The 72,089-nt window shown below is 44.3% G+C and overlaps 5 protein-coding genes across 5 annotated transcripts; 4 read left to right on the forward strand and 1 right to left on the reverse strand.

Annotated features, from left to right (window-relative positions):
• Nucleotides 1-10,881: 10,881 nt before the first annotated feature.
• On the forward strand, nucleotides 10,882-12,041 carry LOC117532544 (olfactory receptor 2A14-like). Its single transcript, XM_034195873.1, has one exon. It carries the CDS (start codon nucleotides 11,106-11,108, stop codon nucleotides 12,039-12,041), a length of 936 nt encoding a protein of 311 aa, XP_034051764.1. The 5' UTR covers nucleotides 10,882-11,105.
• A 20,394-nt stretch (nucleotides 12,042-32,435) lies between these two features.
• Nucleotides 32,436-33,388, forward strand: LOC117532546 (olfactory receptor 10A6-like). Its single transcript, XM_034195874.1, has one exon. The coding sequence runs from the start codon at nucleotides 32,450-32,452 to the stop codon at nucleotides 33,386-33,388; it is 939 nt and encodes a 312-aa protein (XP_034051765.1). The 5' UTR covers nucleotides 32,436-32,449.
• Nucleotides 33,389-44,551: 11,163 nt separating this feature from the next.
• Nucleotides 44,552-45,490, forward strand: LOC117532547 (olfactory receptor 2A14-like). The gene has a single exon (XM_034195875.1). The coding sequence runs from the start codon at nucleotides 44,552-44,554 to the stop codon at nucleotides 45,488-45,490; it is 939 nt and encodes a 312-aa protein (XP_034051766.1).
• A 16,539-nt stretch (nucleotides 45,491-62,029) lies between these two features.
• Nucleotides 62,030-62,962, reverse strand: LOC117532536 (olfactory receptor 4S1-like). The gene has a single exon (XM_034195865.1). The coding sequence runs from the start codon at nucleotides 62,960-62,962 to the stop codon at nucleotides 62,030-62,032; it is 933 nt and encodes a 310-aa protein (XP_034051756.1).
• Nucleotides 62,963-69,687: 6,725 nt separating this feature from the next.
• On the forward strand, nucleotides 69,688-70,644 carry LOC117532548 (olfactory receptor 10A3-like). Its single transcript, XM_034195876.1, has one exon. The coding sequence runs from the start codon at nucleotides 69,688-69,690 to the stop codon at nucleotides 70,642-70,644; it is 957 nt and encodes a 318-aa protein (XP_034051767.1).
• Nucleotides 70,645-72,089: the final 1,445 nt, after the last annotated feature.

Genomic DNA, 72,089 nt, shown 5'->3' on the forward strand with positions numbered 1-72,089 from the left:
AAACGCAAACACAGACTGATATATGCTGGGTCCAGGCTCAAGGGCGAATGGTACTCTCAACTATTTCCAGGACATGCCGGGGCCCTGCCTGCCTGTAGCTTTGCCGATATCTGTGTTGATAGGTAATAGATTAAGAGCGGTGAATCAGCTTAGACACAGGAAGCGCTCAAAAGTTTGTGTGAGTTTATCACATTTAGAAGTGATTCCATGTCAGCCACTGCTTGCCACAAAAAATCTGACTGATAGTGTATTCAACAAACTTAAACTAGCTTGACAGAGGACAATGCTTTAAAGATGGCGGCAGCGTGAAAAGCTGGGTAGCTCCTCAACCCCACAAGAAGGATAAGAAGAAGGATATGGTGCTTTAAATATCTCTGTTTGCGCTCACAACTAAACATTAACAGGGGATGAATTTGCGATCAGGTGTAACGGCGGACAAACAACTTTACCAGGCAAGAAACGAACGAACAAACAATTTGCGTCCCCACAATGGCGGAAGTAGGAGAAATAAAACATCCGATGCTCGAAATGAAGGAAGCAATATCGAAAGAGATCAAAGACTTCAGAATGGATCTCAATGAATTTCGAGCTGAGACGGATAAGGAACAGAACTACGCACAGATCAAACAAAAACGAGCGACAGAGTGGATCAGGTGGAGTGCCGTGTCGGTGAGATGCATGACACAGAAATACTTCACCAACAATCAATTAAATATCTGCTAAATAAAGTCTCAGAGTTAGAAGAACGCAATGACTACCTGGAAAATAAGACCAGGCAAAACAATGCACGTATATTCAACATACCAGAGAAAAGTGAAGGAGAGAATATGTCAACTTTTCTGAATAAACTATTCAACGAGGTGCTTAAAATACCGGGAGATTTTAACATCACCAGAGCGCACCGGGAGTACAGAGAAGTTAAGGATCGTGCCAGACCGATTATTGTTGCTTTCCTAAACTTTGAGATCAAGAAGCAAATACTACAGGCTGCATGCGGAAAGAAGGAAGTAACTTATAGCTTTTTGAATTGAACGTAGCCTCGCCTATACTCTGCGCAGTCGTGTATCGTCCGCCAAAGTACAATAATGATTTTATAACTGACTTTTCTGACTTTCTGTCCGGGATCATGGTGAAATATGATCGTGTTTTGATCTGCGGAGACTTTAATGTCCATGTGTGCTGCGAGTCTAAACCTATGGTTAGGGATTTTTTAAACCTCCTTGTTAAGCTCCGTAATTGCTTTTCAGAACTGAACCCACAATACAAACACGGACAGAAAACAGGAGTTTGCAGCAAAAGGTTTTATTTCCAATGGTGACAGGGGAAACTAACTGTGTTGATATATTCCAGGAAAGGGAATAAGTCAGCGAGGGAATGGAGATCCTCAGCCGAGGCTCCGGAGTGAGCTGGGGATATCGCCAGGCAGACGAAAGGTGGCTTGAGCCTGAGTCTTACGCTCCCGAGAGTGAGTTGGTTGGAGTAGGAGTTGTGTTTGTCCTACCAGACTGGAGTGTGGTGAGCAGGGGTTTCAGAGCCGAGGGGAGCGAGAAGGCTGGATCAGGGTAGCGTGGAGAGCGGATGATTCCGACGAGGAAGTGGCTGGTACGTGGCAAGCGGAGGAGGTGATGATGGATTCAGTGTAATCTTTACGACGAACTGGTGAAGACTGGATGAGGAGACCGGGTTAATAAACAGGTGTGGATGAGTAGATGATCAGGATGAATGAGAAGCAGCTGCGGAGATGAATTGGCGGGAATCAGAAGTAGGTTCAGCCACGCCCAGCCCGGGAGACAAACACAGACAGATTGACAACAACAGACAACAAACAAAAAACGGAAGCAGAAGGAGGGAGTACTGCAAATCCTTACAGTACCCCCCCTCACGGGAGCCTCCTGGCGACCACCAGGCCTGTCAGGATGGGCCCTGTGGATTCCCTGACCATGACGTGGTCCATGATTCGAGAACGAGGAACCCAACAACGTTCCTCCAAGTTGTAGCCCTCCCAGTCCACTAAGTATTGTAGACCCCTACCCCAGCATCTAACATCCAGGAGACGCCGCACGGAGTAGGCTGGATGGTTATCGATGACACGGGGGGGAGGAGGGGGAACGGCCGGAGGGCACAGGTCGCTGATGAGAGCTGGCTTGATTTGAGAGACATGGAAAGTGGGATGGATTCTCATATTTCTGGGGAGCCTTAAACGGACAGCAGAGGGATTGATGAGTCGCACAATGGGGAAGGGACCAATAAACCGAGGGGGACAGTTTCTTGGACTCGGTGAGGAGGGGGATGTTCTTGGCGGACAACCACACCGATTGGCCAAGGGCGTAAGGGGGAGCAACCTGTCGACGGCGGTTGGCCAACTGTTGACTCCTGGCGGAAGCTTGGAGGAGAGCCAAGCGGGTGTCCTTCCAGATCTTGCGGCAACGTTGGACATGTTGCTGGACAGAAGGAACAGCCAACTCACTCTCCTCTTCGGGGAACAGGGGTGGCTGGTATCCCAGAGAGGCTTCAAAGGGTGAGAGTCCCGTGGCAGATGAGGTGAGGGAATTATGAGAGTATTCCACCCACGGTAGATGGGAGTTCCAGGTCCTCTGATTACTGTTGGCCACACAGCGGAGAGCAGATTCCAGGTCCTGATTTGCCCTCTCAGTTTGGCCGTTGGACTGGGGATGAAAGCCAGATGTTAGACTAACTGAAGCTCCAAGAGATTGACAAAAAGCCTTCCAAACCTGAGATGTGAATTGTGGACCACGGTCGGAGACAATGTCAGCTGGGATACCGTGTAGACGGAAAACATGCTGGGTTAGATGCTTGGAGGTCTCCAGGGCTGAAGGGAGCTTGGGTAGAGCAACAAAGTGTGCGCACTTAGAGAAGCGATCGACGACTCTCAGAATGGTTGTGTTCCCCTGAGAGGGAGGCAGACCGGTGACAAAGTCCAGGGCTATATGTGACCAGGGTCGACTAGGGATTGGAAGGGGTTGGAGCAGCCCAGCGGGTTTCTGATGGGAGGCCTTGTTACTAGCACAGGTGTGCAAGCTGACACAAACTCCCTTGTGTCTCTGTCGACTGTAGGCCACCAGAAGTGTCTTCGGAGGAGAGAAAGTGTTCGATTGGCACCGGGATGATTAGATAAACGGGAACTGTGGACCCACTGCAGGACTTGGGAACGAACAGAGTCGGGAACAAACTGACGGTTAGGCGGACCTCTTCCTGGGTCGGGTTGTTCCAAAAGGGCCTCTTGAATGGAATTACTAATCTCCCAGGTGATGGCCCCCACAACACAACTCAGGGGGAGTATTGAGTCAGCAGAGGTTACTGGACTCACAGACGAGAACGATCTGGACAGAGCATCGGGCTTGGTATTTTTGGAACCAGGGCGATAGGTGAGGGAGAAGTTGAAGCGGCCGAAGAAGAGAGCCCACCTAGCTTGTCGGGAGTTCAGCCGCTTGGCTGACTGGATGTATTCCAAATTGTTATGGTCCGTCCAAACCAGAAATGGCTGCTCGCTGCCCCCGAGCCAGTGTCTCCACTCCTCCAAAGCCATCTTCACTGCCAGCAGTTCCTTGTTGCCCACATCATAGTTTCTCTCCGCAGGGGAGAGACGGCGAGAGAAACAAGCACACGGGTGAAGCTTGTTGTTTGGCCCTGCTGTCTGAGACAGGACAGCGCCGACTCCGATGTCAGATGCGTCAACCTCAACAACAAATTGTCTGCTGGAGTCCGGCTGGATGAGGATGGGGGCAGAAGTGAACAGAAACTTGAGTCTGAGAAAGGCCTCGTTAGCCTCAGAGGTCCAGGAGAACTTGACCTTGATGGAAGTGAGACTGGAGAGTGGAGCTGCGATCCTGCTGAAGTCTTTAATGAACCGGCGATCAAAATTGGCGAAACCCAGGAACCTCTGTAATTCCTTCCGCGTCATGGGGACTGGCCACTCGGAGACAGCAAGAATCATTCCAGGATCCGCCTCCAGCCTGCCTTGTCTGATGATAAATCCAAGGAAGCTGACACGTTCCTGGTTAAACTCACACTTCTCAGCCTTGACGTACAGCTTGTTCTCTAGCAGTCTCTGTAGAACCTGGCTGACGTGATTCTGGTGTTCCTCCAGGCTCTTGGAAAAGATCAAGATATCGTCGATGTAAACAAAAACAAACCGGTTGAGGAAATCCCGCAAAACATCATTCACCAGGGACTGAAAAACTGCTGGGGCATTTGAAAGTCCGAAGGGCATGACGAGGTACTCAAAGTGGCCAAGGGGAGTGTTAAAGGCGGTCTTCCACTCATCACCTTGGCGGATCCGAACCAAGTGGTAAGCGTTTCTGAGATCCAGTTTTGAGAAGATGGTGGCACCTTGGAGAGGCTCAAAAGCAGAGTTAATCAGGGGAAGTGGGTAACTGTTCTTCACAGTGATGTTATTCAATCCACGGAAGTCAATACAGGGACGTAGTGATTTATCCTTCTTGTCCACGAAGAAAAACCCCGCACCCAGAGGGGAGGAAGAAGGACGGATTATTCCAGAAGCCAGAGAATCACTGATATATTTCTCCATGGCCTCTCTCTCAGGCCGGGACAGATTATAGAGTTTGCTTGTTGGTAACTGCGCTCCAGGAAGCAAATCGACGGGGCAGTCATATGGACGGTGAGGAGGGACAGAAAGAGCCTTATCCTTGCAGAAAACTTCCCCCAGCTTGTGGTAAACCTCAGGTACGCCAGATAAATCCACATCAGAAGAATCACAAGGAGCAGACACTGGTTTAGCAGGAAATGGAGGTACAGCTGATTGCAAACAGTTAAGGTGACACTTCTGATTCCAAGCAATTATCCTTCCTCCAGCCCAATCAATATGAGGGTTGTGAGCGTGAAGCCAAGGGTAACCAAGAACCAACGGGGTAGATGGAGCGGAAATGACCTTGAGTTGGATCTGTTCTCTGTGATTCCCCGAAATAAACAGAGTTACAGGTAAAGTCTGCTGGGTCACCCTAGAGATGCGTTGGCCATTTAAGGCATAAGCAGTCAAGGGGTCCAATAAGGATTCCAATTTAATTCCCAGCTGGTTGGCAAGCTCCAGGTCCACAAAACTGTCCTCAGCACCAGAGTCTATGAGGGCGGAAAGGGGCAAGGTCTGAGAGTTGGAACAGAGTTTGGCAGGTATGAGGAAACGGCGCAAAGTAGGGGCAATAATTGAGGTAAGAAGTGTACTCGTCAGGACCCCCAAATTCACCGACGAGCACCTGCGTTTGGGCGGACAGGGCAGCCGGCAAGGAGATGCCCCCGTTTGCCACAATACAGGCACTCTCCTTCCCTCATGCGGCGAAGGCGCTCCTCAGGTGATAATCCTGCACCTCCCACCTGCATCGCTTCCTCCTTATCCCAGGTGGGCACGTGAGATGGCGAGGAAAACGCAGAATGTGTGCGATCAAAGGGAGCACTTCTGGGAGGACAGCTCGGCTTACTGGAAAAGGCACTTGGTGGACGCTGTTTTCGCTCCGCACAACGTTCCCTTAACCAGCTGTCGAGACGAGAAACCAAATCAATCAGGGATTGAAGGTCTGCTGGCACATCTCGAGCAGCCAGCTCGTCCTTCAGTTGCTCCTTTAATTCTTTAACGAACACTGCCCTAAGAGCCGCCTCGTCCCATCGGGCTTCTGCTGCCAGTGTACGAAACTCAATCGAGTAATCTGCCACGGTCCGATTCCCCTGCTGTATCTTTAGCAGACGATTGTCAGCCGAGCCAGAATAGTCAGGGTGATCAAAAACTAAAGACAGTTGATCAGAAAAAACGCCAAAAGAAAGGCTGTCATAATCCACTGATGAACTTAGTGCCTCAGCCCAGGTTAAGGCTTTACCACGAAGCAAACTCAACACATAGTTTATCTTGGTAACATCAGAAGAAAAAGACTGGGGGCGCTGGCGAAACACCTTGCTGAACTGAAAGATAAATCCCCTGCATTTCTCCACCTCACCATGAAACGGCTCAGGGTCGGTGATGGGGAAATCCCGGCATGGAGTAGGTACTGGAGGGGGATTAGAGGTGGCAGGAGTTATAGCTGCTGTCGTCAGGTTGGAGATCTGAGCAGCCAGGTTAGAGATGTGCAGAGCCATGGATTGGTTACTTTCCACCAATGCACGGATTAACTGTTCATGTTGACCCAAAATATTGCCTTGATGAGACAGGGCGTGTTGGACAGTGGAGGAGTCCGGTCCAGTGTTTGTGGGGTTCATATTATGACCAGTTCGTTCTGTTAAGCTCCGTAATTGCTTTTCAGAACTGAACCCACAATACAAACACGGACAGAAAACAGGAGTTTGCAGCAAAAGGTTTTATTTCCAATGGTGACAGGGGAAACTAACTGTGTTGATATATTCCAGGAAAGGGAATACGTCAGCGAGGGAATGGAGATCCTCAGCCGAGGCTCCGGAGTGAGCTGGGGATATCGCCAGGCAGACGAAAGGTGGCTTGAGCCTGAGTCTTTACGCTCCCGAGAGTGAGTTGGTTGGAGTAGGAGTTGTGTTTGTCCTACCAGACTGGAGTGTGGCGAGCAGGGGTTTCAGAGCCGAGGGGAGCGAGCAGGCTGGATCAGGTAGCGTGGAGAGCGGATGATTCCGACGAGGAAGTGGCTGGACGTGGCAAGCGGAGGAGGTGATGATGGATTCAGTGTAATCTTGACGACGAACTGGTGAAGACTGGATGAGGAGACCGGGTTAATAAACAGGTGTGGATGAGTAGATGATCAGGATGAATGAGAAGCACCTGCGGAGATGAATTGGCGGGAATCAGAAGTAGGTCAGCCACGCCCAGCCCGGGAGACAAACACAGACAGACTGACAACAACAGACAACAAACAAAACAGGAAGCAGAAGGAGGGAGTACTGCAAATCCTTACACTCCTCGACTCTTTCGGTCTCATTCAGTCTGTGGCTGGCCCAACACATGATAAAGGACACACCTTAGACTTAGTATTATCGTTTGGATTGTCTATCTCTGTGGATGAAATCTGTGCAGGAACGCGTATCTCAGACCATTTACCAGTTCTATTTACAACCTCGATCCCTTCTGTAGGAGTCGAATCACGTGCCCCTGCGCGTTGTCTGCGTTCAATTAACCCCTTGACTGCCTCACAGTTTTCAGATGCTTTTTATACTTATCCGATTTGTAAATTAGAGGTGAACTGTGCTTTTAGTGCGGATGAGCTTATCTCCATGTTTGACTCAACATGTACACTAATACTGGATTCTGTTGCTCCTTTTACGCTTAGACGCAACAAAGTTCTCTCAGAGCCGTGGCTCAATGATTGTACTCGCGCTTTTAGACGCGCTTGTAGGCGTGCAGAGAGAAAATGGAAAAAGGATAAACTTCATGTCTCCTTAGAAATTCTTCGTGCTTGCCTTTCCGATTATCAGATGGCAGTCAAATCCAACACAGAGTATATTTCTCTGTTCATCTCCAAAAACAGCCATAAACCTCAAGTTCTTTTTAATGTCCTCAATTTGATCATTAATCCTTGTGATGCTTCTCCAATTGTGCCATCGACTACTCTCTGCGATACAGTTCTTACATTTTTTATTGAAAAAGTATCTGCTCTTAGGCTAGCCTATACTAGTGCTACCCCAGATCCTGCTCCCTTTCTGTGCCCTGCTGTCCTCGACCACTTTGAGCCTGTATCCCTCTCTTCTCTCTCGGAAGTAGTCAAGCACCTGCGGCTGACAAACTGCACCTCAGACAGCATTCCCTCTCGCTTCCTTAGAGATGTTTTTGAATCAGTTGGAGCAAGTGTTTTATTGCTTGTAAACACTTCTCTTAGCTCAGGATGTGTCCAAGCTGCCTTCAAACATGACGTGGTCAAGCCACTACTTAAAAAGAAAAATCTCGATCCCTCCATACTTGCAAATTTCAGGCCCATCTCCTAGCTACCCTTTTTATCTAAAGCCCTGGAGCGAGTAGTCTACGCCCAGTTGCAGTCATTTTTAACCTTGCATGGTATCCATGAAAAGTTTCAGTCTGGCATTAAACCTATGCATAGTACTGAAACAGCCCTTTTAAGAGTTTTTAATGATCTGCTCTTAGCCGCCGATTCAGGCAGCCCAGCTGTTTTGGTGCTGTTGGATTTAACTGCTGCCTTGGACACTGTGGATCATAGTATCCTGTTGTCACGGCTTGAACAGTCCGCAGGCATTACAGGCTCTGCTCTTGCATGGTTCATGTCTTATTTGACGGACCGTAGCTTCTCAGTGCAGTTAGGTGCCTTCTCCTCTGCCAAAGCCCCTCTTACCTGTGGGGTTCCCCAAGGCTCGATTCTGGGCCCCATCCTTTTTCTATTGTACATACTGCCCCTAGGTTCCATTCTTACAAAACATAATATCCCCTTCCATTGTTACGCTGATGATGTACAGATGTGTCTGCCTCTCAATCAAAATGCAAACTCATTACAGCAGTTGAAGGACTGCTTAACAGAGATTAAATCCTGACTGAGCCAAAACTTCCTCACCCTCAATGAGAGTAAGACCGAGGTCATCTTTTTTGCACCCCAACCAACGGTCTCCCCGGTTGATATTCTGGGCTCCCTCAATACAAATATCTTCCCCTCTGTTATGAACCTTGGAGTGACCTTCAACAGCGCCTTTAAATTTGATAAGCAGTTTAGCACCGTAGTCAAGACCTGCTTTTTCAAAATACGACTATTGGGTAAGACCAATTCGTTTTTATCTTTTAAAGACCTAGAAAGGGTTATTAACGCCTTTGTTACCTCAAGACTGGATTACTGCAATGCTCTGTATGTGGGTATGGATCAGGCCTCAATTAGACGCCTGCAGCTAGTTCAGAATGCAGCTGCACGTCTTCTCACTGGCCATAAAAAGCGCAACCATATCACCCCAATTCTGGCTTCATTGCACTGGCTTCCCGTTCGGTTCAGAATAGATTTTAAACTCCTTTTATTTGTTTTTAAAGCCCTAAATGGGCTGGCTCCTGCCTATATAGCTGAACTCCTCCATCGCTACACCCCAGGCAGAGCCTTAAGGTCGGCTGATCAGCCGATCACCCGAGGGCATCGACCTTTCGCAGCGGCTGGCCCTAGGCTCTGAAATACTCTGCCCCTCCAGGTGAGGTCGGCCTAGACCCTGGGGTTTTTAAATCAACACTTAAAACTCGCTTTTTCTCTTTGGCTTTTGTTTAATTATCTATTTATTCATTTATTTAGTTATTTATTTATTCATTTAGTTCTTTATTTTAATATTTTAAACATAACATAGGATTTCATAAAGTATAGTTTTAGTTTATAAATTATTCAAATATAGGAATAGTAGATAGGATTACTTAAAATATAGTACCTTATATTTCATCTTTTTTCCCTTCAGACCCTTGTGGTTTATTCTTAAAAATCCTTACCCTTACCCCCCATTTTCCCTCTGCTGGTCTATGGCCTTGTAGAGGGTAACAGGGTACCGAGTCGCTTAGATAAGCGGGGGAGTGCATCTGACGAAGAGATAGGTTGTTGTGCTCCCTCTCTCTGTTTCTTATCCTATATCTAATAGAACTGCTCGGGTCTTGATAGATTGAGTGGGGAAGTTCATGAGATCTTTCTAGAGGGTTATTAAGAATAACTTTTATCCAATGACCTTTTCCCTCTCTGTCTGTGTCTGTGTATTCTCTTGTACCGATTAACCCAGCCAAATCTTTTTTTTCTTGTTTTGTATCTATATCTACGCCGGGATCCGGAGTCGAGGCTGATCCTCTTGCTGTGGTCCTGTGTCTTGGATCCTCTATCCTGAGTTCTGGATTAAGTCGTGGACTTCGGGTCGTGGCTGAACCTGTCTCTGCGGTCCTGCCTTGGGTCTCGTCATGCTGCTTCCCTGATGGCTTCCTCAGGATTGTAGCTGACATCCTCGTGGATTCATCTTCTTATTACAGACACATGCATTTCCTAACATTCGGTCAATATGCTGTAAAATGTATTATCTCTTCGATTTACACGCCGCATCTATTGCACGTCTGTCCGTCCTGGGAGAGGGATCCCTCCTCTGTTGCTCTCCCTGAGGTTTCTCCCATGTTCCCTTTAAACTGTGGGGTTTCTCTGGAAGTGTTTCCTTGTACGATTTGAGGGTCTGAGGACAGAGGGTCTGAGGACAGAGGGTCTGAGGACAGAAGGTCTAAGGACAGAGGGTCTGAGGACAGAGGGTCTAAGGACAGAGGGTCTAAGGACAGAGGGTCTAAGGACAGAGGGTCTAAGGACAGAGGGTCTAAGGATAGAGGGTGTCGTTTTTCTCATACTGATATTCTGAACAATCTGTGTTGTTGTATTTGCTGTAAAGTGTCTCTACTGTAGGCTTTTTTATTATATGTACAGCACTTTGGCTCGACCAAAAATCGTTTATAAATGTGCTATATAAATATTGATTTGATTTGATTTGATATAGCGGTATGCGAATCTTCTTTGATCATGACTTTACCTTTAAAGTAAGACAACAAAGAGCCTTGTACAGACCTATCAGAGATCAACTTAAGGCCAAAAATAACAAATCGCACATCTTGGCCCCGTCAAAATTGAAAGTTTTCAGCGGAGATGGGACCACACAGACATATGGGAATCCAATAGCTGCGGGGAAGGCTCTCGTAGAACGGGGTCTGGTAGTTGGTGTGCCCCCACCGCTTGCAAAACACTCATACTCTGCTTTATGGTGTACCTTTTAGTTGATTAGTGGTTCAGTTTGTGACCTGTAAATCCTAAATTCTACACACTTTTTTCAAAATAAAATGAAAGTCCTGATTTGTTTTGGTCTGAATGGGTTGGCTGGGTCAAAAACATTATGTGTTTTGACCCAGCCCACAACCCATCTCTCCCTACAGATAGGCTGGTCTGGGTCCTGATGGTAAGGGGGCCTGGCCTGTTGGGTTCTGGTGTTCTGGAAGCTTTAAAGCAGCAGAAGTCTCTGCAGCTGACAGAAGGGACTGCAGCAGTCTGCAGCACAGCAGGTGAGAGACACTGCACTGTGTGATGTGCTCATGTTGCATTCATTTACAGTTCCTGACGCACTCCGGGGGGGATGGTAAGTTAAGACTGTGAAGTTCAAATGTGCTCAGATATATTAACGTTTAACCTCTAAGAATTATGTCCAATTCAACTTCACTAACTGTATCCTATTTCATTCTTGGAGCTTATTTGAATATTGGATATTTGAGGTACTTGTGTTTCATGATAACTGCCATGTTGTACATTGTGATTGTTGTTGCCAACACGTCTCTGATTGTGGTTATCTGTGTGAACAGGAGCTTACATGAACCTATGTACCTTTTTCTGTGCAGCCTGTTTGTAAATGAACTGTATGGTAGTACAGGGTTGTTTCCATTCCTTCTGCTTCAGATCCTCTCTGACATTCACACTGTTTCTGCTCCGCTCTGCTTCCTGCAGATTTTCTGCTTGTACACATATGCAAATATACAATTTTGTAATTTAACCGTCATGTCTTATGACAGATATCTTGCTATCTGTTATCCTCTGCAATATAACACGCGTATGACTTCTCACAAAGCGGTTATTCTTATTATTCTGGTTTGGTTGTACTCTTTTGTAAAGTTCTTGATAACCTTATCTTTAAACATCCGTTTGACACTTTGTGGAAACATAATAAATGGTTTGTATTGTAACAACCACCTTGTTGTGAAGTTGGCATGTTCTGACACTCAGGTGAACAATATGTATGGACTTTTTTCAATTGTTTTCTCAATCTTAGTCCCTTTGTTTCCAATCCTCTTCTCGTACATGAGGATCCTCAGAGTGTGTTTCTCTGGCTCCAAACAGACCAGACAGAAAGCTCTCAGTACCTGCACACCTCACCTTGTTTCCCTCCTCAACTTCTCTTTCGGCTGCAGCTTTGAAATACTTCAGAGTAGATTTGATATGAGCGGTGTTCCCAGTGTGCTGCGTATTGTTCTGTCACTGTATTTTCTCATCATACAGCCACTAATGAACCCTGTCATGTACGGACTGCAAATGTCCAAACTACGAAACATATGTAAACATGTGCTCCGTTATAAACTGAAATAAATGAAGTGTCGAACAGTTTAGCTAAAAAGTTCAACTGTAACTGAATCATGTGAGATCTGATGAAGACATGATTTCAGCAGTGCATTTTATAATGGATAAAACGTTCAAGTATATTCATGAATCCACAAACTAATGTCACCAACATGTTGTAACATTAATAACATTGTAATATTCACCTGTAGTCATATATTCCAATGCAACTTATGACACATAGTCCGATATGTCTTCTGTTATAAACTGTTGGCTGGTCACAGTAAAGATTAAATAACATAAATGTCAGTAAAACATTGAAGACACTTTTTGACCTTTTTTGAATCTATTGATTTTGCAAATACATATACAAGATGAAGAAATAAGGTCATACATTTAGAACACGGAAAAATATGAGTTTAAAGAGGGCCGGGTGGGAAATATGGAGTAGTTGATTCGATTTATTGTTTTTGTTTTGGGCACCAACCTCTTTATTATTACGTGGCTAACAAAAGTCCTGAGCCTACCGACTTCAATCGGGTGCAAATGCCAAAGCTAAATCAATTGTTTCTTTGCATTTGCAGCGGTCAACCTGATGAATCTGAGTTAGGCAACCAGCCAGCCCTTTCATCATCTACACTAACACAGCAAAGGAGAGATTGGGCTTATTCCTAGAGGTTAAGAGATTATGTAATTGATATCATTCAAAATAAACACTGTTTGGTTCTTGTGCACTCCATAAATCCTTAACTGTTATGGATTACATATCTAAAGTGTTGCTGTGCTATTCATTCTGTGTGGGTATGTGTGCATACAAACTGCATCTGTAGTTTCAGGCCTGCGTCACAAGATGGCAGCGTCTGCATTTCAAGTAGAAGCAACTTACTGAATGTTTGTGCAACATATTGCTGCAAATGATTCACAAGGAAGAATGAAAAGAGGAATGAAGGGACTTTGTCAACTGAAATGTAGAGCTAATCTGACACACAGTACAACCCACCGGGATTGCAACACATGTAATACAATGTTGTTTATATCGACATATCCAATACCTATCTGCAACAGTGTAAACATGGAGACTCATGGTTATCTTTTTTACAAGTTTGATCAAACATAACTGGATTTTCAAAACATACTGGCTTGTTTATTACTGAGGGAGACATACTGTATTGGCATGTGGAAACCAAGATATTACCAAAGTTGCATTCCAAAAACAGTGTTTCCCACATCCACTATCTGTATAAGCCCCGCTTGCAAAACACTCATACTCAGGGGTTAAATTGGGATTTGATATGTGGGGGGGCTGAGCTCTGTTTGAAGGTGCGGGGGGGGGGGGGGGGGGCGGGGGGCTCGACGCTCCTGAATTGTCAACCGGGGGGTTGTGGCGTTAAACATTGTTTTAAATATAGGGCGTGCAGGTGTTGTGCCGCGGGTTGAAGGCTTGCCGTAGATTGAAGCCCTGTTCGCCGGGACGCGCAAAGGTGACGTCATCGCCTGGATTGAGCGTTTATTGCGCTTTTTTCTCTCTTTAGAATGATATATTTCCCATCAGATTAAACAGCAAACGGCTGAATAAATAATATGCATACAATTGCGAGGTGGCTCGTTTTAAGGACACAATCTTCGTATTGGAACAAACTTCCGTTTTTGAGTGTAGTCCCACTCTGTTATGTTCCTCCTTCCTACAGAACAGACAATGAAAGGATAAGATGTCATTTGTCAGTATAGTCCTATTTCTTAAAACCTTCTCTGTTGTTTAAGTGTCTGATACCTGCCTATTGATAACCACGAATAGTAAGCAATGATATAACAGTAATGATATAACCTATATGATAATGTCAGACACTGTGTTATTTTCAATCAAGCCTTAAAGATAATGTGTTCAAACTGGCTTCACTCGCTTTGATTGCTCCTTTGAATGTAATGTTCCTCTGTGGTTTCCTACTCGATGCATGTTTGTATTGTAATGCCACTCATATTTTATTTTAAAGTGACATTGAATATTTTGAAAGGTGCCTTAAAATAAAGTGTATTATTGATCTTATATCTGTGCCTATATCACACTATTAATGTTCCTTATTTTAGACTAGGTTAATCCTGGTGTCAATAGGGAAGATCTGCACTGTTCTCTACATAACTTGTTCAGCAGAGCAGGTATTTCTCCTGCCAGATATGGCACCCCCCCTACAACTTTGTCCAGGACAGTCACACCGTCACCAAAATCATACTGGTGTTTGCTGTTCCCCTCTAGTTTGTGCTCGCAAAAGCATTTTACTCTGGGCGCAGCTGGTACAAAATTATAGGGGGGCTTCCATATCCGGCAGCCAGCCACAACTTCTTCTCTGCCGGATATGGAAGCCCCTCTTTAGTTTTTCACCTGCTGTGCCCAGAGTGAAATGCTTTGGTGAGCATAAACTAGAGGGGAACAGGCAACACCAGAGTGATTTTGGTGAGTCTATGACTATCCTGGACAAAATGATAGGGGGGGGGTTCAAATCTGGCAGGAGAAATACCTGCTCTGCTGAACATGTTATGTAGAGAACAGTGCAGATCTTCCCTATTGACACCACGAAAAACCTAGTCTAAAATAAGGAACATTAATAGTGTGATAGAGGCACAGATGTAAGATCAATAATAGCATTTTTTTTAGGGCACCTTTCAAAGCATTCAATGTCACCTTAAAATACAATAACAAATAAAATATGAGTGGCGAACATGTGTTGAGTAGGAAACCACAGAGGAACATGACAATCAAAGGAGCAATTAAAGCGAGTGAAGCCAGTTTGAACACATTATCTTTTAGGATTGATTGCAAAGGTGACGTATACAACAAACGCCTCCCAGCCTTCTTACAGTGCAGATGCGTTTCTGCTTGCTCTTCTACTTTTTTATGCTGTTTTTCTATTTTCTTTTTCTGAAAACTTCGAGCAGCGGCTCCTGGACATTAACTTATCACTGCGACAGTTATTCTTCGTAAATAGACGGAGGGTTTCAGCCATATTTCAATATTTTTACGACGACCTTAGTCTTACAGTGGCGTGGCCTAGCAACAGCTAAAGCCTGGTACAGCAAGCTATGGAGAGGCGAAGTCACGCCCATCTACTTCCGGACCATGGGACCCCGGAAGCGAAAAATTTACATTGAATTCAATGGAGAGAGAACACGTATCTTTTGATCCCGTTTGAATTGTGCCACGAACTACACATATGATGTTTGTCAATCTTAAACAATCATTTCCATGTCAAAAAAGTCACATTTTGTCGTAAAACTGCTGAAATATAAGACTATGAAAAATACGCTACTACAAAGACTACAAATCCCAAATCCCATTCTGGGTCGCGTAAGTGATGTCACAGGCATGCTCGGTGATTTATAATAAGACTCGTAATTAAAGCGAAGAAGAAGAAGATCTCATAACTGATTTATTCCCTCCAATAAATTATAGATCGCTAAAAATAAATTCACTTTTACAAGATGCCTGTGTGCTTTGTACCAGGTTGTAGTCATAAAAGTGATCATACCACTTGCTCCTTCTATCGATTCCCGTCTGATGAAAGGACCAGGAGTCGCTGGATCAGACATATCAGGTAATAGCATAGGTAATATACATGTTGTGCATGGAACATAGTCAAGTTAGCTACCTAGCTAGTAGCGACGAGTAGCGAGCACGTTAGTTAGCATTACATTACTTAGCCTTGTCATTTTTAGTAGCCTTACCATGAAGTTATTATTTTATTACATGAAGTAAACCAAAATGTTAAACAGTAACCAAACATGATGGTAAGTATTTCGTGAAACTTTTGAAGAGCAGCCTACTGCGCCCTCCACCGGGTGCTAAGGAAGCAGTTCAGGGAGAGTCGAAGGCAGGCAGGGAGCTTTGCATGACATTCTTCTGGACGTGTTTCATTGTGATGACAATCTGTTTGTTGGAAAGACAGTCGTTGTGTGCTTATTGAGAGAAAATTGTTAGAAGAGATAATTATTCAAAGTGTTGTTACTTTAAAGTGTTGTTACTGACCTTTTTCTCTTTTATTTTCTTTACCTCACCTGTAACTGCTGAGACGTTGAGGAACATGCACACTGACCTGCTCTGGCAACCTGATTTCCACTGTACGTAATAGTATTTGGTTATGGTATATTATTTATATACATCAAAGGCACAATGCACCCCCCAGAGACACACATGTATTGAGTGTGATATTTTGCATAGGTCATGTGAAATCATCTTTACATACTAGAAAACTGTAGGAGCGGCAACTTGTTTTGAAATTGAATTTTTAATATCCGATAATAAAGTTGATATGTTTTCTTTATTCTTCTCTCTTCCCAGCTCCATCACCATTCTCTGTTCCTGCAGGTCCTGCTTGCTAATCAATGCTCATATTTTTTTACACAATTACAAATAAAGTCATTGTATTGTATGACATGAAGTTGTGCTTCATTCGGAGTCAATAATAAATTCATTCTGCCTTCAACTGCGCAATGATTGTGGACTGCACCGACATCCATGTAGCTGCCCCCCAGTAAGATGAACCAAGCAAAGAGGGTCACCATCATGCCCAAGGACATCCAGCTGGCCCGCCGCATCCGCGGAGAGAGGGCTTAGACTGACCTGAGACCAGCACACCCAAACACAACGGCTCTTTTAAGAGCCACCTACATTTTCAAAGAGTTGCAATCCTACGTTATTATAATGATTAAACTGGTTCATGTATCACTTAGTTTACTGAACCGTGATGAATGAAAGAAATTATTGAGGTAGTGGTTTACTGAAGTTACAAAGACATTAATATATGAGTAACAGGTCAGTGTAAACACAAGCTTCTGTCAATTATGGATCATTCAAACTATTTCTATAAAAATATGTAATAAAGTTCTAAAACAAGTATTCGGTATATTCCTTGATAGCTTTTGGAGAAGGTTGTTTTTAAGTTTACTAAAATCTATCGTTTCAACTGTTTCACTTTATAAAAAGGGAACAGGTGAGTAGAGCATCATTGAGTTTCTTATTCTGTCAGTAAATTATCCAAATGAATGTTTTTCATTATTTTAGTCAACCCTAAACAAATTGATTGTACCTTTTAAGGATGACCTTACAAAGACCTGACCTTCGGCAAAGTTAAATTAACTTCATAAAATCAAATCTGTTCTGAGAAAAAACTAATAAATGTTTAAAGATAGGAACTTGCCATCCCACTGAAAAACAGTCCGTAGAGATTTAAAGGCGTAGTTGTAGTTCAGTCCAACGTTTCATTTGGATTCATTTGACAACAGTCAACTATTTTCATAAAGAATATATATATTTTTCAAAGTCAACTTTATTGTCAATCTTACTCAGTTTGAGAGATCAAAAAGACGTTTAAATAAAATTATACAATTTACAGATATGTATACAAACATATATATATATATATATATATCCTATATGCACCATCATGTATAATGATGGTGTATGATGTAGAAGGAAGTGTGGTAGATAACAAGTAAATATAGAGTTACATACAGATCCATGTTACAGCAAAAGATGGAATAACTAAGAAGCACGCAGTATAATAATAATTACATGCAACAATTAAATAACTGCTCAGCATCTCCACCACAATCCCAATCTGCTGTGTCCTGTTTTCCTCCCCTCTGCATAACACCCCATCACACATACGAAACACAACGCAGAGTCCGAGGGTGTTAAGAGTATGTTTATTGAAATGTCCTCCTCTCTACTGGCCAACACAGGGAGCATATGCTGGGTGTAGAATTGTTCCAGGAGGAGGAGATTTCCATGCCATGCAGGGTCTTTGGGGATGGGGATGATGATCGCCTCCTTCGTGGTCCACACAACAAAGTAGCAGAGACTCCGGTCTGTGATGTGCAGCTGCCCTTGGACCTGGTGCCAGTATGGGTGATTCTCCTTGAGAATATATGACCCACCCTCCTCACAGAGACAGAAGGATGGTAACTGGACTGCCTCCGTGATGGTCATGTTCCTCTGGCTGTGTGGACACTTCACCTCCAGCAGGGCAGATGGCTGCACAAGTCCATCGGGTGATGCTCCCAAAACACCCGACTCACTCACAAAGAGACCAGACTCGATTCGAACACTGTCACTTGATAGTCCTCCACAAAAGCCTTCACCCCTTCGGCTTCGTTTACAACCCCCCAGTTGACAGTTGGCGATGTCTCTGGCCAGTGGGTTGTATGTCTCCTCTCGCTGTTGGTAAAGTTGAGACACCGACTGGACTACTTTGGACGTGCCAGGCTTCCTCCACTGGCACTCAACATCTGTGGAGCTGATCTGCCACATGGAAAATATTGCCAATGCTGCAGCGTGGCTGCATTTGTACATCTCCTGTGCACAATCACAGACAGCGCTCTGCATCGCGCCATCGTCTCCCATGCAGATCTGTAAAAATAAAGTAAGTACCATTTGTTAGCATGCTATAATAGATTGAATGAGCAATAATACAAGGATGGTCCGGATCTGGGGGTGGGAGGGTTTATTTTTCCATAGTTTTGTCCTCTTGTCTGATTGTTGTTATTGTTTGTTTTTTCTGTATTTTTTGTAATTTGTGTTGTATTGGTTGTGATTGTACATTGTATTTTTCTAAATGTGTATGAATACATTTTTGAAAAACATTTGATCAACAATAAAAAAGGATTTGGTCAGGATCTAGACTCAGTGTGTAGTTTATTAATTAATCAATGCTCTCTACATTAGGAAAACACATACCGGTGTACCAGAGGGAGTCACACACAGCTGTGCCTAGATAACCAAAATCCTTGAATCGACACACAGCAAATAAACTCAAATGACACAACGAGAAAAAGGAGATCACACATACAGTATAGTCGATATAAAACTGGCCGCTTCAATCTGAAGAGCAACTAAAACAAAACACGGGAGTGTACCTTGTTCTTGTGAACACTAATGTTATCCACAGCATACACAGAGACCACGAAGTTCTTAAGGAGAAAACTAGTTGTTAAAACAAAACACGTTACTGTACCTTGTTAGCTAATGTTAGCTAGCTGACATTAACGTTACACATTGCACTCATATTACTCACCGAAACCTTGTAAAGCCGGTCCCGCATGCTGGCTCTTACAGAACCGACTAACTCCCCTTTCATATAGGTACAGCTCTCAACGTGCCCAGACTTGTAGTGATTTTCACCTCGTAAAATACTTGTATTCTCATTCTGAAAGAATGTGGTGAAATGTGCTAACGTGACGGCCATCTTTATGTTGGTGACGCGTATTGTGCGAGACGAGAGACCTGTAGTTCACTGAGCGGTTTCACACGAAAAAATGTGTAACTTCACAGTTTTACGACACATTTTTATTTTTTTGAATTGCAAAATGTTCTTTTAAATTAACAAACATCATATGTGTCATTCGTGGCACAATTGAAACAGGATCAAAAGATAACCTTTCTCTCTCCATTGACTTCAATGTATAATTTTCCGCTTCCGGGGTCCCATGGAGGCTTTCGGAAGGGGAGGGACTTCGCCTCTCTATTTAGCTTAAGCTAGTTAGCAGCAAAATGCCTCCGTTCTCTACAGATGACTTCCACAAACTTCTACAGAAGATTGCAGAGTTGGAAATTAAAATACAACGGTTGGGAGTTAACGTGGAAGTGAATAGACTAGGTTGGATTGACACCACTTTATCAGTGTTGCAAAATAATGGACAAAGGCATGCTAACTCAAAGCTAGTTAGCAGCTACAAGGATTCCAATGAACAGGAGGGCTGTGTACCGGGTAATACATCTACAGGTAATACATCTACAAGTGGTAGTCCTCCCTCGAACTCTCTGGGTGCAAAACCGACGAGTAAATCATTTCCATGGGATTTGGGAGGACGAATAACAGGCAGAGCCCAGCGCTCTGAAATCTGTGATGTGACCGGCTGGCCTGCATTGTTATCACCCAGGAAGAGCGCCTCTTCAACCCCTATTCATACTGTGAAACAGCCGTGGACAGCTGCTGAAGGGAGAACTAAAAACAATCCTCCTAAACTACAGAGCGTGCCAATCCAGAACAGATACGCTCCACTGACGCAGAACCGGAGATCTCTTTCTGATGACCTGGATAACCTGTCCTCTTCACACAGCAGGGTAAGGACCAATAGCTACTCCAAAAGTAAAAGGCTAGAGGGAAAGCTAACGACTGGGCCTGAAACTGTGATTGTGGGTGACTCTGATTGATTGATTGATTGAAAAGTTTATTAACAGCTTGTATATTGGGTACAGTACAGTACAGCTCAAAACATACAATTGTTAAGGGGATGCAGACCAGAGAAAGACTTTCGTCTTGTTTACATCAGGGTCCCCCATTTCCAATTCATCATATCATTTAAGACATATAAGACATATTTGACATACAGATGGCTTATTTACAATTTACATACAGGTGGTTTTTTTACATACAGATTGCTTATTTACAATTTTCATTTTAGATTTCGTTCTAATACATCTTAACCGGACATTTAAGACATACCAAGTCTACAGATATACAGTTAGTAACAGAGTCTAAAATGCGAGTATATACATAGATGGGGGGGGGGGAAGCTCTCCATTGAACGACAGGTTGAGATTTGTACCATTACCGGGTCCAGTTTTGCAATGCTCTCCCCCGAAGGTGCTCTTTAAGAGAGGTTTTGAAGGTAAGTATAGTTTTACTTTCCTTTACAGTTGTGGGAAGAGCGTTCCACCTTGATGTGGCATAATTGCGAAACGTGTATTCCCCCTTTTTTGTGCCAAATCTGGGTTTCACATGATTTGTGGAGCTCCCTCTGGTGTTATGATCATGGTATTCCTTGACCTTTGGGAAGAATTTTGACATGTACATGGGTACCATAGAGGTGTAGTGGATCTTGTAGACCAGGCCCATTGCAAGTAGCTGTACTCTGTCGTCTACTCTAAGCCATCCTAGGTTGTCAAAGTGGGCAGAGGTGAGGTGGGTTCTAGATGAGAGGTCAAGCAGTAGTCTGACCAGTTTATTTTGCGATGTTTGAAGTTTTATTTTTAGCGCCTTGGAGGTGCTATGGTACCATGACGTGCAAGCATAGTCATAGTACCCTTGAATGAGTGCTCCTGCCAGAGTCTTCAGGGTGTTCTTGTTTACCAGAGAGGAGATCCGGTATAGGAATCTAGTTCTTTGATTGACTTTTTTTATTACATTGGATGCCATTTTGTCACAGGAGAGGTTTGCCTCAAGAATAGATCCTAGGTATGTAATTTCCTTCTTACTTGTGACAATAATGTCGCCCACTGCAACTGAGAAGTCGTCGGATTTGCTGAGATTATGTTTCGAACCGAAGAGAATGGACTCTGTTTTACTCAGGTGTAATGATCATTTATTATCGGCGAGCCAGGTGCAGATTCTGCCGAGCTCGGAGCTGAGGGTTTTTTCAACCTGCAACCTGTTCCTGTCAGAGACCAGCAGGGCTGAGTCGTCCGCGAACAGGAACAAGTTGCAGTCACATGCTGATGACATGTCATTTACATAAATTAGGAACAGTAACGGACCTAATATGCTTCCTTGTGGAACACCACAGCTCACTGGGAGGGGGGGGGGACAGAGTACCGTTTACCTCCACCATCTGTTCTCTCCCCTCCAGGTAGGATTGCATCCAGCTCACCGATAGTTTATCAAAACCAATTGCTTTTAGCTTGTCAATCAGACTGGGGTGATTGACAGTGTCGAAAGCCTTTAGTAGGTCCAGCATCACCATGCCGCAGTACTTGCCCTCGTCCACCTCTTGTTTGATGTGGTCGCTCAAATAAAGAAGGCATGTGTCAGTGGAGTGGGATGTTCTAAAGCCAGATTGAAATTCATAGATTAGTTTATTTTCCGCGAGGTACTTTTCGACCTGTTCATATACTATTTGTTCCATGACTTTCGAGATGGAGGTAAGTATAGAAACAGGGCGGCAGTTGCCTGGGTCCAATTTGCTGCCCTTTTTGTGCAGGGGGGTTACTCTTGCAATTTTGAAGTCTTTGGGTACTTTTCCCTGTTTTATGTAGAGGTTAATTATGTGAGCTATGACTGGTGAGATGGCGGTTGCTGAGTCTCTGAGGAATTTGGAGGGGATATTGTCGTGGCCAGTGGCCTTGTTAGGTTGGAGGGCGCTCAGTTAAATGAGTACCTCTGCTGTTGTTACCCTTGCTAGACTGAAATCATCTTTGCGTACCCCTAGGTTTTTGTAGTAGGTCATGATGTGATCTACTCCAAAAATCCCTGAGTGGGAGGGTAATTTATTTACAAGAGTTGTGGCTATGTTTGTGAAAAAAATGTTCAAGTACTTGGCCACATCCAGTTTGTCTGTGATGAGCCTGTTATCTGTCTTTATGTTTAAGTTAGAAAATCTCGTTTTGAGTTTTTTACTGCAGCCAAGCTGGTTATTGAGTAATTTCCAAAGTTCACGGGGTTTATTTTTGTTTTCCTCAGTTTTGACATTGATGAAATTCTTTTTGGCAGTTTTGATCATGGAGCTTACGTCATTTCTTAGTCTGTTTCTTTCAATTTTGAGTTCAGTCACGTGGGCCTGGAGTTCACTGCTTGTGCTTTTGGAAAGCATTGACTGACTTTTATGAAACTCAGAGCATTTTTTGTCTCTGGTTTTCATGGCGGTCAGTATGCCGGAGTGCATCCACGGCTCAGCGCGATTTTTTACCCTGGTTGTTCTTAGGGGGGCCAAATCATTGAGTATTGCAGAGAATTTGTTTTTCAAACCAAGCCATGTTTCTTCAACTTGTGTACCACTGAGCTCATCTGACCAGTCCAGGCTCTCCAGTTCTAGGTTAAAGGCCTCGCTAGAGTAGTGTTTGAGGTCTCTAGATATGACTGTTTTGTGACAGCCGGCCCTTTGTTTTAGCTTTTTGCGGGTACAGAATATCATATAATGATCACTTAACCCGCATGCTATAACCCCTTTACTGGAGATCCTGGACTTGTCAGAGGTCAGAATGAGATCAATGGTAGTTTGTGTTGTTTCACATACCCGGGTGGGTTGGGTGATTAGCTGGCTGAAGCCGTGCAGATCACAAATCCTACTGAAGGACTTGAAGACGGACGTGTCTTTACGTTGCATATCCGTGTTCCAGTCTCCAATAATAATTGTCTCTACATCCCCCACATCAGCCAAACACCCATCTAATGTATCATAAAAGTCACTCTGTTCCGGTGGTCTATAGATTGTCCCGACTATTACAGATTTAGCATTGTCAAAAATAATTTCAACCCACACAGATTCAATATTTTCATGATGCAGGTCAGTACGGTTTTTGAAATTGGTGTCTTTATGTATGTACATGCAGACACCAACTCCATTCACGTTCCTGTCCCTTCTCACTACAAGATAATCTTCAATTTCAATCTCTGAATCTGTAATGGAATTGTCCAATTTGGTCTCAGAAAAGCATAATATGCTTGCCTTACCGTTCATGAATAGCTGCCTGAGTTCAGCCAGTTTGTGTCTCAGGCTATAGGTGTCTGCTGTAAGAGATGTAAAAAGTCTGTGTAGTAAGAACAACACCAAAGTACTCTGTTTTCCCAAGGATGTGGTCTCTGACTTGGCTGAGAAGATCCTGCATATTGGGGCTGAACATCCGACGGTGAAGAATGTGGTACTACACATTGGAACAAATGATGTTGTGAAACAACAGTCAGAAGTGCTGAAAGAAGACTTTAAATGTTTGTTGGAAACTGTCAGCTCTCTAAATGCAGAGGTGTTCATCAGTGGCCCTCTACCGCCAGTCAGAAGAGGAGTGGAGAGATTCAGCAGATTGTTTGCACTGAACACCTGGCTTTCAACTACCTGTACTGACCAGTGGCGTTTTCTCCCGGAGGCAAAGGGAAGCCAGGCTTCCCCTGTTTTTTAGGATCGTAGTTATAATTTAAATAAATAAATAAAAATACTTTGTTTTGTTTTGATAATTCTCCTTTGCTGTGTGTTGCTACCGGGCCGTCTCTCCCCCATTCTCATTGAGTATTTTACAAAGATTGAAACAAACAGCGCCCCTCTAGATGTTATGGTGAAACAGTAGATTGCACTCACTGTTGCGAGAGGAGGCCAGCCGAGTCTAGTTTCCCTTGGTGAAAAAAAATGGAGGGATTGACCAATCAGATGAGGCCCACGTGATGCCCCTGCCAACCTGTGATTGGTCAGGGCCATGCCAAGGGAAGCCAGCCGCCTCTTGCTTCCCTTCAGAGGCGGCTGGTGATTTGATTGGACACTGCCATCCAATCAAATCACATCAACATCAGTTTTAATATTGTAACTGTCATCACCGCCGTTAGAAATTATCAAGCAAATGAAGCATTATGGAAGGTGGAGATTTGGCGTACTTAATCAAACATAACTTTACTAAACTTCCGCTACAGCAGCAACAACAAATTAAATCAGATGACAGGCCAATGCCCGCACTCGAGCTGTGTGTACACAGAGGAAAAAGGGAGAGAATCGGACGTTCAATGAGGACAATTATGTCCGCACGGAGTGGCTAACTGGAAGCGCTAAACTTCAGCGTCTATTTTGCTGGCCATGTCTTCTTTTTGACAAGGATTCGTGCTCCCTGAACAATCCTTGGGCAACTTCAGGATCCATCGACCTTGCCAACCTGTCACGGGTAATTGAGAGGCACGGTAAATCCAAAAATCACATAGATTGTGTGATTGTCTGCATACATTAATAAGTAAAATGCTTACATTAATAAGGAGAGAGTTTCAGCTGGAGAGTGCGTGCAGACCTTTCGGTTAGATAACAGGCGTGTGCAAGTCCTGCATCTGTGTGATACAAATGTGTGTAAAATGATACCGGGCGCTGTAATCACTCATCTGGTTACGTTATTGACCACCCCCCCCGACCCAAAAAATGGGCTTCCCCTACATTTTTCCCCACGCCACGCCACGCTACTGGTACTGACCATTCTGTCCATTTTATTGACAACTTTAACTTTTTCTGGGACCGCAGATATCTTTTCAAGGCAAATGGAGTTTGCCTGAACAAGTCAGTAGAGAAATTGTTTATTTCTAACGTATTCAACTGCATGCGTCATCAATCTGTTCCCTCTGCCAAGGACAAGCGGCAAGAGGAAACAAAACAGGAGAAAGACCCAACACATCGCACAGAAAACCTTGAAGAAGTATCACTGCACCCGCCTGAGGAATGTCTTGATTATGGGAGACAAATGGAGGAGTCTCCACCGCCCTTCACCCCCCCCTATCACCTCTGAGGATACTCTTCCTTCACCCCACAGCTCTCTCTACTCTCCGTTCACCCTTTAACCCTCGCCCACCCTCCTGGAGATCGCTGAACACATGAAGGAGATACAGAGGGTTGGCACCGATTCCTTCCTGGAGTTCAATAACCAAACTAAGGCGATACGCAGGGCTGGCAGCATGTCCTTTACCCCCGCTCCTCAACGACGCCCACCAAAATCACTGAAGCAGAGACGCGCACCACCTTCCCCATCTTCATCACCGTGCCTACGTCAACCACCTCCTCCCCCTGGACGCGCACCAACACCCCTGTCACCATGCCTCCCACAATCATCCAGACTAAAACGTCCTCCCCCCCTTCAAGACTGCTGTCTCCGAAGCCTGATAAGGATGTGTGTGTAAAAAACGCAAACACAGACTGATATATGCTGGGTCCAGGCTCAAGGGCGTATGGTACTCTCAACTATTTCCAGGACATGCCGGGGCCCTGCCTTTCTGTAGCTTTGCCGATATCTGTGTTGATAGGTAATAGATTAAGAGCGGTGAATCAGCTTAGACACAGGAAGCGCTCAAAAGTTTGTGTGAGTTTATCACATTTAGAAGTGATTCCATGTCAGCCACAGCTTGCCACAACAAATCTGACTGATAGTGTATTCAACAAACTTAAACTAGCTTGACAGAGGACACTGCTTTAAAGATGGACGGCAGCGTGAAAAGCTGGGTAGCTCCTCCACCCTACAAGAAGGATAAGAAGAAGGATATGGTGCTTTAAATATCTCGGTTTGCGCTCACAACTAAACATTAACAGGCGATGAATTTGCGATCAGGTGTAACGGCGGACAAACAACTTTACCAGGCAAGAAACGGACGAACAAACAATTTGCGTCCCCACAATGGCGGAAGTAGGAGAAATAAAACATCCGATGCTCGAAATGAAGGAAGCAATATCGAAAGAGATCAAAGACTTCAGAATGGATCTCAATGAATTTCGAGCTGAGACGGATAAGGAACAGAACTACGCACAGATCAAACAAAAACGAGCGACAGAGTGGATCAGGTGGAGTGCCGTGTCGGTGAGATGCATGACACAGAAATACTTCACCAACAATCAATTAAATATCTGCTAAATAAAGTCTCAGAGTTAGAAGAACGCAATGACTACCTGGAAAATAAGACCAGGTAAAACAATGCGCGTATATTCAACATACCAGAGAAAAGTGAAGGAGAGAATATGTCAACTTTTCTGAATAAACTATTCAACGAGGTGCTTAAAATACCGGGAGCTTTTTACTCAGGTCACATTTACACACGGCGCGGCTGAAGCCCACGAAAATGGCATCTATAGTTGCCGAGAGTTTAGTATTTTTAAAATACTGTTAAATGTGTCCCACAAATCGTATCAGGTTGCACTGAGGAGGACGTTGTTAAATCTGCTTTCACACGGATGTATTGTTATGGGAGTTCAAACTTTGTGTGAGACACCTGTGTCCTTGAGCCGTAGCAAACTTTGTGTGAAAAGGAGTAGTTTCAACATAGTCTGCCAAATCAGACTAGGGAATAAAAACCCTCATTTTGAGTATGCAGAGAAAACAACACATATCAGGAAATGGTATAGTTGTGTTAGACAATACATTTAGAAGCATTTGGTTTTACCATATAAGGTAACCTAAGAAATTGCCACTACAGCGTGTTACTGCTAGCACTATTAGCACTAGCAGTATCGCTACCAGCCACATTGTTTAGGCTGTCAAATACGCTGCACCGTTTTAGATTCAATGAGTGTCTCGTTTGCAAATGCTTCATCAAGCTGCTTGTGTTACCCCCTTTACAAGCAACTAATTGAGTACATCGCACCTTGCACTATCGCCACTACATTTTTTAAAGTGCACCCAGACCTTCGATCGCTTCGCTCTGTGCGCCATGCCTGCGGGAGTCTCACAACAATAATAAGAGCGCTGTTGAGAGAGATGACGAGTGGCATTTACAGTGGCCAATCAGAGGGGTCTCAAACCGGATACATCACACGGGATGAGGGTTCCCAACCAAGCAGAATGGTTTAAAGTTAAACTAAGGAAGTAGACGTAACACATATACCGATAGCAGCACTGTTTGTCCAGCGGCTTAACGGTATACCGATACCGTCCAATCAGGTACCGGTATTTACTTAGTACCGGTTCTCGATACCCATCCCTACTCATAAGTGTACATGGTACCAGAACACCCTAGGCAGTAGGTGTTACGATTATTGTGTTACACGTTTTCTATGTCTTGGTTTGGGTGTTTTGCTCTTCTCCCTGTCATGTTTTCCTCTGGGTATATTGTCGGGTCCCTCTCCCTGTGTTTTTCCTCCCGTCGTTAGTTTCCCTGGTGTGTCTAGTTGTCTGATTGTTTTCAACTGTGGCCCTTGTGTTTCTCCTCCCAGGCCCGGCTGTTTCTCGTCTTGTGATTACCCCTCCCTGTATTTAGTCTTGTCTCTTCCTGTGTTCAGTGTCGGTTCGTCTTGTGTCATGACTAGTTCGTCGGTGAGTGTTCTGTTTTGTCTTTGTTTATCACCTAGCCTTGAAATAAAGGAATTTTCACTTTGATCTGCATTTGGGTCCTACCTGCTTCACACACCGTAACATTACGAACCGACCTAACAAATGGACCCAGCAGATGATCCATGGGAGGTAGAATTACAGCATTTTACCTTCTATCTGGCTTGCTGCTTCGATTGGTGGAAGGGAGCGTCCAGTGTTCGGCAGAAGAGGGCCGCTCTGGTAGAGGCGCTCCGGTTGGCAGCAGAGAAACTATGTTTTGTGGAGTTCTTACCTGACTGGATTTTGGACTTCCTTGAAACATGTGATTCCCGGCCTGCTAGCCCCAGGCATGCTAACTCAATGTCTCCCAATTCCCAACCTGGCCCCATACGCCTTGGTGGGTTCCGCCTGAAGTCAACCCGTGCTTCTGCCCCAGTTCCTGCACCTGTCCAGGAGTTGTATTCCGGAACTCGGCTGGCTTATGGAGGTCCACGGAGTATTCAGGTGGCTGCTAAGAGGAGTCGTTGCAAGGCCAGGCTAGCAGCCCGAGCGGCTTCAATTCCGGCTCCAGAGCCGGCCCATTCAGCCATGTTTCCGGCTCCAGAACCAGACCTTACAGCCATGTTTCCGGCTCCAGAACCGGACCTTACAGCCATGTTTCCGGCTCCAGAACCGGACCATACAGCCATGATTCTGGCTTCAATTCCGGCCCCCACAGCCATGGTTCCAGACCCAGCTCTGGCCCCAGCTGCCACAGTCCCATCTCAAGTTTCCTCTCAAGTCCCCTCTCCAGTTTCCTCTCAAGTTCCTTCTCAAGTTCCCTCTCGAGTCCCCTCTCCAGTTCCCTCTCGAGTCCCCTCTCCAGTTCCCCGTCGAGTCCCATCTCCAGTTCCCTCTCGAGTCCCCTCTCCAGTTCCCTCTCGAGGTCCCTCCTCTAGTCCCTCCTCTATTCCCTCCTCTAGTCCCTCCTCTAGTCCCTCCTTTAGTCCATCCTCTAGTCCCTCCTCGAGTCCCCTCTCTAGTTCCCCTCGCGAGTCCCCTCTCGAGTTCCCTTCTCTAGTCCCTCCTCTAGTCCCTCCTCTAGTCCCTCCTCTCTCCTCTAGTCCCCTTTCCAGTTCCCTCTCTAGTTCCCCTCTCGAGTCTCCTCTCGAGTCCCCTCTCGAGTTCCCCCTTGGTTCCCCTCTCGAGTCTCCTCTCGAGTCCCTTCTCGAGTCACGTCTCAAGTCCCTACCCAATGTCCTGTCCCGTTGGAGGCCCCGTCGACTACTCCCCTGCCGGGGGTCCTACCAATCGTATGTCTGTCCCGTTGGAGGTCCCGCCGTCTACTCTCCGGCCGGGGGTCCTGCCAGCTCCTTGTCCTATCTCGTTGGAGGTCCTGCCGACTACTCTCCTGCCGGGGGTTCCTGCCAACCCTTTGTCCTGTGCCGTTGGAGGCCCCGCCGACTACTCTCCTGCCGGGGGTCCTGCCAACCCTTTGTCCTGTCCCGTTGGAGGTCCCGCCGTCTACTCCCCTGCCGGGGGTCCTGCCAGCTCCTTGTCCTGTCTCGTTGGAGGCCCCGCCGACTACTCTCCTGCCGGGGGTCCTGCCAACCCTTTGTCCTGTCCCGTTGGAGGTCCCACCGTCTACTCTCCTGCCGGGGGTCCTGCCAGCTCCTTGTCCTGTCCCGTTGGGGGTCCCGCCGACTACTCTCCTGCCGGGGGTCCTGCCAACCCTATGTCCTGTGCCGATGGAGGTTCCGCTGGGGGTCCTGAAAGCTCCATGTCCAGTCCCGTTGGAGGTCCCGCCGACTACTCTCCTGTCCAGGGACTTGCCAACCGTTTGTCCTGTCTTGGTGTTTTAGGGACGTCTGGAATCCGTCCCTTGAGGGGGGGGGTTCTGTTACGATTATTGTGTTATGTCACGTTTTCCTTGTGTTTCTCCTCCCCTGCCCGGCTGTTTCTCGTCTTGTGATTACCCCTCCCTGTATTTAGTCTTGTCTCTTCCTGTGTTCAGTGTCGGTTCGTCTTGTGTCATGACTAGTTCGTCGGTGAGTGTTCTGTTTTGTCTTTGTTTATCACCTAGCCTTGAAATAAAGGAATTTTCACTTTAATCTGCATTTGGGTCCTGCCTGCTACACACACCGTAACAGAAGGTCCATGAGCGGTTTTGTTATCGTATCATCGGACCTGAGGCCATATGTTTTGGACACTCTGGTAAAGAGAGGGGCGGAGAACTGATCACCATCTGGTGGTGAGTTGGGTCGAGTGGCGGGGGAATGCTCTGGACAGACTCGGTAAGCCCAGACGTGTAGTGCGGGTGAACTGGGAACGTCTGTAGGAGGCCCCAGTTCAGGAGTACTTCAACTCACACCTCCAACGGAGCTATTCGGGCATCCCTGTGGAGGCTGGAGACATTGAACCAGAGTGGGCTGTGTTCAAAGCTCTATTGCCGAAGCGGCAGCAGGGAGCTGTGGTCTCATGGTCTTAGGTGCCTTAAGGGGCGGTAACCCTCGAACCTCCTGGTGGACACCGGTGGTCAGGGAAGCCGTCCGACTGAAGAAGGAGGCCTTCCGGGATATGTTATCCCGGGGGACTCCCGAGGCTTCAGCCGTGGCCGAGGCAAAGCAGCAGGTGTGGGAGAAGTTCGGAGAAGCCATGGAGGAGGATTTTCGGGCTGCACCAAAGTTGCTCTGTAAAACTCTCCGACAACTCAGGAGGGGGAAGCAGGGAACCATCCAAGCTATGTACAGCAAGGGAATGCTCTGGTTTTTGGACAAAATTAACATGGGATCCCTCCTGCCATTAGACGTACTTCTTCTCACTGGAATATTAACGGTCAGATTTAATACAAAATCGACCCCATTTCTCCAGCCAATGACGGGAGGGTTTTGAAAGTGACAAAACGCTCTTCCATACATTTAAAAACACTTTTCCCGACCTTTAAAACATTATTTCTTGCTTTGTAAAGTGCTGTGATGTGCCCTAGTAGTATCAGACTATTTGAAACAACTTTCCACCGCCTTTCAAACCCTTTTCCTGGGTTGAAAAGTGCTGTGATGACACATGCTGGAGGTCTTTAGTCCGTTCCTTGGGGCTCTTGGAGCAGCCAAAGAGAGGTGCTTTTTCTGGTCTCTTTCCTGGGGGTATGAAATAACCTGAGTGCCCATGTTAGGGACACATGCTGGAGGTCTTTAGTCCGTCTTTTAGGGGTCTTTGAGCCGCCAAAGAGAGGTGCTTTTTCCGGTCTCTTTCCTGGAGGTATGAAATAACCGAAGTGCCCATGTTAGAGACACATTCTGGATGTCTTTCTCCCGCCTTTTAAACCCTTTTCCTGGGTTGTGATGCGCCCTGTAGGTGTCAAACTTATTTAAGGTGCACTCCGGGGCAGAGATAAGGGTAAAATTAGGTCTGTCACTTTGGGTAACCGCACCACTAATGTAAATCTCCCGAGAGTGGACGTCCATTATTTGTACGGCCTCTAATACGAGTAAGGACTTGAGAAGGGACTTGAGAAGGGACTTGAGAAGGGACTTGAGTAGGGACTTGAGTAGGGACTAGAGAAGCGACTAGAGAAGGGACTTGAGTAGGGACTTGAGTAGGGACTAGAGAAGCGACTAGAGAAGGGACTTGAGAAGGGACTAGATAAGGGACTAGAGAAGTGACTTCAGAAGGGGTTTGAGGCTTGAGACAGGCACTCAGGGCTACTTGTAAAAACCTTAAGCCACTCGGGCAACACGCTCCAGAGCCAGGGCTTGTTGGCCACCTCCATGTGTGCCTCCTTCAGGGCAGCTTCTTTGGCCCCTCTGGATGAGACTCTCATCCACTTACAAAAAATATATTCAAGAGTGTACATCAGCGGATCAAACACTTGAGGGGAAAAAACTGCTGGGTCCATTCTGGTATGTTCGTACTATCAGGGTTTGGGGAAAATAGGACCCAAATGCAGTAAAGGACTAAAAAGGTCAGGTAACAGAAAACGAGATTTATTTCCCAAAGCCGATGACAAAAAACTTCAGGAACAAACATTGAGCCTGACATCAAAAACGGATAGGTAGCATGGACTTCAAAAACTGCAGGAAACATGGATAAGCATAGACGATGATGGAACATGGACATGAAGAGAAAAGCAGGTATCATAGACATTAAGAGACGACGAACACGGCAAACACATGAAGTAGGATCAGACAAGACACAAGGAGGAAAACATTTCAAAATAAAAGGTGGAAAATGAAAACATAAATCCAAAACCATGACACTATCTGTTTATAGCTTGCAAAACACTCATACTCTGCTTCATGGTGAACCTTGTAGTTTATTAGTGGTTCAGTTTGTGACCAGTAAATCCTAAATTCTGTTCATTTTTTTCAAAAGAAAATGAAAGTCCTGATTTTTTGTTGTCTGAATGGGTCAAAACACATTATGTGTTTTGACCCAGCCCACAACCCATCTCTCCCTACAGATAGGCTGGTCTGGGTCCTGATGGTAAGGGGGCCTGGCCTGTTGGGTTCTGGTGTTCTGGAAGCTTTAAAGCAGCAGAAGTCTCTGCAGCTGACAGAAGGGACTGCAGCAGTCTGCAGCACAGCAGGTGAGAGACACTGCACTGTGTGTGATGTGCTCATGTTGCATTCATTTACAGTTCCTGACGCACTCCGGGGGGGATGGTAAGTTAAGACTGTGAAGTTCAAATGTGCTCAGATATACTAACGTTTAACCTCTAAAAATGATGTCTAATTCAACTTCACTAACTGTATCCTATTTCATTCTTGGAGCTTATTTGAATATTGGATATTTGAGGTACTTGTGTTTCATGATAACTGCCATGTTGTACATTGTGATTGTTGTTGCCAACACGTCTCTGATTGTGGTTATCTGTGTGAACAGGAGCTTACATGAACCTATGTACCTGTTTCTGTGCAGCCTGTTTGTAAATGAACTGTATGGTAGTACAGGGTTGTTTCCATTCCTTCTGGTTCAGATCCTCTCTAACATTCACACTCTTTCTGCTCCGCTCTGCTTCCTGCAGATTTTCTGCTTGTACACATATGCAAATACACAATTTTGTAAATTAACCGTCATGTCTTATGACAGATATCTTGCTATCTGTTATCCTCTGCAATATCACACACGTATGACTTCTAACAAAGCGGTTATTCTTATTATTCTGGTTTGGTTGTACTCTTTTGTAAAGTTCTTGATAACTTTATCTTTAAACATCCGTTTGACGCTTTGTGGAAACATCATTGACAGTTTGAATTGTAACAACCACCTTGTTGTGAAGCTGGCATGTTCTGACACTCAGGTGAACAACATTTATGGACTTTTTAACACTGCTTTATCTGTGTTAGGCCCTTTGTTTCCAATCCTCTTCTCGTACATGAGGATCCTCAGAGTGTGTTTCTCTGGCTCCAAACAGACCAGACAGAAAGCTTTCAGTACCTGCACACCTCACCTTGTTTCCCTCCTCAACTTTTCTTTTGGCTGCAGCTTTGAAATGTTTCAGAGTAGATTTGATATGAGCGGTGTTCCCAGTGTGCTGCGTATTATTCTGTCACTGTATTTTCTCATCATACAGCCACTAATGAACCCTGTCATGTACGGACTGCAAATGTCCAAACTAAGAAACATATGTAAACATGTGCTCCGTTATAAACTGAAATAAATGAAGTGTCAAACAGTTTAGCTAAAAAGTTCAACTGTAACTGAATCATGTGAGATCTGATGAAGACATGATTTCAGCAGTGCATTTTATAATGGATAAAACGTTCAAGTATATTCATGAATCCACAAACTAATGTCACCAACATGTTGTAACATTAATAACATTGTAATATTCACCTGTAGTCATATATTCCAATGCAACTTATGACACATAGTCCGATATGTCTTCTGTTATAAACTGTTGGCTGGTCACAGTAAAGATTAAATAACATAAATGTCAGTAAAACATTGACAACACGTTTTGACCTTTTTTGAATCTATTGATTTTGCAAATACATGTACATGATGAAGAAATAAAGTCATCCATTTAGAACACGGAAAAATATGAGCTTAAAGAGGGCCGGGTGGGAAATATGGACTAGTTGATTCGATGTATTGTTTTGGGCACCAACCTCTTTATTATTACATGTCTAACAAAAGTCCTGAGCCTACCGACTTCAATCGGGTGCAAATGCCAAAGCTTAATCAAAGGTTTCTTTGTATTTGCAGCGTTCAACCTGATGAATCTGAGTTAGGCAACCAGCCAGCCCTTTCATCATCTACACTAACACAGCAAAGGAGAGATTGGGCTTATTCCTAGAGGTTAAGAGATTATGTAATTGATATCATTCAAAATAAACACTGTTTGGTTCTTGTGCACTCCATAAATCCTTAACTGTTATGGATTACATATCTAAAGTGTTGCTGTGCTATTCATTCTGTGTGGGTATGTGTGCATACAAACTGCATCTGTAGTTTCAGGCCTGCGTCACAAGATGGCAGCGTCTGCATTTCAAGTAGAAGCAACTTACTGAATGTTTGTGCAACATATTGCTGCAAATGATTCACAAGGAAGAATGAAAAGAGGAATGAAGGGACTTTGTCAACTGAAATGTAGAGCTAATCTGACACACAGTACAACCCACCGGGATTGCAACACATGTAATACAATGTTGTTTATATCGACATATCCAATACCTATCTGCAACAGTGTAAACATGGAGACTCATGGTTATCTTTTTTACAAGTTTGATCAAACATAACTGGATTTTCAAAACATAATGGCTTGTTTATTACTGAGGGAGACATACTGTATTGGCATGTGGAAACCAAGATATTACCAAAGTTGCATTCCAAAAACAGTGTTTCCCACATCCACTATCTGTATAAGCCCCGCTTGCAAAACACTCATACTCAGGGGTTAAATTGGGATTTGATATGTGGGGGGGCTGAGCTCTGTTTGAAGGTGCGAGGGGGGGGGCGGGGGGCTCGACGCTCCTGAATTGTCAACCGGGGGGTTGTGGCGTTAAACATTGTTTTAAATATAGGGCGTGCAGGTGTTGTGCCGCAGGTTGAAGGCTTGCCGTAGATTGAAGCCCTGTTCGCCGGGACGCGCAAAGGTGACGTCATCGCCTGGATTGAGCGTTTATTGCGCTTTTTTCTCTCTTTAGAATGATATATTTCCCATCAGATTAAACAGCAAACGGCTGAATAAATAATATGCATACAATTGTGAGGTGGCTCGTTTTAAGGACACAATCTTCGTATTGGATCAAACTTCCGGTTTTGAGTGAAGTCCCACTCTGTTATGTTCCTCCTTCCTACAGAACAGACAATGAAAGGATAAGATGTCATTTGTCAGTATAGTCCTATTTCTTAAAACCTTCTCTGTTGTTTAAGTGTCTGATACCTGCCTATTGATAACCACGAATAGTAAGCAATGATATAACAGTAATGATATAACCCATATGATAACACTGTGTTATTTTCAATCAAGCCTTAAAGATAATGTGTTCAAACTGGCTTCACTCGCTTTGATTGCTCCTTTGAATGTAATTTTCCTCTGTGGTTTCCTACTCGATGCATGTTTGTATTGTAATGCCACTCATATTTTATTTTAAAGTGACATTGAATATTATAATAATACACTTTATTTTAGGGCACCTTTCAAAGCATTCAATGTCACCTTAAAATACAATAACAAATACAATATGAGTGGCATTACAATACGAACATGTGTTGAGTAGGAAACCACAGAGGAACATGACAATCAAAGGAGCAATTAAAGCGAGTGAAGCGAGTTTGAACACATTATCTTTTAGGCTTGATTGCAAAGGTGACGTATACAACAAACGCCTCCCAGCCTTCTTACAGTGCAGACGCGTTTCTGCTTGCTCTTCTACTTTTTTATGCTGTTTTTCTATTTTTATTTTTCTGAAAACTTCGAGCAGCGGCTCCAGGACATTAACTTATCACTGCGACAGTTATTCTTCGTAAATAGACGGAGGGTTTCAGCCATATTTCAATATTTTTACGACGACCTCAGTCTTACAGTGGCGTGGCCTATCAACAGCTAAAGCCTGGTACAGCATGCTATTTAGCTTAAGCTAGAAAATACAACGGTTGGGAGTTAACGTGGAAGTGAATGGACTAGGTTGGAATGACACCACTTTACCAGTGTTAAAAAATAATGGACAAAGGCATGCTAACTCAAAGCAAGTTAGCAGCTACAAGGATTCCAATGAAAAGGAGGACTGTGTACCGGGTAATACATCTACAAGTGGTAGTCCTCCCTCGAACTCTCTGGGTGCAAGACCGAAGAGTAAATCATTTCCATGGGATTTGGGAGGACGAATAACAGGCAGAGCCCAGCGCTCTGAAATCTGTGATGTGACCGGCTGGCCTGCATTGTTATCACCCAGGAAGAGCGCCTCTTCAACCCCTATTCATACTAGGAAACAGCAGTGGACAGCTGCTAAAGGGAGAACTAAAAACAATCCTCCTAAACCACAGAGTGTGCCAATGCAGAACAGATACGCTCCGCTGACCGAGAACCGGAGATCTCTTTCTGATGACCTGGATAACCTGTCCTCTTCACACAGCAGGGTAAGGACCAATAGCTACTCCAAAAGTAAAAGGCTAGAGGGAAAGCTAACGACTGGGCCTGAAACTGTGATTGTGGGTGACTCTGCTGTAAGAGATGTAAAATGTCTGTGTTGTAAGAACAACACCAAAGTACTCTGTTTTCCCAAGGATGTGGTCTCTGACTTGGCTGAGAAGATCCTGCATATTGGGGCTGAACATCCGACTGTGAACAATGTGGTACTACACATTGGAACAAATTATGTTGTGAAACAACAGTCAGAAGTGCTGAAAGAAGACTTTAAATGTTTGTTGGAAACTGTCAGCTCTCTAAATGCAGAGGTGTTCATCAGTGGCCCTCTACCGCCAGTCAGAAGAGGAGTGGAGAGATTCAGCAGATTGTTTGCACTGAACACCTGGCTTTCAACTACCTGTACTGACCAGTGGCGTTTTCTCCCGGAGGCCAAGGGAAGCCAGGCTTCCCCTGTTTTTTAGGATTGTAGTTATAATTTAAATAAATAAATTAAAATACTTTGTTTTGTTTTGATAATTCTCCTTTGCTGTGTGTTGCTGCCGGCCCGTCTCTCCCCCATTCTCATTGAGTATTTTACAAAGATTGAAACAAACAGCGCCCCTCTAGATGTTATGGTGAAACAGTAGATTGCACTCACTGTTGCGAGAGGAGGCCAGCCGAATCTGGCTTCCCTTGGTGAAAAAAAATTGAGGGATTGACCAATCAGATGAGGCCCACGTGATGCCCCTGCCAACCTGTGAGTGGTCAGGGCCATACCAAGGGAAGCCAGCCGCCTCTTGCTTCCCTTCAGAGGCGGCTGGTGATTTGATTGGACACTGCCATCCAATCAAATCACATCAACATCAGTTTTAATACTGTAACTGTCATCACCGCCGTTAGAAATTATCAAGCAAATGAAGCATTATGGAGGGTGGAGATTTGGCGTACTTAATCAAACATAACTTTACTAAACTTCCGCTACAGCAGCAACAGAAAATTAAATCAGATGACAGGCCAATGCCCGCACTCGAGCTGTGTGTACACAGAGGAAAAAGGGAGAGAATCGGACGTTCAATGAGGACAATTATGTCCGCACGGAGTGGCTAACTGGAAGCGCTAAACTTCAGCGTCTATTTTGCTGGCCATGTCTTCTTTTTGACAAGTATTCGTGCTCCCTGAACAATCCTTGGGCAACTTCAGGATTCATCGACCTTGCCAACCTGTCACGGGTAATTGAGAGGCACGGTAAATCCAAAAATCACATAGATTGTGTGATTGTCTGCATACATTAATAAGTAAAATGCTTACATTAATAAGGAGAGAGTTTCAGCTGGAGAGTGCGTGCGGACCTTTCGGTTAGATAACAGGCCTGTGCAAGTCCTGCCTCTGTGTGATACAAATGTGTGTAAAATGATACCGGGCGCTGTAATCACTCATCTGGTTACGTTATTGACCACCCCCCCCGACCCAAAAAATGGGCTTCCCCTACATTTTTCCCCACGCCACGCTACTGGTACTGACCATTCTGTCCATTTTATTGACAACTTTAACTTTTTCTGGGACCGCAGATATCTTTTCAAGGCAAATGGAGTTTGCCTGAACAAGTCAGTAGAGAAATTGTTTATTTCTAACGTATTCAACTGCATGCGTCATCAATCTGTTCCCTCTGCGAAGGACAAGCGGCAAGAGGAAACAAAACAGGAGAAAGACCCAACACATCGCACAGAAAACCTTGAAGAAGTATCACTGCACCCGCCTGAGGAATGTCTTGATTATGGGAGACAAATGGAGGAGTCTCCACCGCCCTTCACCCCCCCCTATCACCTCTGAGGATACTCTTCCTTCACCCCACAGCTCTCTCTACTCTCCGTTCACCCTTTAACCCTCGCCCACCCTCCTGGAGATCGCTGAACAGATGAAGGAGATACAGAGGGTTGGCACCGATTCCTTCCTGGAGTTCAAAGACCAAACTAAGGCGATACGCAGGGCTGGCAGCATGTCCTTTACCCCCGCTCCTGACCGACGCCCACCAAAATCACTGAAGCAGAGACGCGCACCACCTTCCCCTGGACGCGCACCAACACCCCCGTCACCATGCCTCCCACAATCATCCGGACCAAAACGTCCTCCCCCCCTTCAAGACTGCTGTCTCCGAAGCCTGATAAGGATGTGTGTGTAAAAAACGCAAACACTGACTGATATATGCTGGGTCCAGGCTCAAGGGCGTATGGTACTCTCAACTCTTTCCAGGATATGCCGGGGCCCTGCCTGCCTGTAGCTTTGCCGATATCTGTGTTGATAGGTAATAGATTAAGAGCGGTGAATCAGCTTAGACACAGGAAGCGCTCAGAAGTTTGTGTGAGTTTATCACATTTAGAAGTGATTCCATGTCAGCCACAGCTTGCCACAACAAATCTGACTGATAGTGTATTCAACAAACTTAAAATAGCTTGACAGAGGACACTGCTTTAAAGATGGTGGCAGCGTGAAAAGCTGGGTAGCTCCTCAACCCCACAAGAAGGATAAGAAGAAGGATATGGTGCTTTAAATATCTCGGTTTGCGCTCACAACTAAACATTAACAGGGGATGAATTTGCGATCAGGTGTAACGGCGGACAAACAACTTTACCAGGCAAGAAACGGACGAACAAACAATTTGCGTCCCCACAATGGCGGAAGTAGGAGAAATAAAACATCCGATGCTCGAAATGAAGGAAGCAATATCGAAAGAGATCAAAGACTTCAGAATGGATCTCAATGAATTTCGAGCTGAGACGGATAAGGAACAGAACTACGCACAGATCAAACAAAAACGAGCGACAGAGTGGATCAGGTGGAGTGCCGTGTCGGTGAGATGCATGACACAGAAATACTTCACCAACAATCAATTAAATATCTGCTAAATAAAGTCTCAGAGTAAGAAGAACGCAATGACTACCTGGAAAATAAGACCAGGCAAAACAATGCGCGTATATTCAACATACCAGAGAAAAGTGAAGGAGAGAATATGTCAACTTTTCTGAATAAACTATTCAACGAGGTGCTTAAAATACCGGGAGATTTTAACATCACCAGAGCGCACCGGGAGTACAGAGAAGTTAAGGATCGTGCCAGACCGATTATTGTTGCTTTCCTAAACTTTGAGACCAAGAAGCAAATACTACAGGCTGCATGCGGAAAGAAGGAAGTAACTTATAGCTTTTTGAATTGAACCTAGCCTCGCCTATACTCTGCGCAGTCGTGTATCGTCCGCCAAAGTACAATAATGATTTTATAACTGACTTTTCTGACTTTCTGTCCGGGATCATGGTGAAATATGATCGTGTTTTGATCTGCGGAGACTTTAATGTCCATGTGTGCTGCGAGTCTAAACCTATGGTTAGGGATTTTTTAAACCTCCTTGTTAAGCTCCGTAATTGCTTTTCAGAACTGAACCCACAATACAAACACGGACAGAAAACAGGAGTTTGCAGCAAAAGGTTTTATTTTATTTCCAATGGTGACAGGGGAAACTAACTGTGTTGATATATTCCAGGAAAGGGAATACGTCAGCGAGGGAATGGAGATCCTCAGCCGAGGCTCCGGAGTGAGCTGGGGATATCGCCAGGCAGACGAAAGGTGGCTTGAGCCTGAGTCTTTACGCTCCCGAGAGTGAGTTGGTTGGAGTAGGAGTTGTGTTTGTCCTACCAGACTGGAGTGTGGCGAGCAGGGGTTTCAGAGCCGAGGGGAGCGAGCAGGCTGGATCAGGTAGCGTGGAGAGCGGATGATTCCGACGAGGAAGTGGCTGGACGAGGCAAGCGGAGGAGGTGATGATGGATTCAGTGTAATCTTGATGACGAACTGGTGAAGACTGGATGAGGAGACCGGGTTAATAAACAGGTGTGGATGAGTAGATGATCAGGATGAATGAGAAGCAGCTGCGGAGATGAATTGGCGGGAATCAGAAGTAGGTCAGCCACGCCCAGCCCGGGAGACAAACACAGACAGACTGACAACAACAGACAACAAACAAAACAGGAAGCAGAAGGAGGGAGTACTGCAAATCCTTACACTCCTCGACTCTTTCGGTCTCATTCAGTCTGTGGCTGGCCCAACACATGATAAAGGACACACCTTAGACTTAGTATTATCGTTTGGATTGTCTATCTCTGTGGATGAAATCTGTGCAGGAACGCGTATCTCAGACCATTTACCAGGTCTATTTACAACCTTGATCCCTTCTGTAGGAGTCGAATCACGTGCTCCTGCGCGTTGTCTGCGTTCAATTAACCCCTTGACTGCCTCACAGTTTTCAGATGCTTTTTATACTTATCCGATTTGTAAATTAGAGGTGAACTGTGCTTTTAGTGCGGATGAGCTTATCTCCATGTTTGACTCAACATGTACACTAATACTGGATTCTGTTGCTCCTTTTACGCTTAGACGCAACAAAGTTCTCTCAGAGCCGTGGCTCAATGATTGTACTCGCGCTTTTAGACGCGCTTGTAGGCGTGCAGAGAGAAAATGGAAAAAGGATAAACTTCATGTCTCCTTAGAAATTCTTCGTGCTTGCCTTTCCGATTATCAGACGGCAGTCGAAGCCAACACAGAGTATATTTCTCTGTTCATCTCCAAAAACAGCCATAAACCTCAAGTTCTTTTTAATGTCCTCAATTCGATCATTAATCCTTGTGATGCTTCTCCAATTGTGCCATCGACTACTCTCTGCGATACAGTTCTTACATTTTTTATTGAAAAAGTATCTGCTCTTAGGCTAGCCTATACTAGTGCTACCCCAGATCCTGCTCCCTTTCTGTGCCCTGCTGTCCTCGACCATTTTAAGCCTGTATCCCTCTCTTCTCTCTCGGAAGTAGTCAAGCACCTGCGGCTGATAAACTGCACCTCAGACAGCATTCCCTCTCGCTTCCTTAGAGATGTTTTTGAATCAGTTGGAGCAAGTGTTTTATTGCTTGTAAACACTTCTCTTAGCTCAGGATGTGTCCCAGCTGCCTTCAAACATGCCGTGGTTAAGCCACTACTTAAAAAGAAAAATCTCGATCCCTCCATACTTGCAAATGTCAGGCCCATCTCCTGGCTACCCTTTTTATCTAAAGCCCTGGAGCGAGTAGTCTACGCCCAGTTGCAGTCATTTTTAACCTCGCATGGTATCCATGAAACATTTCAGTCTGGCTTTAAACATATGCATAGTACTGAAACAGCCCTTTTAAGAGTTTTTAATGATCTGCTCTTAGCCGCCGATTCAGGCAGCCCAGCTGTTTTGGTGCTGTTGGATTTAACTGCTGCCTTGGACACTGTGGATCATAGTATCCTGTTGTCACGGCTTGAACAGTCCGCAGGCATTACAGTCTCTGCTCTTGCATGGTTCATGTCTTATTTGACGGACCGTAGCTTCTCAGTGCAGTTAGGTGCCTTCTCCTCTGCCAAAGCCCCTCTTACCTGTGGGGTTCCCCAAGGCTCGATTCTGGGCCCCATCCTTTTTCTATTGTACATACTGCCCCTAGGTTCAATTCTTACAACACATAATATCCCCTTCCATCGTTACGCTGATGATGTACAGATCTGTCTGCCTCTCAATCAAAATGCAAACTCATTACAGCAGTTGAAGGACTGCTTAACAGAGATTAAATCCTGACTGAGCCAAAACTTCCTCACCCTCAATGAGAGTAAGACCGAGGTCATCTTTTTTGCACCCCAACCAACGGTCTCCCCGGTTGATATTCTGGGCTCCCTCAATACAAATATCTTCCCCTCTGTTATGAACCTTGGTGTGACCTTCAATAGCGCCTTTAAATTTGATAAGCAGTTTAGCACTGTAGTCAAGACCTGCTTTTTCAAAATACGACTATTGGCTAAGACCAAGTCGTTTTTATCTTTTAAAGACCTAGAAAGGGTTATTAACGCCTTTGTTACCTCAAGACTGGATTACTGCAATGCTCTGTATGTGGGTATGGATCAGGCCTCAATTAGACGCCTGCAGCTAGTTCAGAATGCAGCTGCACGTCTTCTCACTGGCCATAAAAAGCGCAACCATATCACCCCAATTCTGGCTTCATTGCACTGGCTTCCCGTTCGGTTCAGAATAGATTTTAAACTCCTTTTATTTGTTTTTAAAGCCCTAAATGGGCTGGCTCCTGCCTATATAGCTGAACTCCTCCATCGCTACACCCCAGGCAGAGCCTTAAGGTCGGCTGATCAGCCGATCACCCGAGGGCATCGATCTTTCGCAGCGGCTGGCCCTAGGCTCTGAAATACTCTGCCCCTCCAGGTGAGGTCGGCCTAGACCCTGGGGGTTTTTAAATCAACACTTAAAACTCGCTTTTTCTCTTTGGCTTTTGTTTAATTATCTATTCATTTATTTAGTTATTTATTTATTCATTTAGTTCTTTATTTTAATATTTTAAACATAACATAGGATTTCATAAAGTATAGTTTTAGTTTATACATTATTCAAATATAGGAATAGTAGATAGGATTACTTAAAATATAGTACCTTATATTTCATATTTTTTCCCTTTAGACCCTTGTGGTTTATTCTTAAAAATCCTTACCCTTACCCCCCATTTTCCCTCTGCTGGTCTATGGCCTTGTAGAGGGTAACAGGGTACAGAGTGGCTTAGATAAGCGGGGGAGTGCATCTGACGAAGAGAGGTTGTTGTTCTCCCTATCTCTGTTTCTTATCCTATATCTAATAGAACTGCTCGGGTCTTGATAGATTGAGTGAGGAAGTTCATGAGATCTTTCTAGAGGGTTATCAAGAATAACTTTTATCCAATGACCTTTTCCCTCTCTGTCTGTGTCTGTGTATTCTCTTGTTCCGATTAACCCAGCCAAATCTTTTTTTTCTTGTTTTGTATCTATATCTACGCCGGGATCCGGAGTCGAGGCTGATCCTCTTGCTGTGGTCCTGTGTCTTGGATCCTCTATCCTGAGTTCTGGATTAAGTCGTGGACTTCGGGTCGTGGCTGAACCTGTCTCTGCGGTCCTGCCTTGGGTCTCGTCATGCTGCTTCCCTGATGGCTTCCTCAGGATTGTAGCTGACATCCTCGTGGATTCATCTTCTTATTACAGACACATGCATTTCCTAACATTCGGTCAATATGCTGTAAAATGTATTATCTCTTCGATTTACACGCCGCATCTATTGCACGTCTGTCCGTCCTGGGAGAGGGATCCCTCCTCTGTTGCTCTCCCTGAGGTTTCTCCCATGTTCCCTTTAAACTGTGGGGTTTCTCTGGAAGTGTTTCCTTGTACGATGTGAGGGTCTAAGGACAGAGGGTCTGAGGACAGAAGGTCTAAGGACAGAGGGTCTGAGGACAGAGGGTCTAAGGACAGAGGGTCTAAGGACAGAGGGTCTAAGGACAGAGGGTCTAAGGACAGAGGGTCTAAGGATAGAGGGTGTCGTTTTTCTCATACTGATATTCTGAACAATCTGTGTTGTTGTATTTGCTGTAAAGTGTCTCTACTGTAGGCTTTTTTATTATATGTACAGCACTTTGGCTCGACCAAAAATCGTTTATAAATGTGCTATATAAATATTGATTTGATTTGATTTGATATAGCGGTATGCGAATCTTCTTTGATCATGACTTTACCTTTAAAGTAAGACAACAAAGAGCCTTGTACAGACCTATCAGAGATCAACTTAAGGCCAAAAATATCAAATCACACATCTTGGCCCCGTCAAAATTGAAAGTTTTCAGCGGAGATGGGACCACACAGACATATGGGAATCCAATAGCTGCGGGGAAGGCTCTCGTAGAACGGGGTCTGGTAGTTGGTGTGCCCCCACCGCTTGCAAAACACTCATACTCTGCTTTATGGTGTACCTTTTAGTTGATTAGTGGTTCAGTTTGTGACCTGTAAATCCTAAATTCTGCACACTTTTTTCAAAATAAAATGAAAGTCCTGATTTGTTTTGGTCTGAATGGGTTGGCTGGGTCAAAAACATTATGTGTTTTGACCCAGCCCACAACCCATCTCTCCCTACAGATAGGCTGGTCTGGGTCCTGATGGTAAGGGGGCCTGGCCTGTTGGGTTCTGGTGTTCTGGAAGCTTTAAAGCAGCAGAAGTCTCTGCAGCTGACAGAAGGGACTGCAGCAGTCTGCAGCACAGCAGGTGAGAGACACTGCACTGTGTGTGATGTGCTCATGTTGCATTCATTTACAGTTCCTGACACACTCTGGGGGGGATGGTAAGTTAAGGCTGTGAAGTTCAAATGTGCTCAGATATACTAACGTTTAACCTCTAAGAATGATGTCCAATTCAACTTCACTAACTGTATCCTATTTCATTCTTGGAGCTTATTTGAATATTGGATATTTGAGGTACTTGTGTTTCATGATAACTGCCATGTTGTACATTGTGATTGTTGTTGCCAACACGTCTCTGATTGTGGTTATCTGTGTGAACAGGAGCTTACATGAACCTATGTACCTGTTTCTGTGCAGCCTGTTTGTAAATGAACTGTATGGTAGTACAGGGTTGTTTCCATTCCTTCTGCTTCAGATCCTCTCTGACATTCACACTGTTTCTGCTCCGCTCTGCTTCCTGCAGATTTTCTGCTTGTACACATATGCAAATATACAATTTTGTAATTTAACCGTCATGTCTTATGACAGATATCTTGCTATCTGTTATCCTCTGCAATATAACACACGTATGACTTCTAACAAAGCGGTTATTCTTATTATTCTGGTTTGGTTGTACTCTTTTGTGAAGTTCTTGATCACTTTATCCTTAAACATCCGTTTGACACTTTGTGGAAACATAATAAATGGTTTGTATTGTAACAACCACCTTGTTGTGAAGTTGGCATGTTCTGACACTCAGGTGAACAATATGTATGGACTTTTTTCAATTGTTTTCTCAATCTTAGTCCCTTTGTTTCCAATCCTCTTCTCGTACATGAGGATCCTCAGAGTGTGTTTCTCTGGCTCCAAACAGACCAGACAGAAAGCTCTCAGTACCTGCACACCTCACCTTGTTTCCCTCCTCAACTTCTCTTTCGGCTGCAGCTTTGAAATACTTCAGAGTAGATTTGATATGAGCGGTGTTCCCAGTGTGCTGCGTATTATTCTGTCACTGTATTTTCTCATCATACAGCCACTAATGAACCCTGTCATGTACGGACTGCAAATGTCCAAACTACGAAACATATGTAAACATGTGCTCCGTTATAAACTGAAATAAATGAAGTGTCGAACAGTTTAGCTAAAAAGTTCAACTGTAACTGAATCATGTGAGATCTGATGAAGACATGATTTCAGCAGTGCATTTTATAATGGATAAAACGTTCAAGTATATTCATGAATCCACAAACAAATGGCACCAAAATGTTGTAACATTAATAACATTGTAATATTCACCTGTAGTCATATATTCCAATGCAACTTATGAAACATAGTCCGATATGTCCTCTGTTATAAACTGTTGGCTGGTCACAGTAAAGATTAAATAACATAAATGTCAGTAAAACATTGACAACACGTTTTGACCTTTTTTGAATCTATTGATTTTGCAAATACATGTACAAGATGAAGAAATAAGGTCATACATTTAGAACACGGAAAAATATGAGTTTAAAGAGGGCCGGGTGGGAAATATGGAGTAGTTGATTCGATTTATTGTTTTTGTTTTGGGCACCAACCTCTTTATTATTACATGTCTAACAAAAGTCCTGAGCCTACCGACTTCAATCGGGTGCAAATGCCAAAGCTAAATCAATTGTTTCTTTGCATTTGCAGCGTTCAACCTGATGAATCTGAGTTAGGCAACCAGCCAGCCCTTTCATCATCTACACTAACACAGCAAAGGAGAGATTGGGCTTATTCCTAGAGGTTAAGAGATTATGTAATTTATATAATTCAAAATAAACACTGTTTGGTTCTTGTGCACTCCATAAATCCTTAACTGTTATGGATTACATATCTAAAGTGTTGCTGTGCTATTCATTCTGTGTGGGTATGTGTGCATACAAACTGCATCTGTAGTTTCAGGCCTGCGTCACAAGATGGCAGCGTCTGCATTTCAAGTAGAAGCAACTTACTGAATGTTTGTGCAACATATTGCTGCAAATGATTCACAAGGAAGAATGAAAAGAGGAATGAAGGGACTTTGTCAACTGAAATGTAGAGCTAATCTGACACACAGTACAACCCACCGGGATTGCAACACATGTAATACAATGTTGTTTATATCGACATATCCAATACCTATCTGCAACAGTGTAAACATGGAGACTCATGGTTATCTTTTTTACAAGTTTGATCAAACATAACTGGATTTTCAAAACATACTGGCTTGTTTATTACTGAGGGAGACATACTGTATTGGCATGTGGAAACCAAGATATTACCAAAGTTGCATTCCAAAAACAGTGTTTCCCACATCCACTATCTGTATAAGCCCCGCTTGCAAAACACTCATACTCAGGGGTTAAATTGGGATTTGATATGTGGGGGGGCTGAGCTCTGTTTGAAGGTGCGAGGGGGGGGGGGGGGGGGGCTCGACGCTCCTGAATTGTCAACCGGGGGGTTGTGGCATTTAAAATTGTTTTAAATATAGGGCGTGCAGGTGTTGTGCCGCGGGTTGAAGGCTTGCCGTAGATTGAAGCCCTGTTCGCCGGGACGCGCAAAGGTGACGTCATCGCCTGGATTGAGCGTTTATTGCGCTTTTTTCTCTCTTTAGAATGATATATTTCCCATCAGATTAAACAGCAAACGGCTGAATAAATAATATGCATACAATTGTGAGGTGGCTCGTTTTAAGGACACAATCTTCGTATTGGATCAAACTTCCGGTTTTGAGTGAAGTCCCACTCTGTTATGTTCCTCCTTCCTACAGAACAGACAATGAAAGGATAAGATGTCATTTGTCAGTATAGTCCTATTTCTTAAAACCTTCTCTGTTGTTTAAGTGTCTGATACCTGCCTATTGATAACCACGAATAGTAAGCAATGATATAACAGTAATGATATAACCTATATGATAATGTCAGACACTGTGTTATTTTCAATCAAGCCTTAAAGATAATGTGTTCAAACTGGCTTCACTCGCTTTGATTGCTCCTTTGAATGTAATGTTCCTCTGTGGTTTCCTACTCGATGCATGTTTGTATTGTAATGCCACTCATATTTTATTTTAAAGTGACATTGAATATTTTGAAAGGTGCCTTAAAATAAAGTGTATTATTGATCTTATATCTGTGCCTATATCACACTATTAATGTTCCTTATTTTAGACTAGGTTAATCCTGGTGTCAATAGGGAAGATCTGCACTGTTCTCTACATAACTTGTTCAGCAGAGCAGGTATTTCTCCTGCCAGATATGGCACCCCCCCTACAACTTTGTCCAGGACAGTCACACCGTCACCAAAATCATACTGGTGTTTGCTGTTCCCCTCTAGTTTGTGCTCGCAAAAGCATTTTACTCTGGGCGCAGCTGGTACAAAATTATAGGGGGGCTTCCATATCCGGCAGCCAGCCACAACTTCTTCTCTGCCGGATATGGAAGCCCCTCTTTAGTTTTTCACCTGCTGGGCCCAGAGTGAAATGCTTTGGTGAGCATAAACTAGAGGGGAACAGGCAACACCAGAGTGATTTTGGTGAGTCTATGACTATCCTGGACAAAATGATAGGGGGGGGGGTTCAAATCTGGCAGGAGAAATACCTGCTCTGCTGAACATGTTATGTAGAGAACAGTGCAGATCTTCCCTATTGACACCACGAAAAACCTAGTCTAAAATAAGGAACATTAATAGTGTGATAGAGGCACAGATATAAGATCAATAATACACTTTATTTTAGGGCACCTTTCAAAGCATTCAATGTCACCTTACAATACAATAACAAATAAAATATGAGTGGCATTACAATACGAACATGTGTTGAGTAGGAAACCACAGAGGAACATGACATTCAAAGGAGCAATTAAAGCGAGTGAAGCGAGTTTGAACACATTATCTTTTAGGCTTGATTGCAAAGGTGACGTATACAACAAACGCCTCCCAGCCTTCTTACAGTGCAGACGCGTTTCTGCTTGCTCTTCTACTTTTTTATGCTGTTTTTCTATTTTCTTTTTCTGAAAACTTCGAGCAGCGGCTCCTGGACATTAACTTATCACTGCGACAGTTATTCTTCGTAAATAGACGGAGGGTTTCAGCCATATTTCAATATTTTTACGACGACCTCAGTCTTACAGTGGCGTGGCCTATCAACAGCTAAAGCCTGGTACAGCAAGCTATTTAGCTTAAGCTAGAAAATACAACGGTTGGGAGTTAACGTGGAAGTGAATGGACTAGGTTGGAATGACACCACTTTACCAGTGTTGCAAAAATAATGGACAAAGATATGCTAACTCAAAGCTAGTTAGCAGCTACAAGGATTCCAATGAAAGGAGGACTGTGTACCGGGTAATACATCTACAAGTGGTAGTCCTCCCTCGAACTCTCTGGGTGCAAGACCGAAGAGTAAATCATTTCCATGGGATTTGGGAGGACGAATAACAGGCAGAGCCCAGCGCTCTGAAATCTGTGATGTGACCGGCTGGCCTGCATTGTTATCACCCAGGAAGAGCGCCTCTTCAACCCCTATTCATACTAGGAAACAGCCGTGGACAGCTGCTGAAGGGAGAACTAAAAACAATCCTCCTAAACTACAGAGTGTGCCAATCCAGAACAGATACGCTCCGCTGACCGAGAACCGGAAATCTCTTTCTGATGACCTGGATAACCTGTCCTCTTCACACAGCAGGGTAAGGACCAATAGCTACTCCAAAAGTAAAAGGCTAGAGGGAAAGCTAACGACTGGGCCTGAAACTGTGATTGTGGGTGACTCTGCTGTAAGAGATGTAAAAGGTCTGTGTTGTAAGAACAACACCAAAGTACTCTGTTTTCCCAAGGATGTGGTCTCTGACTTGGCTGAGAAAATCCTGCATATTGGGGCTTAACATCCGACTGTGAAGAATGTGGTACTGCACATTGGAACAAATGATGTTGTGAAACAACAGTCAGAAGTGCTGAAAAAAGACTTTAAATGTCCGTTGGAAACTGTCAGCTCTCTAAATGCAGAGGTGTTCATCAGTGGCCCTCTACCGCCAGTCAGAAGAGGAGTGGAGAGATTCAGCAGATTGTTTGCACTGAACACCTGGCTTTCAACTGTCTGTACTGACCATTCTGTTCATTTTATTGACAACTTTAACTTTTTCTGGGACCGCAGACATCTTTTTAAGGCAAATGGAGTTTGCCTGAACAAGTCAGGAGTGAAATTGTTTATCTCTAATATATTCAACTGCCTGTGTCATCAATATGTTCCCTCTGCCAAGGACAAGCAACAAGAGGAATCAAAACAAGAGAAAGACCCAACACATCGCTCAGAAAACCCTGAAGAAGTATCACGGCACCCGCCTGAGGAATGTTCTGATTATGGGAGACCTATGGAGGAGTCTCCACCGCCCTTCACCCCCCCTATCACCCCTGAGGATACTCTTCCTTCACCCCACAGCTCTCTCTACTCTCTGCTCACCCTTTAACCCTCGCCCACCCTCCTGGAGATCGCTGAACACACGAAGGAGATACAGAGGGTTGGCACCGATTCCTTCCTGGAGTTCAAAGACCAAACTAAGGCGATACGCAGGGCTGGCAGCATGTCCTTTGCCCCCGCTCCTCAACGACGCCCACCAAAATTACCAAAGCAGAGACGCGCACCATCTCCCCCATCTTCATCACCGTGCCTACATCAACCACCTTCTCCCCCTGGACGCGCACCAACACCCCCGTCACCATGCCTACCACAATCATCCGGACCAAAACGTCCATATATGGTGCTTTAAATATCTCTGTTTGCGCTCACAACTAAACATTAACAGGGGATGAATTTGCGATCAGGTGTAACGGCGGACAAACAACTTTACCACGCAAGAAACGGACAACAAACAATTTGCGTCCCCACAATGGCGGAAGTAGGAGAAATAAAACATCCGATGCTCGAAATGAAGGAAACAATATCGAAAGAGATCAAAGACTTCAGAATGGATCTCAATGAATTTCGAGCTGAGACGGATAAGGAACAGAACTACGCACAAATCAAACAAAAACGAGCGACAGAGTGGATCAGGTGGAGTGCCGTGTCGGTGAGATGCATGACACAGAAATACTTCACCAACAATCAATTAAATATCTGCTAAATAAAGTCTCAGAGTTAGAAGAACGCAATGACTACCTGGAAAATAAGACCAGGCAAAACAATGCGCGTATATTCAACATACCAGAGAAAAGTGAAGGAGAGAATATGTCAACTTTTCTGAAAAAACTATTCAACAAGGTGCTTAAAATACCGGGAGATTTTAACATCACCAGAGCGCACCGGGAGTACAGAGAAGTTAAGGATCGTGCCAGACCGATTATTGTTGCTTTCCTAAACTTTGAGATCAAGAAGCAAATACTACAGGCTGCATGCGGAAAGAAGGAAGTAACTTATAGCTTTTTGAATTGAACCTAGCCTCGCCTATACTCTGCGCAGTCGTGTATCGTCCACCAAAGTACAATAATGATTTTATAACTGACTTTTCTGACTTTCTGTCCGGGATCATGGTGAAATATGATCGTGTTTTGATCTGCGGAGACTTTAATGTCCATGTGTGCTGCAAGTCTAAACCTATGGTTAGGGATTTTTTAAACCTCCTTGTTAAGCTCCGTAATTGCTTTTCAGAACTGAACCCACAATACAAACACGGACAGAAAACAGGAGTTTGCAGCAAAAGGTTTTATTTCCAATGGTGACAGGGGAAACTAACTGTGTTGATATATTCCAGGAAAGGGAATAAGTCAGCGAGGGAATGGAGATCCTCAGCCGAGGCTCCGGAGTGAGCTGGGGATATCGCCAGGCAGACGAAAGGTGGCTTGAGCCTGAGTCTTTACGCTCCCGAGAGTGAGTTGGTTGGAGTAGGAGTTGTGTTTGTCCTACCAGACTGGAGTGTGGCGAGCAGGGGTTTCAGAGCCGAGGGGAGCGAGCAGGCTGGATCAGGTAGCGTGGAGAGCGGATGATTCCGACGAGGAAGTGGCTGGACGTGGCAAGCGGAGGAGGTGATGATGGATTCAGTGTAATCTTGACGACGAACTGGTGAAGACTGGATGAGGAGACCGGGTTAATAAACAGGTGTGGATGAGTAGATGATCAGGATGAATGAGAAGCAGCTGCGGAGATGAATTGGCGGGAATCAGAAGTAGGTCAGCCACGCCCAGCCCGGGAGACAAACACAGACAGACTGACATGAACAGACAACAAACAAAAAACGGAAGCAGAAGGAGGGAGTACTGCAAATCCTTACAGTACCCCCCCTCAACGGGAGCCTCCTGGCGACCACCAGGCCTGTCAGGATGGGCCCTGTGGAATTCCCTGACCATGACGTGGTCCATGATTCGAGAACGAGGAACCCAACAACGTTCCTCCAAGTTGTAGCCCTCCCAGTCCACTAAGTATTGTAGACCCCTACCCCAGCATCTAACATCCAGGAGACGCCGCACGGAGTAGGCTGGATGGTTATCGATGACACGGGGGGGAGGAGGGGGAACGGCCGGAGGGCACAGGTCGCTGATGAGAGCTGGCTTGATTTGAGAGACATGGAAAGTGGGATGGATTCTCATATTTCTGGGGAGCCTTAAACGGACAGCAGAGGGATTGATGAGTCGCACAATGGGGAAGGGACCAATAAACCGAGGGGACAGTTTCTTGGACTCGGTGAGGAGGGGGATGTTCTTGGCGGACAACCACACCGATTGGCCAAGGGCGTAAGGGGGAGCAACCTGTCGACGGCGGTTGGCCAACTGTTGACTCCTGGCGGAAGCTTGGAGGAGAGCCAAGCGGGTGTCCTTCCAGATCTTGCGGCAACGTTGGACATGTTGCTGGACAGAAGGAACAGCCAACTCACTCTCCTCTTCGGGGAACAGGGGTGGCTGGTATCCCAGAGAGGCTTCAAAGGGTGAGAGTCCCGTGGCAGATGAGGTGAGGGAATTATGAGAGTATTCCACCCACGGTAGATGGGAGTTCCAGGTCCTCTGATTACTGTTGGCCACACAGCGGAGAGCAGATTCCAGGTCCTGATTTGCCCTCTCAGTTTGGCCGTTGGACTGGGGATGAAAGCCAGATGTTAGACTAACTGAAGCTCCAAGAGATTGACAAAAAGCCTTCCAAACCTGAGATGTGAATTGTGGACCACGGTCGGAGACAATGTCAGCTGGGATACCGTGTAGACGGAAAACATGCTGGGTTAGATGCTTGGAGGTCTCCAGGGCTGAAGGGAGCTTGGGTAGAGCAACAAAGTGTGCGCACTTAGAGAAGCGATCGACGACTGTCAGAATGGTTGTGTTCCCCTGAGAGGGAGGCAGACCGGTGACAAAGTCCAGGGCTATATGTGACCAGGGTCGACTAGGGATTGGAAGGGGTTGGAGCAGCCCAGCGGGTTTCTGATGGGAGGCCTTGTTACTAGCACAGGTTGTGCAAGCTGACACAAACTCCCTTGTGTCTCTGTCGACTGTAGGCCACCAGAAGTGTCTTCGGAGGAGAGAAAGTGTTCGATTGGCACCGGGATGATTAGATAAACGGGAACTGTGGACCCACTGCAGGACTTGGGAACGAACAGAGTCGGGAACAAACTGACGGTTAGGCGGACCTCTTCCTGGGTCGGGTTGTTCCAAAAGGGCCTCTTGAATGGAATTACTAATCTCCCAGGTGATGGCCCCCACAACACAACTCAGGGGGAGTATTGAGTCAGCAGAGGTTACTGGACTCACAGACGAGAACGATCTGGACAGAGCATCGGGCTTGGTATTTTTGGAACCAGGGCGATAGGTGAGGGAGAAGTTGAAGCGGCCGAAGAAGAGAGCCCACCTAGCTTGTCGGGAGTTCAGCCGCTTGGCTGACTGGATGTATTCCAAATTGTTATGGTCCGTCCAAACCAGAAATGGCTGCTCGCTGCCCCCGAGCCAGTGTCTCCACTCCTCCAAAGCCATCTTCACTGCCAGCAGTTCCTTGTTGCCCACATCATAGTTTCTCTCCGCAGGGGAGAGACGGCGAGAGAAACAAGCACACGGGTGAAGCTTGTTGTTTGGCCCTGCTGTCTGAGACAGGACAGCGCCGACTCCGATGTCAGATGCGTCAACCTCAACAACAAATTGTCTGCTGGAGTCCGGCTGGATGAGGATGGGGGCAGAAGTGAACAGAGACTTGAGTCTGAGAAAGGCCTCGTTAGCCTCAGAGGTCCAGGAGAACTTGACCTTGATGGAAGTGAGACTGGAGAGTGGAGCTGCGATCCTGCTGAAGTCTTTAATGAACCGGCAATCAAAATTGGCGAAACCCAGGAACCTCTGTAATTCCTTCCGCGTCATGGGGACTGGCCACTCGGAGACAGCAAGAATCATTCCAGGATCCGCCTCCAGCCTGCCTTGTCTGATGATAAATCCAAGGAAGCTGACACGTTCCTGGTTAAACTCACACTTCTCAGCCTTGACGTACAGCTTGTTCTCTAGCAGTCTCTGTAGAACCTGGCTGACGTGATTCTGGTGTTCCTCCAGGCTCTTGGAAAAGATCAAGATATCGTCGATGTAAACAAAAACAAACCGGTTGAGGAAATCCCGCAAAACATCATTCACCATGGACTGAAAAACTGCTGGGGCATTTGAAAGTCCGAAGGGCATGACGAGGTACTCAAAGTGGCCAAGGGGAGTGTTAAAGGCGGTCTTCCACTCATCACCTTGGCGGATCCGAACCAAGTGGTAAGCGTTTCTGAGATCCAGTTTTGAGAAGATGGTGGCACCTTGGAGAGGCTCAAAAGCAGAGTTAATCAGGGGAAGTGGGTAACTGTTCTTCACAGTGATGTTATTCAATCCACGGAAGTCAATACAGGGACGTAGTGATTTATCCTTCTTGTCCACGAAGAAAAACCCCGCACCCAGAGGGGAGGAAGAAGGACGGATTATTCCAGAAGCCAGAGAATCACTGATATATTTCTCCATGGCCTCTCTCTCAGGCCGGGACAGATTATAGAGTTTGCTTGTTGGTAACTGCGCTCCAGGAAGCAAATCGACGGGGCAGTCATATGGACGGTGAGGAGGGACAGAAAGAGCCTTATCCTTGCAGAAAACTTCCCCCAGCTTGTGGTAAACCTCAGGTACGCCAGATAAATCCACATCAGAAGAATCACAAGGAGCAGACACTGGTTTAGCAGGAAATGGAGGTACAGCTGATTGCAAACAGTTAAGGTGACACTTCTGATTCCAAGCAATTATCCTTCCTCCAGCCCAATCAATATGAGGGTTGTGAGCGTGAAGCCAAGGGTAACCAAGAACCAACGGGGTAGATGGAGCGGAAATGACCTTGAGTTGGATCTGTTCTCTGTGATTCCCCGAAATAAACAGAGTTACAGGTAAAGTCTGCTGGGTCACCCTAGAGATGCGTTGGCCATTTAAGGCATAAGCAGTCAAGGGGTCCAAAAAGGATTCCAATTTAATTCCCAGCTGGTTGGCAAGCTCCAGGTCCACAAAACTGTCCTCAGCACCAGAGTCTATGAGGGCGGAAAGGGGCAAGGTCTGAGAGTTGGAACAGAGTTTGGCAGGTATGAGGAAACGGCGCAAAGTAGGGGCAATAATTGAGGTAAGAAGTGTACTCGTCAGGACCCCCAAATTCACCGACGAGCACCTGCGTTTGGGCGGACAGGGCAGCCGGCAAGGAGATGCCCCCGTTTGCCACAATACAGGCACTCTCCTTCCCTCATGCGGCGAAGGCGCTCCTCAGGTGATAATCCTGCACCTCCCACCTGCATCGCTTCCTCCTTATCCCAGGTGGGCACGTGAGATGGCGAGGAAAACGCAGAATGTGTGCGATCAAAGGGAGCACTTCTGGGAGGACAGCTCGGCTTACTGGAAAAGGCACTTGGTGGACGCTGTTTTCGCTCCGCACAACGTTCCCTTAACCAGCTGTCGAGACGAGAAACCAAATCAATCAGGATTGAAGGTCTGCTGGCACATCTCGAGCAGCCAGCTCGTCCTTCAGTTGCTCCTTTAATTCTTTAACGAACACTGCCCTAAGAGCCGCCTCGTCCCATCGGGCTTCTGCTGCCAGTGTACGAAACTCAATCGAGTAATCTGCCACGGTCCGATTCCCCTGCTGTATCTTTAGCAGACGATTGTCAGCCGAGCCAGAATAGTCAGGGTGATCAAAAACTAAAGACAGTTGATCAGAAAAAACGCCAAAAGAAAGGCTGTCATAATCCACTGATGAACTTAGTGCCTCAGCCCAGGTTAAGGCTTTACCACGAAGCAAACTCAACACATAGTTTATCTTGGTAACATCAGAAGAAAAAGACTGGGGGCGCTGGCGAAACACCTTGCTGAACTGAAAGATAAATCCCCTGCATTTCTCCACCTCACCATGAAACGGCTCAGGGTCGGTGATGGGGAAATCCCGGCATGGAGTAGGTACTGGAGGGGGATTAGAGGTGGCAGGAGTTATAGCTGCTGTCGTCAGGTTGGAGATCTGAGCAGCCAGGTTAGAGATGTGCAGAGCCATGGATTGGTTACTTTCCACCAATGCACGGATTAACTGTTCATGTTGACCCAAAATATTGCCTTGATGAGACAGGGCGTGTTGGACAGTGGAGGAGTCCGGTCCAGTGTTTGTGGGGTTCATATTATGACCAGTTCGTTCTGTTAAGCTCCGTAATTGCTTTTCAGAACTGAACCCACAATACAAACACGGACAGAAAACAGGAGTTTGCAGCAAAAGGTTTTATTTCCAATGGTGACAGGGGAAACTAACTGTGTTGATATATTCCAGGAAAGGGAATACGTCAGCGAGGGAATGGAGATCCTCAGCCGAGGCTTCGGAGTGAGCTGGGGATATCGCCAGGCAGACGAAAGGTGGCTTGAGCCTGAGTCTTTACGCTCCCGAGAGTGAGTTGGTTGGAGTAGGAGTTGTGTTTGTCCTACCAGACTGGAGTGTGGCGAGCAGGGGTTTCAGAGCCGAGGGGAGCGAGCAGGCTGGATCAGGTAGCGTGGAGAGCGGATGATTCCGACGAGGAAGTGGCTGGACGTGGCAAGCGGAGGAGGTGATGATGGATTCAGTGTAATCTTGACGACGAACTGGTGAAGACTGGATGAGGAGACCGGGTTAATAAACAGGTGTGGATGAGTAGATGATCAGGATGAATGAGAAGCAGCTGCGGAGATGAATTGGCGGGAATCAGAAGTAGGTCAGCCACGCCCAGCCCGGGAGACAAACACAGACAGACTGACAACAACAGACAACAAACAAAACAGGAAGCAGAAGGAGGGAGTACTGCAAATCCTTACACTCCTCGACTCTTTCGGTCTCATTCAGTCTGTGGCTGGCCCAACACATGATAAAGGACACACCTTAGACTTAGTATTATCGTTTGGATTGTCTATCTCTGTGGATGAAATCTGTGCAGGAACGCGTATCTCAGACCATTTACCAGTTCTATTTACAACCTCGATCCCTTCTGTAGGAGTCGAATCACGTGCTCCTGCGCGTTGTCTGCGTTCAATTAACCCCTTGACTGCCTCACAGTTTTCAGATGCTTTTTATACTTATCCGATTTGTAAATTAGAGGTGAACTGTGCTTTTAGTGCGGATGAGCTTATCTCCATGTTTGACTCAACATGTACACTAATACTGGATTCTGTTGCTCCTTTTACGCTTAGACGCAACAAAGTTCTCTCAGAGCCGTGGCTCAATGATTGTACTCGCGCTTGTAGACGCGCTTGTAGGCGTGCAGAGAGAAAATGGAAAAAGGATAAACTTCATGTCTCCTTAGAAATTCTTCGTGCTTGCCTTTCCGATTATCAGATGGCAGTCAAAGCCAACACAGAGTATATTTCTCTGTTCATCTCCAAAAACAGCCATAAACCTCAAGTTCTTTTTGATGTCCTCAATTCGATCATTAATCCTTGTGATGCTTCTCCAATTGTGCCATCGACTACTCTCTGCGATACAGTTCTTACATTTTTTATTGAAAAAGTATCTGCTCTTAGGCTAGCCTATACTAGTGCTACCCCAGATCCTGCTCCCTTTCTGTGCCCTGCTGTCCTCGACCACTTTGAGCCTGTATCCCTCTCTTCTCTCTCGGAAGTAGTCAAGCACCTGCGGCTGACAAACTGCACCTCAGACAGCATTCCCTCTCGCTTCCTTAGAGATGTTTTTGAATCAGTTGGAGCAAGTGTTTTATTGCTTGTAAACACTTCTCTTAGCTCAGGATGTGTCCAAGCTGCCTTCAAACATGACGTGGTCAAGCCACTACTTAAAAAGAAAAATCTCGATCCCTCCATACTTGCAAATTTCAGGCCCATCTCCTAGCTACCCTTTTTATCTAAAGCCCTGGAGCGAGTAGTCTACGCCCAGTTGCAGTCATTTTTAACCTCGCATGGTATCCATGAAAAGTTTCAGTCTGGCTTTAAACCTATGCATAGTACTGAAACAGCCCTTTTAAGAGTTTTTAATGATCTGCTCTTAGCCGCCGATTCAGGCAGCCCAGCTGTTTTGGTGCTGTTGGATTTAACTGCTGCCTTGGACACTGTGGATCATAGTATCCTGTTGTCACGGCTTGAACAGTCCGCAGGCATTACAGGCTCTGCTCTTGCATGGTTCATGTCTTATTTGACGGACCGTAGCTTCTCAGTGCAGTTAGGTGCCTTCTCCTCTGCCAAAGCCCCTCTTACCTGTGGGGTTCCCCAAGGCTCGATTCTGGGCCCCATCCTTTTTCTATTGTACATACTGCCCCTAGGTTCAATTCTTACAAAACATAATATCCCCTTCCATTGTTACGCTGATGATGTACAGATGTGTCTGCCTCTCAATCAAAATGCAAACTCATTACAGCAGTTGAAGGACTGCTTAACAGAGATTAAATCCTGACTGAGCCAAAACTTCCTCACCCTCAATGAGAGTAAGACCGAGGTCATCTTTTTTGCACCCCAACCAACGGTCTCCCCGGTTGATATTCTGGGCTCCCTCAATACAAATATCTTCCCCTCTGTTATGAACCTTGGAGTGACCTTCAACAGCGCCTTTAAATTTGATAAGCAGTTTAGCACCGTAGTCAAGACCTGCTTTTTCAAAATACGACTATTGGCTAAGACCAAGTCGTTTTTATCTTTTAAAGACCTAGAAAGGGTTATTAACGCCTTTGTTACCTCAAGACTGGATTACTGCAATGCTCTGTATGTGGGTATGGATCAGGCCTCAATTAGACGCCTGCAGCTAGTTCAGAATGCAGCTGCACGTCTTCTCACTGGCCATAAAAAGCGCAATCATATCACCCCAATTCTGGCTTCATTGCACTGGCTTCCCGTTCGGTTCAGAATATATTTTAAACTCCTTGTATTTGTTTTTAAAGCCCTAAATGGGCTGGCTCCTGCCTATATAGCTGAACTCCTCCATCGCTACACCCCAGGCAGAGCCTTAAGGTCGGCTGATCAGCCGATCACCCGAGGGCATCGACCTTTCGCAGCGGCTGGCCCTAGGCTCTGAAATACTCTGCCCCTCCAGGTGAGGTCGGCCTAGACCCTGGGGGTTTTTAAATCAACACTTAAAACTCCCTTTTTCTCTTTGGCTTTTGTTTAATAATCTATTTATTCATTTATTTATTTATTTAGTTATTTATTTATTCATTTAGTTTAGTTTATTTTAATATTTATAACATAACATAGAATTTCATAAAGTATAGTTTTAGTTTATACATTATTCAAATATAGAAATAGTAGATAGGATTACTTAAAATATAGTACCTTATATTTCATCTTTTTTCCCTTCAGACCCTTGTGGTTTATTCTTAAAAATCCTTACCCTTACCCCCCATTTTCCCTCTGCTGGTCTATGGCCTTGTAGAGGGTAACAGGGTACCGAGTCGCTTAGATAAGCGGGGGAGTGCATCTGACGAAGAGATAGGTTGTTGTGCTCCCTATCTCTGTTTCTTATCCTATATCTAATAGAACTGCTCGGGTCTTGATAGATTGAGTGGGGAAGTTCATGAGATCTTTCTAGAGCGTTATTAAGAATAACTTTTATCCAATGACCTTTTCCCTCTCTGTCTGTGTCTGTGTATTCTCTTGTTCCGATTAACCCAGCCAAATCTTTTTTCTTGTTTTGTATCTATATCTACGCCGGGATCCGGAGTCGAGGCTGATCCTCTTGCTGTGGTCCTGTGTCTTGGATCCTCTATCCTGAGTTCTGAATTAAATCGTGGACTTCGGGTCGTGGCTGAACCTGTCTCTGCGGTCCTGCCTTGGGTCTCGTCATGCTGCTTCCCTGATGGCTTCCACAGGATTGTAGCTGACATTCTCGTGGATTCATCTTCTTATTACAGACACATGCATTTCCTAACATTCGGTCTATATGCTGTAAAATGTATTATATCTTCGATTTCCACACGGCATCTATTGCACGTCTGTCCGTCCTGGGAGAGGGATCCCTCCTCTGTTGCTCTCCCTGAGGTTTCTCCCATGTTCCCTTTTAACTGTGGGGTTTCTCTGGAAACGTTTCCTTGTACGATATGAGGGTCTAAGGACAGAGGGTCTAAGGACAGAGGGTCTAAGGACAGAGGGTCTAAGGACAGAGGGTCTGAGGACAGAGGGTCTAAGGACAGAGGGTCTAAGGACAGAGGGTCTAAGGACAGAGGGTCTAAGGACAGAGGGTGTCGTTTTTCTCATACTGATATTCTGAACAATCTGTGTTGATGTATTTGCTGTAAAGTGTCTCTACTGTAGGCTTTTTTATTATATGTACAGCACTTTGGCTCCACCAAAAATCGTTTATAAATGTGCTATATAAATAAAATTTGATTTGATTTGAACGTACACAGATATAACTGGGCATGCTTCTCTCAAGCTAGTATTGCCTAGTCATGTGATGCATAGGCATGTCCTGATTGATTTAAATCTTATCGTACGAACAGACGGACGGACAAACGGACACACACATGTCACTTATAGAAGCGGCTGCACCGCTTAATAAGGCTAAACAATACAAAAATAACTATAGTTTTACTGTTTATAACTCAACTCAGCATGAGCATAGCTTTCATTAGAGCCTAATATGAAGGCTCTATGACAACATTGAATAATTGACCTTTTGGAGCTGAAAAATTGGCAGACATCTTGGATTTGAAGAAAGATAGGTCAAATCATCAAAACAACATCAAATATGAATTTCTCGACCCAAAAAGTGCCAGAAACCATGTATTGAACAACATTTTTGCGAGTGGCATGGGGGCTAAAAAACATGTAAACCCTTCATAGATGACAAATCCACTGTGAAACGAACCTCCGCTCTCCACGGTCACGCGATTGCTGGAGATGACCAAACTATAACATGGAAATACTCAAGTAAAGTACAAGGACCTCAGAATTGTACTGAAGTACAGTACTTCAGTAAATGTACTTAGTTACCTCTGGGTTAACGGAACAACACGTTTCATTTTGAGGTCAGAAACAACATTTAAAAAAATGTAGACGAACAAACCTCAAGAACTTTAGGTTTAAGCAATGTGGAGGGTGACAAAGCTATATTGTATATTCCAACATTTAAGACTCATTTTATTGGACATTGCTTTATGATTTGCCTAATAAAGTTAAATATTGCACAGGCTGAAATAAAAGCTACTAATAATTGCTATACTTGATGATTAATTGAGTCATTTTTCAGCTTTAGAGAGGCAGCCTAACGCTCACAGCAGGCTGTTGGTGCTGTTTCATCAGAAGGCTTCTGACCTAATGGAGAAGATCTGCAGGCTTAGGTTTAGTTTAAGAAGAGTTTTTGGTTTGGTTTGGTTTGAGTGGAATTTCTCAAAAGCTTCAACCTACAAGGCACTTGAGGCCCCGAACAAAATGTGGATATAACAAGGTCTTAATCCGTATTGAGAAATATAGATGACTTAGAGTCAATCCTGTTGATACTGTATGTTTGAGAGTATTTTGTTTTCAATGGCACCAGCGAGATATTCATAGTTATGTAACCTGAATATTTTCTCCCGTTCATCAAAATTCCACAATGGGAAATGGTATTTCTGATGTCCCCTGACAGTGATATTCTGCTGAGGGCAGTTTTTGACTTAATGTTTTAGTGTGTTATTTTATAAAGAGTCTGCTTGAACCACCTTTTCAATATTTGGTTTCTATAAATATACGTTTTACTGCATTTGACACAATGGGCAAGTTTATTTGTACAGCACCTTTCAACAACAGAGCAAAACAACATTATTTACATCAGACAGGCATGAAGAAAATATATATATAATGTATACATAAAGTACATAAAGAGAGTATAAGGCGTCAAAAGGCTTTCTTCTCAGATCCAAACATGCTGTCATATTGTCCTTCCAGCTGACAACTATGTAAGGATGAATCGTACTACATTTCAGGAACTGGACTTTATGTTAAATGTGTTTCAGCTTATTGACAAATGAACACTTCTGACATCTTAAAATAGAAATGCTTTCCAGATTTAATTTGTTGCCTTGTGTGTAAAAAGTGCCAAAGAGATTTTTTTGTAAACCTAACAAATCACAAACTTGACAATTTGTCACTCAAAGATTTAATCCGTCAAGTTTTAACTCTTACATTTACTACACACATTAGATACACATGCTATTGTTACAGTATCATTTCCTCCAGGTGTTATTGATGCTGAGGAAATGAAATACATGACTTTAACGTTAGCACCTTACACTTTACCAAAGAGAAGACTCTTACATATGATGCGGATTTTTGTTAAATTCAGTCCATATATTAAAGGGTTGAAGAGCGGTGGGAATGTGATCAAGTACAGAGATAAAATAATACGCAACATGCTGGGAACACCGCTCATATCAAACCTGCTCTGTATTATTTCAAAAAAAGCCCCGAAGGAGAAGTTGAACAGGGAAACAAGGTGAGGTGTGCAGGTGCTGACAGCTTTCTGTCTGGTCTGTTTGGAGCCAGAGAAACACACTCTGAGGATCTTAATGTACGAGTAAAACATTAAAATTATGAGAGCAACTATAACAGTACACGTGTAAACAAGTCCATACACATTATTGACTGTAGTGTCAGAGCAGGCCAGTTTAACAATGGGGAAGTTATCACAGTACACTTTGTTAATGATGTTCCCACACAGCTGTAAAGAGGCACTCAGTGATATCATGATAACTACATGAAGAATGGGGAAAAACCAGGTTAGAGCAATAAACATGGCAGCTTTGGTACAAGTCATACGTGTGTTATAATGCAGAGGATGACAGATAGCAAGATATCTGTCATAAGACATGATAGCTAAATTATAAAACTGTACATTTCCATATGTATACACAGAGAAAACCTGCAGGAAGCAAAGCGGAGCAGAAACAGTGTGAATGTCAGAGAGGATCTGAACCAGAAGGAATGGAAACAACCCTGTACTACCACACAGTTCATTTACAAACAGGCTGCACAGAAAAAGGTACATAGGTTCATGTAAGCTCCTGTTCACACAGATAACCACAATCAGCAACACGTTGGCAACAATAATACAAATATAAAAAGTCATAATAATCAGAAATATTACATATTTAAGTAGCCCGACATCAAAGTAGGCATCTAAAGTGAAATGTGAAACCTGTGTTGAGTTCATCAGGATCATCTGATCATTTCAAAGAGTATGAACAATTTACAATTTAATTTTTTTTTTTAAACTTGCACAAATTAAACTATTTCAAATTAACGATTCTGGACTTATATTTTAAGACTTTTGAAGTAAAGGAAACATTCAGGATAGAAAATATAGAACAGTTAATGACAGTGTGAATACTTACACTGACCTGCAGGCAGCTGAAGTCACACAGTGACTGCTTTGTGAAGTGATGAAATTTCCTCTGCTTCTTTTAAACTCTTTGACTCATAGGATCACACGAGTCTGACCTCATTCCCACTGAGGTCTGAACACCCACTCTATGCTTGATGAAAAACAACTTGGATCAGAAAAAAATAAAATAATCAAATTCATTGTTTTTTTCTCATTAAAGTTTTACAAACAGTATTTTTATATACAAATTGAAACATGCTAATGCGTCGTTAGCACATGACTCACGACATATCTCGCAACAAAGTCATACCATCTGCACAAACTACATATCACATGAAAGCTGAGATTCCACAGATTCCATTGGTATAAGTCTCATCAAAAACTCACTGAACTAGCAGCCAGGAAAGAGCAAGAAAAAAACTTCGGGTTTCAAAAAGGTCAAAAATAGTTGTATTTTAATGGAATTAATACCTATAGTGATATTTCAATTAAATACAATGAGTTGTACAGTGTGGTACCTGATAAAAGTGCCCAAAGGTGAGTCCGCCTGGACCTGCCTGTGCCAAAATATAAAAAATAAATTAAAGTTTCACTAAATCACTAAAGTGTGACCTTGCCTTCTTACAGTGCAGACGCTTTTCTGCTTGCTCTTGCCTCTGCTTACTTTTTTATGCTCTGTTTCTATTTTTCTTTTCTGAAAACTTCGAGCAGCGGCTCCTGGACATTAACTTATCACTGGGACAGTTATTCTTCGTAAATAGACGGAGGGTTTCAGCCATATTTCAATATTTTTACGACGACCTCAGTCTTACAATAGCGTGGCCTAGCAACAGCTAAAGCCTGGTACTGCATGCTATTTAGCTAGTTAGCAGCAAAATGCCTCCGTTCTCTCCAGATGACTTCCATAAACTTCTACAGAAGATTGCAGAGTTGGAAATGAAAATGCAACGGTTGGAAGTTAACGTGGAAGTGAATGGACTATGTCGTTGGAATGACACCACTTTACCAGTGTTGCAAAATAATGGACAAAGGCATGCTAACTCAAAGCTAGTTAGCAGCTACAAGGATTCCAAGGAACAGGAGGGCTGTGTACCGGGTAATAAATCTACAAGTGGTAGTCCTCCCTCGAACTCTCTGGGTGCAAGACCGAAGAGTAAATCATTTCCATGGGATTTGGGAGGACGAATAACAGGCAGAGCCCAGCGCTCTGAAATCTGTGATGCGACCGGCTGGCCTGCATTGTTATCACCCAGGAAGAGCGCCTCTTCAACCGCTGTTCCTACTAGAAAACAGCAGTGGACAGCTGCTGAAGGGAGAACTACAAACAATCCTCCTAAACCACCGAGTGTGCCAATCCAGAACAGATACGATCCACTGACCCAGAACCGGAGATCTCTTTCTGATGACCTGGATAACCTGTCCTCTTCACACAGCAGGGTAAGGACCAATAGCTACTCTAAAAGTAAAAGGCTAGAGGGAAAGCTAACGACTGGGCCTGAAACTGTGATTGTGGGTGACTCTGCTGTAAGAGATGTAAAAAGTCTGTGTAGTAAGAACAACACCAAAGTACTCTGTTTTCCCAAGGATATGGTCTCTGACTTGGCTGAGAAGATCCTGCATATTGGGGCTGAACATCCGACTGTGAAGAATGTGGTACTACATATTGGAACAAATGATGTTGTGAAACAACAGTCAGAAGTGCTGAAAAAATACTTTAAATGTTTGTTGGAAACCGTCAGCTCTCTAAATGCAGAGGTGTTCATCAGTGGCCCTCTACCGCCAGTCAGAAGAGGAGTGGAGAGATTCAGCAGATTGTTTGCACTGAACACCTGGCTTTCAACTGCCTGTACTGACCATTCTGTTCATTTTATTGACAACTTTAACTTTTAACTGGGACTGCAGACATCTTTTTAAGGCAAATGGAGTTTGTCTGAACAAGTCAGGAGTGAAATTGTTTATCTCCAACATATTCAACTGCCTGCGTCATCAATCTGTTCCCTCTGCCAAGGACAAGCGGCAAGAGGAATCAAAACAGGAGAAAGACACAACACATCGCTCAGAAAACCCTGAAGAATTATCACTGCACCCGCCTGAGGAATGTTCTGATTATGGGAGACCTATGAGACACATGCCCGTCACCCCCCCCCCCCCCCTGTCAACGCCTTTGAGGATACTCCGTTCACCCTTTCACCCTCGCCCACCCTCCTGGAGTTCGCTGAACACACGAAGGAGATACAGAGGGTTGGCACCGATTCCTTCCTGGAGTTCAAAGACCAAACGAAGGCGATACGCAGGGCTGGCACCATGTCCTTTACCCCCGCTCCTCAACGACGTCCACCAAAATCACTGCAGAGACACGCACCATCTCCCCCGTCTTCATCACCGTGCCTACGTCAACCACCTCCCCCCCCTGGCAGCATGTCCTCTACCCCCGCACCATCTCTCCCGTCTCCATCACCGTGCCTACGTCGACCACCTCCCCTCCCTTCAAGAAAGCATCTGCAGTCTCCGAAGCCTGATAAGGATGTGTGTGTACAAAACGCAACAAACTCTTTCTGATATTTGATGGGTCCAGGCTCAAGGGCGTATGGCACTCTCAACTCTTTCCAGGACAAGCCGGGGCCCTGCCTGCCTGTAGCTTTGCCGATATATGTGTTGATAGGTAATAGATTAAGAGCGGTGAATCAGCTTAGAAACAGGAAGTGCTCAAACGTTTGTGTGAGTTTATCTAATTTAGCAGTGATTCCATGTCAGCCACAGCTTGTCACAAAACATCTTACTGATAGTGTGTTCAACAAACTTAAATTAGCTTTATTAAATGTCAGGTCTCTGGCAGGAAAAACAATCTTGATTTTATGTTTTTAACGGAGACTTGGATTGAACAAAATAACAGTGCAGCTGTTCTTATCGAATCAACCCCTCCCAACTTTAGTTTTATGAGTCAGGAAAGAATGCATAAGAAAGGGGGTGGAGTTGCTACTAGGCTTGTTTGAGACGCGTTGTGGCTCGCCTCGAAAGTAGACGAGAATAGCCGATCGCAGCCGGGGGAGGTCTCAAAAAGCTTGCCTGAAGTCGGACAGCTCGGAGTCCATGCTCGGAGTCGGCTTCGTCTTCTTCTTCTTCTCTCGGTTTTTTGGCGGATTACAAACAGCTTGAAGGTGCATACCGCCACCTCCGGAGTCGGCTTGACTCGGTTTGCATTTATAAAGAATGCACACATGTGTTTAATCGTTAATGTCAGATATGTACTAAGTAAATACATTTGTTCCTGCTCCAGATTAGATTCAACTTTATTGTTATTGCACATATTACAGGTACTGAGACAACGAAATGCAGTGTAGCTTCTAACTAGGTGCAACAAGCAGTAAAGTGAAAAGTAATGTACACAATCTACAGAATAACATATAGAATGAATTGAGTGATGAATAAACAGTGAGGGGTATGAATACACTAGATATACACAGCAGCCTGAGAGCAGTATGAACAGTGGGTATGAATATGCTAAGATATATAAAGTATGAAAACGGTAAGCAGTGCAAGTATAGTATAAAATATATGGATATTAATTTAATGATGATAAATATTGTGGAACAATGATGAAAAATGAGAATGGAAGTGGCGACGTAAAACTGACACAAAACAACAACAACATTTTGCCAGCCAATTGGAGAGTTTCATCAGCAGCACGTGGTAAAAACCACCAATGAGCGCTCAGCTCGAGATACCAGCGAGCCGTTTCCCATCAAGCATTTCGCTTCCGCAGCCCGTGGAGAGCAACTGCGCCAACTCGCCTCGCCTCGCTCTCAAGGCTGCGGGCGTCTTTGTCCCGCGAAATTTCAAAGTCTCATGTGGGCGGGCCTCCAGAGCAAGTCGGACAAAATGACTAACCATCATGCAACGGACTAGCAAGACGTTGATCGCAACTGCGCAGGTCTTGCTTGTCTCAAACAAGCCTATTCTGTTCAATGATTCCCTTCAATGCAGGAAGACATCTTATGGGAACTTTGCTTCTTTTGAATATGTGGCCCTTCAGCTGAAATGCTCCTCTCGAGCTCTGTTCCTAAATATCTATAGACCACCCAAATACTGTGCAAGCTTTTTTTATGACTTTACTGAACTGCTGTCTATAGTGTGTATTGACTTTGACCGTCTAGTCATTGTTGGTGATTTTAACATCCATGTTGACAACCCCCAGGACAGGGGCTAAAGAACTGTTTTGTGTTCTTGATAGCTATGGACTGACTCAGCATGTGACGGAGCCCACGCACAATAAGGGGCACACTCTGGACTTAATTATCTCAAAGGGTCTGAATATCTCTAAGGTTGTGGTGACTGATGGTCACTCTCTGACCATTCCTGTGTTTTCTTTGAGAGCTCTATTTCTGTTCACAAAAATGTTCAAAAAGAGGTAACCACAAAGCGATATTTAACTGAAAATACTAGGGAAATGTTTACTCAGAATTTTTCTTCCACACTTGCCCCTGCTAACATCTCAGTAAATGTACTAGTAGATCATTTTAATTCAAAAACTAAAAATGTTATAGATGCCATTGCTCCAACTAAGGTAAAGGAAGTGACTGGGAAGAACATATCTCCATGGAGAAAGGCCAATTACAGGCCGATATCAAACCTCCAATTTCTAGGTAAAATCATTGAAAAAGTTGTTTTTCAACAGTTGAGTAATTTCTTGCATTTAAATAACTGTTTCGATGTGTTCCAGTCAGGCTTTCGTCCAAACCACAGCACTGAGACTGCTCTTGTAAAGGTCTTTAATGACATCCACTTAAACACAGACAGTGGCAGAACTTCAGTGTTAGTATTATTAGATCTCAGTGCTGCGTTTGACACTGTTGACCACAGCATATTACTAGACCGACCGGAAAACTGGGTGGGACTTTCGGAAACAGTTCTAAATTGGTTTGAATCCTACTTAAAGGACAGAAAACACTTTGTTTCTATAGGTAAATACACATCTGAGTTGACAAATATGACATGTGGGGTTCCTCAAGGCTCCATCTTGGGGCCTCTTCTCTTTAACATCTACATGCTACCACTGGCTCAGATAATGAAAAACAACAACATAAGTTACCATAGCTATGCAGATGACACACAAATGTACGTGACAATTTCACCAGGAGACTATGCTCCAATTCAAACACTGAGTAAGTGCATTGAACAAATCAATGACTGGATGTGTCAGAACTTTCTCCAATTAAACAAAGATAAAACTGAGGTAATAGTTTTTGGAGCCAAGTCAGAACGTATAAAAGTTAGCGCTGAGCTTCAGTGTGCAATGTTCAAAACAACAGATAAAGCCAGAAATCTAGGTGTAGTCATGGACTCTGACCTGAGTTTCAACAGTCACATTAAAACTGTTACTAAATCAGCCTACTATCACCTAAAGAATATATCTAGGATTAAAAGACTAATGTCACAGCAGGATTTGGAAAAACTTGTCCATGCTTTTATCTTCAGTAGACTCGACTACTGCAATGGTGTCTTCACAGGTCTCACTAAAAAATCTATTAGAAAGCTGCAGCTAATTCAGAACGCTGCTGCTCGAGTCCTCACTGACACTAAGAAAGTGGATCACATCACTCCTGTTCTGAAGTCTTTACACTGGCTTCCTGTGTGTCAAAGAATATATTTCAAAAATACTGCTGCTGGTTTATAAAGCTTTGAATGGTTTAGGCCCAAAATACATTTCTGACCTCCTGCTAAATGATGAAGCATCCAGATCTCTCAGGTCTTCAGGGACTGGTCAGCTTTCTGTCCCCAGAGTCAGAACTAAACATGGAGAAGCAGCGTTCAGTTATTATGCTCCCAATATCTGGAACAAACTCCCAGAAAACAGGGTTTCACTGGGTAGTTCACCATAGAAGCACTCTCGAAGAATTGTGTGTTGCAACTGAAGAGGGAAGTTCAGGTTTTAACCGGCGACATAAGGATTGTATCTTAGAAGATTGAACAGAGGTTTAAAGAAAAGGTTTAAACGATGAAAATAATTTTACCAATTCAATACACACAAAGCTCTTGTTATTACAAACATATCACATTGGCTCCCATAAGGCCAGCCTAACCAAAAGTAGACCATCATAATGTGCTTCCTGTATTTTTAGAGAACTTTTACAATCTCCTCCTAAAGAGTAGATCACTTACACTTTCGGACCGAAAACCCCATGTCATTTTTTATGCTATATTGCAAAAGCATAGTTGATAGGTCAAAGCAAAACACACAATGTTTTGACCGTTTACATGTGTCAACTAAAGATTGACCTGCCCCAAACATGACTTTCTTGATGATAGGCTGGTCTGGGTCCTGATGGTAAGGGGGCCTGGCCTGTTGGGTTCTGGTGTTCTGGAAGCTTTAAAGCAGCAGAAGTCTCTGCAGCTGACAGAAGGGACTGCAGCAGTCTGCAGCACAGCAGGTGAGAGACACTGCACTGTGTGTGATGTGCTCATGTTGCATTCATTTACAGTTCCTGACGCACCCCGGGGGGGATGGTAAGTTAAGACTGTGAAGTTCAAATGTGCTCAGATATATTAACGTTTAACCTCTAAAAATGATGTCTAATTCAACTTCACTGACTGTATCCTATTTCATTCTTGGAGCTTATTTGAATATTGGATATTTGAGGTACTTGTGTTTCATGATAACTGCATTTGTATACATTGTGATTGTTGTTGCCAACACGTCTCTGATTGTGGTTATCTGTGTGAACAGGAGCTTACATGAACCTATGTACCTTTTTCTGTGCAGCCTGTTTGTAAATGAACTGTATGGTAGTACAGGGTTGTTTCCATTCCTTCTGGTTCAGATCCTCTCTGACATTCACACTGTCTCTGCTCCGCTCTGCTTCCTGCAGATTTTCTGCTTGCATACATATGGAGGTGTTGAGTTTTCCAGTTTAACCGTCATGTCTTATGACAGATATCTTGCTATCTGTTATCCTCTGCAATATAACACACGTATGACTTATAAGAAGGCGGTTATCTTCATTATTCTGGTTTGGTTGTACTCTTTTGTAAAGTTCATGATAACCTTATCTTTAAACATCCGTTTGACGCTTTGCGGAAACACAATAAATGGTTTGTATTGTAGTAACTACCTTGTTGTGAAGCTGGCATGTTCTGACACTCAGGTGAACAACATTTATGGATATTTTGGTACTGTTCTCACTATCTTAGTCCCTCTGTTTCCAATCCTCTTCTCGTACATGAGGATCCTCAGAGTGTGTTTCTCTGGCTCCAAACAGACCAGACAGAAAGCTCTCAGTACCTGCACACCTCACCTTGTTTCCCTCCTCAACTTCTCTTTTGGCTGCGGCTTTGAAGTACTTCAGAGTAGATTTGATATGAGCGGTGTTCCCAGTGTGCTGCGTATTATTCTGTCACTGTATTTTCTCATCATACAGCCACTAATGAACCCTGTCATGTACGGACTGCAAATGTCCAAACTAAGAAACATATGTAAACATGTGCTCCGTTATAAACTGTTGGCTGGTAGGTCTAATAACTAAAGTGTCAGTGAATGGATCTTAATATCTTGTCTTGAAATTTGCGGATTACATTTGTTTTATTAAATGAGAAAAATGTGTATTATGTTCATAGTGTTTGTAGTATTTATTATATATACACATGCATTCCAATATTCATGAATAAACAGACAAATGTCACCTTAATGTAAACACAGTGAAAATATGAACCTATATTAATATATAGCCTTTGAATACATTTAAAACGAAATGTAAAGTATATATATATATAAGGATTGATAGTACATTTAATGATGTCTCTATAACACATCATGTGGATAGTCCTCTGTAGTGGGAACTGTGCAGTGTGAACAAGCATCATGTTATAAAGCACTTTGTGGGGGGGGGGGATGTTTCTGGACTTTTGGTATTTGGTGTAACCAAAATTAACAAGGAAAAATAAACAAGCTTGTAGCACAATTCATCTTTGTAGTCTCTATTTTATATTGCGGTGAAGGTATCTTCAAATGACTGTATTCATACATCATGATAACGGCCCATACTCATACATCTTTTTATTGAAAAGAGCAATGTCATCAGCAAAGCACTAGCAACCTTTATTGATTCAGTTATCTCATCCCTTATTCGCTCAATTCAAACTGGATCCATAAAGTATAAAATGAGAATAAAAAATCCCCACTCTAGACGTTGTGAAAGCAATCGACAAAGCAAGCTGGGCATTTCTCATTACAATGCTGTTTCTGTGGAGTCATTTAAACAATGGATTGTTGGAAATCACGTCATGGCAAATGTGTCATGGGACTTAATTACCCAGGATCCTTCACTGTTGTCCAAAGCCTACATCACATACTGCAAACTGATGTCCCCTCTCCACATGTAGATATGGAAACTCAGCAGATAGAAAGACGCTGAGCTGTAATGTGTGTTGTGTTGTAATGAGCTAAAAGGTAACGTTAGGTGGCTTTGACGCATTGCCAGGCTGATGTCGGTTGAGTCCCTGGAACAATAACTGTCTTATTAACCCCACGCCAATATCACATATTAAATATGGTAATAAGGCCTGAGCACAAATGTGCTGGGACACATCGGTTTTGTAAGAATTGTTTTGTGAGTGGAACCTCAGATTGAGGAGGAACGATTCCGTCCTGGTCGTGGAATGACGGATCAGCTTTTTACTCTTGCAAGGATCCTGGAGGGGGCCTGGGAGTACTCTTATCCGGTCTGCATGTGTTTTTGTAGATTTGGAGAAGGCGTATGAGTTCCCAGGGAGATACTGTGGGAGGTTATTTCAAGGCTGGATTATTGTAACTCTTTATTATCAGGGTGTACCAAGAAGTCAGTCAAGTCGCTTCAGCTGATTCAAAATGCTGCAGCTCGTGTACTAACCAGAGTTAGGAAAAGGGACCACATTACTCCTGTTCTGGCTGCCTTACACTGGCTCCCTATAGAACACAGGATAGAATTTAAAA

Source organism: Gymnodraco acuticeps, unplaced genomic scaffold (assembly GCF_902827175.1).
Source record: "Gymnodraco acuticeps unplaced genomic scaffold, fGymAcu1.1, whole genome shotgun sequence".
NCBI classification, from domain to species: Eukaryota; Metazoa; Chordata; class Actinopteri; order Perciformes; family Bathydraconidae; genus Gymnodraco; species Gymnodraco acuticeps.

What these genes read in the sequence shown, in the direction of transcription:
- LOC117532544 (XM_034195873.1), top strand. Translation starts at nt 11,106, where the DNA reads ATGTCCAATTCAACTTCACTAACTGTATCCTATTTCATTCTTGGAGCT.
- LOC117532548 (XM_034195876.1), top strand. Translation starts at nt 69,688, where the DNA reads ATGATGTCTAATTCAACTTCACTGACTGTATCCTATTTCATTCTTGGA.
- LOC117532536 (XM_034195865.1), bottom strand. Translation starts at nt 62,962, where the DNA reads ATGATCCTGATGAACTCAACACAGGTTTCACATTTCACTTTAGATGCC.
- LOC117532546 (XM_034195874.1), top strand. Translation starts at nt 32,450, where the DNA reads ATGATGTCTAATTCAACTTCACTAACTGTATCCTATTTCATTCTTGGA.
- LOC117532547 (XM_034195875.1), top strand. Translation starts at nt 44,552, where the DNA reads ATGATGTCCAATTCAACTTCACTAACTGTATCCTATTTCATTCTTGGA.